Genomic DNA, 72,089 nt, shown 5'->3' with positions numbered 1-72,089 from the left:
GGCGCTTTCACCATTTTAAAGTAGTCAACTGGGTGGGACTTCCTATGTGTTATGGAAGAGATCACATGATTCTATCTGGGTCATCAGGAGGGATCAGACAATTATACTTGTGCACAAACACTAGAAGGCAGTAAAAAGTTTTAAAAAATGTTTGTTTATTATTACATCTTGTTGGCTCGGGTGTTCGATCCAGCGACTTGTTGGTTATTTGGTTCCTTCCGGTCTGCTGTAGTTGTAAGCATATCATATAACAGAGGCTATTCTCTTCTACCAGTAGGGGAGGCACTAATACAACCTTGTACTCTGTAAATTCACTGAACAAGCTTGAACAACAAGTTTGCTCCTAAATATCAGCAAAGTTATTGTAGTACTTGTGCAGTAATGTAATAACTCTACATAAATTGTAGTTAACTGCTTACACAGGCACCTTGCACAGTTATGATCATGTGTTATATACAACTGCCATAGATATGACAATCAATCATAGGCAGTTGAAGTACAGTAAAGGGGGTTATAGCTTTCCAGCTGAGTGGTCCTCAGATTCCTAATTAAATGTACCTGAGCTACTTACTGTACTATAACATAAGATTATATATTAGCAAACACCCAATCACATCCAACAGGCTGCAGATATGATTGATTCCATTGGCTGTCCCTGCCCGTCACCGCAGAAGCATGTGTGGGTCAGACTTAGGAGGCATTTGGAGTTACAGGGGTGAGATGTCATGAACCTGACTGACCCGGATTAACAAAGGCTCCTGTGGCAATCCCATGAGCCACCAAATATAGCTCCTCTTACGGAGGCCAGGGTGACTTCCTCTGACCCAATCGCAAAGGGTGTACACACACCAACTGAACGGAGTTGAAGTTTCTTCCACACTCCAAATAACTAAAATGCTAAAGTTAGCTTCTTTCTTTTTTTAAACACAAAAAGTGACACTTAGTGAAGTTCAGTCAATGTATTTATTCATGGCAAACATTAACATTTCACATCTTTAAATTTGTACACTACCTCCAGAGGTTTAACAGTCCTTAACCATGTGTCTTTTCCAACCTGTAGATCAAAGTTAACCAACCAGTAAAAGCTAGCCAGATTGTTTTAGTCCACAAGTTGTCTTTCACGCAACGATTCAGTACCTCTGCTAGCATTCCTTTCACTCAACCCCAAATAATAAAAAAACGCAACCCCTAATTTCTACCCGTCAAACTGATTTAGTTTTTCAACTCACTGACAAAAAATGTATATTAGTGACCATATACTCTGTTCAGCAGAACAGCAAGCGGAGCACGGATAAAAGATGTGAACACCTTGACGACAACATGAGGATCTAACAAATCCACAGGAGCAAGAGACAAATTAGTTGTTCTAGCAGCAGCAACATTGTCTTTTTTTACAGAACATGTTCAAATTTACAGTTTACACCAAAGTGCAAATAGGTATGTACTGTATATAGCTTATACTGTATATTCATAATATGTTCTAATTTACTAAGTGTTCTTGCCAGGTTGAGGCTTTAGAGTATTATGGCACATTTCAAAACATTTCACAGGTCATTCTATATCAACAATAGGTCATGCAAAGTTTACGATACACTAATATATATTTGGGTGACCAAAATGTGTAATTAATTTATACGTTAACGTTTGATAACATACATTTAAAAAGCATGACATTCATATTTGTATCAGGATATATGAAAGATAGAATATCTTCACAGCAATGCTCTCAAAGTGTGCTACCATAATCAACATTCTGAAACTGTACATCTCGGTACTCCTATGCCATAGGTCAGTGGTGCTGGGAAATTAAAAGCCTTGTTTGAGAACGAAAGACAACAGCCTGCCGAAACAACGGAAAATACAATGAAAACCAACCAATCAACCAGTGCTTTTCTATCAACTCCCCACAACCCCTTAGGAATGGGTGAATTCTCTCCTCAACCGAGCACCAAAGCAACCTTTCCCACTGTAATTCTTGCACCAACTGTTAGCATTTTTACATGTGTTTATTACACACAGAGAGTACAAAACATTAGGGACACCTGCTCTTTCCATGATATAGACTGACCAGGTGAAAGCTATGATCCCTTATTGATGCAAGTTGTTAAAGGGGAAGAGACGTTAAAAAAATGATTTTTAAGCCTTGAGACATGGATTGTGTGTGTGCCAAAACAAAACAAAAGTAAGTGCCTTTGAAGGGGGTATGGTAGTAGGTGCCAGGCGCACCAGTTTGAGTGTGTCAAGAACTGCAATACTGCTGAGATTTTCACGCTCCTGTGTGCATCAACCATGGTCCACCACCCAAAGGACATCCAGCAAACTTGACAACTGTGGGAAGCATTGGAGTCAACATGGGCCAGCATCCCTATGGAACGCTTTCGACACCGTAGAGTCCATGCCCGACGAATTGAAGCTGTTCTGAGGGCAAGGGGGGGGAACTAAACATTAAGGTGTTCCTAATGTTCTGTACACTCAGGGTATATATATATATATATATGTTAGAAAAACTCTCTAAATAGTAAGCTTCTCTCAATGAGGAAAAGACGGCCATCTCTGGCATGGATTCCTATCCCTCGTCCGTGTTGCCCTTTCCTCAAATTTCTTCGGCATCTGGGAGACTCCCAAGGATCTTACTCTGGAGTAAGGGCCTCATGCCTCGTTAAAGCTTGGTCCATTAACTTCTGTTAGGGATTCATCTGCAGTTACTCTTAAAACAGATACCCTAGAAGTACTTGGATTTGTTTTTTTATTAAATAATTTTGTACATTGAATCATTTGAGTTTTACATTTTGGCTTGATTATTGTTTTGTTTTCTTAAAGACAGCGTGATCTTAGGAGGACAAGCAATGTAAGAGAGAAATGTGTGAGAGCACAGTCTACTTCACTTGGCTGTCATCATCTGCACAAACTCTGCAAGGCAGAACAAAACAGAGAGAGAAAAAAAATGAGAAGAAATCCACAAGAATAAAGGGCATTCTGTTAACAATGATTATGGCACATTAATAAGATTATTGGAACAAAGTAACATGAGGAATCAAGGTCTTCAATACTATTTTGAATTCAATGAGCAGAGCTTGTTATGTATAACTCCTTTTATTGCCTTTACTTTCAGCATCAAAGCAAAGAGAAATAAGGCACAACTGACAGGGGCAACAGTGGAAAGACACAAACTTCAGTGAACTCACAGTAGATCTGAGAGGAGGAGCAGGAAGAGGGAGAGAGGAGGAAAAAGGAGGACGAGGAAGTGGAGGTTTTAAGAAAATCTTTAGCCTTCTGGTTTTCGCAGATCGGAAGGTACCAGAAAAGTCTTGGAAATACGGTGATATTTAGCTTCCACCTATCCGTTTCACTTTATATCTGCAAACGCACGAATGGGAGAGGGGAAGGACGTTGAGCTCACCTTCATAGTTGACCTGTCCGTCTCCGTCAATGTCGGCCTCGCGGATCATCTCGTCCACCTCCTCGTCTGTGAGCTTCTCCCCGAGGTTGGTCATGACGTGGCGCAGCTCTGCCGCACTGATGTAGCCATTCCCATCCTACAGGGAGAACAGGCACATTCAATAGGCAAAGAGAGAAGGCTCTACATACAGTACTTTGTCCAGATCTCATTCTGACAGGTTTAAACAAGGCTTTTCTATCAGAACGATCAGTGACATGTCCATCTTCTGAATAGAGCCCGGGTTTATCTGGTCTGCTGGCACATGAACATGGTCCCTGGCTGCCCCATTTGTGTGACAGCCAGAGATATGTATGGCTCTGGTCCGTCTGCTCACCCAGCCCCAGCCTGATCTCCGGCTCTAGCTCTGCCAACACTCAAGAGCCACAGAGGGAGAGATAATAAACAGAGTAGGGGATGCTGACAGACTGGTGTCCTAGCAAACTGGCATTGTAGCAGTAACCAAGGCCCTTCAGGACTGTTGCACAAATGTCCAACAAAAACAATGCCTGACACAATCACACCAGTCACATCCGATCCGTCAATGAGGGTGCAAACAACCAACCGCAATACACACTAAATTTAAGTCCACACACACCCAAAATCACATGGCTCTGTTTAAAAAGGGGTTGCATTATTCCAGGCTGCACGGAGCAATATAAGCCCAGGCAATGAGTGCTCCCCATTAGCTTGTGACTCAGATTTCTGCACTGCAATAAGCCCCCATCCTGCATGCGGGTAACGTTATACTCCGCTCCCAACAGACAAAGCCGTCCTCTAAGCTAAACAGTTAAGACATAACGATGACGACAAACACTGGATTACATAACATCAGGATGGCAGAGGCGCAGTAGTCCATCCCACTTTCAACGTCACATTCTCAGAACATGAAGGGTTAGTTTTTGTTCAATCATTTGGTGCAATTTTCACAAGTATGTGATACAGTTCCACAATTCTAAGCACAAAAATCTAAAACAGACAATCATAATGGCTCAAAACACTAAGCACATTTCCAATTGACGGAGTACAACAATCAAAGGGGGCGATGTGGGGCATGCGTACCTTATCAAAGACTCTGAAGGCTTCTCTGATCTCCTCCTCGCTGTCTGTGTCCTTCATCTTCCTCGCCATCATTGTCAGGAACTCTGGGAAGTCGATTGTCCCGTTACCTAAGGACGAACAAGACAATCTTCATTTTATGTTTGTGCACACACACACACACTTTATTTCATAAGGAGCTGTGTTGAAATTTGTGTCTGTACATTCTGGAATGCACCCAAAGAGAGATATCATCTTGGCATCTGAGTACACGGGCAGCACCATTGAGGTAATCTCCATTTCTAAGTAATCCATTTTCTTCTTCTTCAATTAAGTCTATGAGTTGGCAAACAAACAAAGGTTGCAAACTACTGCCTAGATGTGTTGTTTGAACAGATATAAAAGCCAAGGTTCCCGATTTACTGCCACCGACAGTTATGGAATGTTTGCTCATGAGTATAATTCATTGGCTGATCCCTCTTGATGGAATCATGTGATCATTCCATAACACATATGGAATTCCCACCCAGTTGACTACTTTAAAAATGGTGGAAGCCCTCAATGGCATCACTATAGTCCCCGGTTTCGAATCCAGGCTGAATCACATCCAGCCGTGATTGGGAGTGCCCATAGGGCGGCGCACAATTGGCCTTGCGTAGTCCAGGTTTTGGCCGGAGTAGGGAGTCATTGTAAATAAGAATTTGTTCTTAACGGACTTGTTGTATAGCACTGTATTACTTATACAACTAATATAAGGACAGGACATGAGTAGAAATTAACGTGTGCATTGCTTAATGTGTTTCAAAGGAAGAACATTCCAAGCATTTCAACGTAGGTAAGCTAGGGGGGGGATACAGATGCCCTAAAGGGACAAAACTAGAATATCAATACACAAAATATTACTCCCCCCTTTACCTTTGATGACCCATAAGGAAAAAGTAAATATTCACTGTTTTGCCTAGTGTTTTCTTTTTAACATAAGTTCTTAATGTAAATAAATGAACTTTTCAGAATAACCTTTTCTAAACTAGGGAAAGAGGGTAGACAGCCTCAGTCCCCAGACTTAACCCTGGGGTGTATTCTGCCCCAATGTCTGAGGTTAGTCTGAACTAAATAGTCAACCTGTCAGAGGGTCGTCTTTCTCTTGCAGGGTAATGACGACTTACAGGTGAGTCTACAGTCACATTATCTCTGAGTCTGAGTGGTGATGGTGTATGCCCAGACTGGGGTGCAACAGTACCCTGCGTATGCACTCTGGAGACTGGAGCACTTTCCACATTTGTAGGTTGCTGCAGTGGATGTTCAGGTGATGGCTCGTAGTCATGGTAGGTCTCCAGTAGCTGATCCTGGTTTGTCCTGGCTTGACATGAGTCATCTCTGAGGGTGGTTCCTGGCAACAGTTGATCCACGTGTCTCCTCCAGATGATGTTTTCCGGTGTGTGAACGGTGTAGGACACAGGCCCTGTTTGTGCTACCACTGTGGCTGGTATCCACTTTGGACCTTTGCTGTAGTTCCGAGCAAGAACTCGCTCTCCAGCTATGAAGCTTCTGTCTTTTGCTTTGCTCCGTCTCTCCACCTGTGCTCGCTGTTGTGTCTGTACAACCCGTTTCGTCTTTGGAGGTCGAGTCGCGTGCAAGCTGTCTTTTCATCATGGCTGACGCAGGTGCCACTGATTATAGCGTGGGGAGAGTTTCTGTAGGTTAACAGGAAGGTGTTTAGACGCCTATTGAGGGAGCCGTTCCCTTGCGATGATTTTAAAGCTTGCTTCATCGTTTGGACAAACCTTTCAGCAGGGTGATACGGCGCTGACTTGATGTGTTAAATTTAATTTGCTTCCATGAATGACCAGAACTCTTCAGACACCAGTTGGGGGCCATTATCACTAACGAGTTGCGTTGGCAAGCCGAAGCGACTGAAGATTGACCGTAGCTCTTTGATGGTTCTCTCTGCTGAGGTGCTCTTCATCCCTGTGACCTCAGGCCATTTGCTGTGTGCGTCAACTACGACTAAGAACATACGATCCTCCAGTGGGCCTGCATAGTCTATGTGGACTCGCTGCAAAGGCTCCTCTGGGAAGTCCCATGAATGTAGTGGCGCTAGCTGAGGCATGTTCATCTTTTGACGTGCAGAACATGACTTGACCTGGTCTTCGATAGCTGCGTACAGACCTGGCCACCAAAAGTAGCTGTGTGCAATCTCCTTCATTCACACCATGCCACAGTGCCCTGAATGGAGTTCTTCAAGCACCTGCCTTCTCAGTGGCAGCGGTATGACTCGAAAACCCCATAGCAAGCATCCAAACTGAACGGTGAGCTCGTTTCTCCTCACTAAGTAAGGTTGTAGGCTGTCCGACATCTCTACTTCTTTTCCACGAGTTACAATGTCCACGACCTCAGACATCACAGGATCAGTGTGGGTGAAGCTTTTCACTTGGACAGATGTAACTGGAGAGTTTGTCACTTCCTTGGGAGTAGAAGATTTCAGCCTGGGAGTGCTCAGTGTGCGCGACATGTAAGGGAAGTCTTGAGAGGCCGTCTGCATTGTAGTGCTGCTCAGAACTTCTGTACTTGATATCGTACTGGTGAGCAGATAACAATAACGCCCATCGCTGCATGCGGTTGGCTGCACGCAACAAAATGCCGGTGTGGGGACCAAAGATGGAGGTGAGGGGTCTATGGTCCGTCAGCAGTGTGAATCGTCGGCCAAACAGAAACTGATGAAATTTCTGTTCTAACCCTAACTCCAAACACAATGGCGAGTGCTTCACGCTCTTTGCATAATTGCTCTCGGCTTTACTTAAGGTCTGTTATGCGAAAGCAATTGGCCTTTCTTCACCTGATGGCATGATGTGAGAGACAACTGCACCGACGCCATAAGGCGATGCACCACATGCCAACTGTAATAGCAAGTTGGAGTTGAAGTGGGTTAGGGCCTCTGAGCTAAGGCTGTTTTCACTTTCTTGAAGGCCTCCGCGCATCTGTCTGTCCACTTCCACTGTTTGGTTTTGTTCGAAAGTTCATGCAGTGGCTTTAACATGTTAGCTAGGTTTGGCACACACTTTGCGTAGTATGTCAGTAGTCCTAAGAATGATCTCAGCTGACTCACGTTCTGTGGGGATGGAGCTTCCGCAACGGCCTTCACCTTCGATGGCGCCTTGTGGAGCCCCGAACTGTCGATAACGTGGCCCAGGTACTCAACAGAAGGCCGGAAAAACTTGCAGGTGTCCTTCTGGACCCTCAGACCGTACGCCTCCAATCTCTGTAGTGTAGCGTTCAGGTTTCTCAGGTGCTCCTGCTCGTCTTTGCCGGTCATGAGTAGATCATTGAGGTAACATTGGACCCCAGTGAGCCCGCTCAGTATCTGGTCCATAGCTCACTGAAACAAGGCCGGAGCTGAGGTGATTCCAAAAGGAAGCCTCCGGTACCTGTACAGTCCTTTGTGAGTCACTATGGTCAACAGTTCTTGTGACTCTTGGTCCACATCCATCTGTAGATGTAGACTTATGTCAGGCCTATCTTAAATAATTTTTGTCCTCCAGCTAAACCAGAAAATAAGTTGTCAATGAGGGGTAGTGGATATTTTTCAGCAGTCAAGACTGGGTTAATGGTGACTTTGAAATCACCACAGAGTCAGTCTGAGTGATCCATCTTTTTTCATGACTGGAACAATGGGTGTAGCCCATTCACTAACATTCCCTGGATCCAATACTCCACTCTCGACTAGTCTGTTTAACTCAATTTCAACATCTGGTTTTCTGGCGTATGGGACAGGTCTAGCTTTGAAGCCTTTAGTTTGCTGTCTGGTTTCACAGTCAGTTTAACTGTTATGTCCTTCATACTGCCAAGTTCTCCTTTGAACACATCCGCGTGTTTCCTCAATATCCCTTGTAGGTTTGTGTCCTCTTTTGCAACCATGTGAATTTCCTGCCAGTTGAATTTGATCTTTTCCAGCCATGTGCTTCCAAGCAATGCTGGATGGTTGCCTTTCACAATGTAGAGTGGTAGCTTTACCTTCTGTTTGTTGTGCTCCACTGTAACAATCACGCTTCCTCTCACTGGAACAATCTCACCAGTGTGTGTTTTCAGCGTCCTCTTTGTGGGCTGTAGTGTGAGGGGATGTAGTTTCTCCTTGTATACAGCCTCAGACAGCAAAGATATGGCTGCTCCAGTGTCCACTTGCACCCGTACTGCGTTTCCATCCAGTAGCGGTGTCACCCAGTAGCCGTATCCATTGTCTGAAATGGACATAACATGCAAAGATTCTCCCCCTTCATTTTATGCACTTTCTTTTTGAACTTCCTGAAGTCGCTTTTCCTTTGTTCAGTACTTTTGTTTGATTGTGTCTTTTTGTTTTTCTCTGCACGTTCAATGTGACCCATTTTTCCACAACTTCTGCAGTCTAAGTCTTTGCACCAACACTCCTCTGCTTGGTGATCTGGCTTCCCACCTCCTGCCTTGTTTTTTAACCACGTAGACACCTTATGCACTTTAGTCGAAGCACTTAGCTGTTGTGCGTCTTTATTTGCCATTTCCATTGACGTACTCACTTCTATTGCTCTCTGCAATGTTAAGTCACTCTCAGTCAAAAAGGCGTTTCTGGATTGCCTCGTTGCGCATGCCACACACTAACCTATCACGTATAGTGTCACTCATTGATCTCCCAAATTTACAGTGTTCAGATAAGTTGTTTCAATACAGCCACAAACTGTGAGATTGGTTTCATAAGAGAAATCAAGATGAGAGGGAATCAGAATCGCTCTGCGATTTTCAGTGGTTTGGGAGAATAATGTCCTTTTAAGGTAGCCACAATTTCATATGATTTATTACCTTGTTTTTCAGGCATTATTAGACTGTGCAGTAGATTGAATGTTTTTCCTCCCATAACATTCAAAAATGTTGGCACAACGACTTCTGCTTTAATTCCATTTGCCAACACAAAGAACTCCAACGTTCTGTGTAAGAACTCCATTGTTCCACAGATTCAAATGTTCCTATATTTCCAATCAATGCAGACATTTTCGGTTTATTTTTCTTTCTCACACTTTTCAGATGGTCCCAGACCCCTTTTCTTTCTTTTAACTCACGCCGACTTCACTTTCTCCCGCAGCAAAACTCTTCATATCCCTCGAGGCTCTCGTTGCCGTGACATCAAAAGCTTGCTAGCATCACTCGACTGGCTAGCTCCGTGTTTTGTTTGCATCTTTCTACGGCAATTTTTTTTTAACTCAGACTTTCTGCCAAAGATGAGCACAAACGTGAGAACGTTTCTTCCTCGTCGCCAGTTGTTGTATAGCACACTGTATTACTTATACAACTAACAGGACAACAGGACATGAGACGGAAGTAGAAATTAACGTGGGCATTGTTAAATCCATTTCACAGGAAGAACATTCCAAGCACTTCAACGTAGGTAAGCAAGGGGGGGGGGGGGGGGGGTTTACAGGTGCCCTAAAGGGACAAAACTAGAATATAAATACACAACTTGTCTAGTAAAAAAAAATGTTTAAAAAAACTTTACCTTTATTTATGAGAATCATCATCAGCTAACATCACTTTTTGTGAATTTGGAAGCATTTATGTAATCAAAAACAAGCACATACAGGCTTCAATTTCTACTGTCATGTTAACTGACTGATGAAAATGTATAAGATCCCCTAAGCCTGTGTTGACCTTATTATGTGCATTTATCCCAAAACCCCATTCCACCATAAGAATGTCTGAGCGAACCAAAAAAGGTAAGTCATTTCTAGTTTTAGGACTACAAGCTGGCGAGCTCTATGTCCATGCCAAAAACAGGTTTTATCCATCTAGAGTCCTCCAACTCTATGGGTGAGCCTCTGTTGTGGTTGGAAACGATGGATGGTTGAAATGTGATCCACCATGAAACCAGAGCCATGGTGCCATCCAGGTCGGACAGCAGGTAGCCTAGCGGTTAAGGGCCAGTAATTATGCAGTGTGTGTGTCACCATTCATCCACTATGTGAAAGGGGTTAGGTTTCCTTGTTAGGTTCTGACCATACTTGTGCATGCGTGTCAGCACGTCAGTGTGTGTGTGTGTCATTGTACACATCTCTCTAATCTTACCATCGGCGTCCACCTCATTGATCATGTCCTGTAGCTCTGCCTCAGTAGGGTTTTGTCCCAGAGAGCGCATGACAGTGCCCAGCTCCTTGGTGGTGATGGTGCCATCGCCGTCCTTGTCGAACAGTGAGAAGGCCTCCTTGAACTCTGAATAAGCAAACAGGGAACAGTGTTGGATTGGTGGAAATGCCTATATTGTCTACGTCAATAGTCTACATGGTCTTTCTATCCTTGTCTCCATTCCTTCATCTGCACTGATGTGAGAGAACTCGACAGCTAAGGGCAAATTCCCAGGATGCGGTCAACATACTGATTTCACCCAATTTTTAGATCTGTGCAGATGAAGAAAAAAGAGAGAAAAAAAACACCTCTTACTAAGAATGGTAGGTACAAGATTAGCAGCAGCAGTACAAACTAACAGGCAGAGTAGCCTAAATGTTGGCTACTACCATGAGGATCCATGACTAAGCACCCACACTATCTGGCCAACCGACATGAACTCAAATCACTTTGACTAACTGGGATTGGATTGAAGAGCTTTGAAAGGACAGAACCTCACTGTTCGGGGTTAGTGATTGTACTCACCAGCAATCTGCTCCTCAGTCAGTTGGTCAGCCTGTGAAGACGAGAGGAAGCAAGAGTGAGAGTTGTCCACGGCCCCAAACATATTATAGCCTGAGGTAAATTAGGCCACAATCACCAAATGGCTGCTCTTCTACTCCTGTGTGTAACCATACCTGCCCCACTGGATTCGCATGAGACCAGATGAGATGAGTGATACTTTCACCCCTATAACCTCAGTGCTCACATGTTTACATGCACACCATTATACCATTATTATTCGGGATACTCAAGTATTGTTTTTGAGTTGACGCATACAGTACCATAAAAGTCTGGACACAGACTCAAGAGCTTCTTTATTTTTACTATTTTCTACAGTAGAATAATTCTCTCAACCAGCTGCACCTGGAATGCTTTTCCAATAGTCTTGAAGGAGTTCCCACATATGCTGAGGACTTGTTGGCTGATTTTTCTTCACGCCGCAGTCCAACTCATCCCAAACCATCTCAATTGGGTTGATGTCGGGTGATTTTGAGGCCAGGTCATCTGATGCAGCACTCCATAACTCTCCTTGGTCAAATAGCCCTTGCACAGCCTGGAGGTTGGGTCATTGTCCTGTTGAAAAACAAAATGATGGGACTAAGCGCAAACCAGATGGGATGGCATATCGCTGCAGATGCTGTTGAGCCATGCTGGTTAATTGTGCCTTGAATTCTAAATATATCCCAACAGTGTCACCAGCAAAGCACACCCACACCTCCATGCTTCACGGTGGGCACCACACACGCGGAGATCATTCGTTTACCTACTCTGCATCTCAAAAGGACTCAAATTTGGATAGATTCCCACCGGTCTAAATGTTCATTGCTCGGGTTTAGCTCAAGCAAGTCTCTTCTTATTGGTGTCCTTTAGTAGTGGTTTCTTTGCAGCAATTCGACCATGAAGGCCTGATTCCCACAGTCTCCTCTGAACTGTTGAGATGTGTGTTACTTGAACTCTGAAGCATTTATTTGGTCTGCAATTTCTGAGGCTGGTAACTAATGAACTTATCCTCTGCAGCAGAGGTAACTCTGGGTATTCCTTTCCTGTGGTGGTCCTCATGAGAGCCAGGATCATCATAGCGCTAGGTTTTTGTGACTACTCTTGAAAAACATTTCAATGTTTGAAATTTGCCAGATTGACTGACCTTCATGTCTTAAAGTAATGATGTACCGTCGTTTCTCTTTGCACATTTGAGCTGTTCTTGCCATAATATGGACTTGTTTTTTTACCAAAAAGAGCTATATACTGTATACCAGTTGATAGCCCTATACCTTGGTCACAACACAACTGATTGGCTCAAACACATTAAGGAAAGAAATTCCACAAATTAACTTTTAACAAGGCACACCTGTTAATTGAAATGCATTCCAGGTGACTCATGAAGCTGGTTGAGAGAATGCCAAGCATGTGCAAAGCTGTCATCAAGGCAAAGGGTGGCTACTTTGAAGAATCTCAAATATGTTGATTTGTTACACTTTTTTGGTTAGTACATGATTCCATGTGTTATTTCATAGTTTTGATGTCTTTACAAAAACGTTTACATTGTAGAATAATAGTGAAAAGAATGAGAAACCCTGGAACGAGTAGGTTTGTCCAAACTTTTGGCTGGTACTGTATGAACATATCCGGTCCTGGTTGAGAAATATGCCGATATTAAGACAGGATACTGTGGCATGTAAAACATCTTATGCCGTTTACGGTTGTTTTCCGTGGTTTGCGCAGGCTCAGTTCCAAATATCATGGGTGTTGAGTGATGTTTTCATCTGTCAAACAAATCACTTCAAAAAAGTAGGCTCCCCACAGTTAGATCCACCATAATTCATTTTGTTGATATTCCGCACTTTCACCCCTAAGTTTCTGCTTATAATTTGTCATTTGGCAGGCCATTTGTTTGTCAACTGTAGTTAGGCTGTGACAGAAGAGAAGCTGCATGTATCTAGACTAAACACAGTAGAGCTCACCAGAATAATGTCTTAACTAGATTACTAATGCCTCCATTCTATGTAACACCAATAAAGTTGTCTGTTTTGTTTAGGGACCGGGGGGGGGGGGGGGGGGGGGGGGGGGGGGGGTGGCGCAATGACTCCAAAACAGTGTAACGATTGGTCCTGTGCAAAATGTAATCAGTTTGATCGATTCTAAGGAAATTAAAAGTTGAGAAAACAATGAATGTCTTCAGTTGCATATTTTATGTGGTTGAAATACTGTGTGCTTGCATACGTGTCAAAGATAACATGTCTCAAGAGATGCTGAAAGAAAGAAAAACAATTTCTCCACTCCTGTTCGAGTCAAAATTAACATTTATTGTATAGATTTTACTGCAAGAAATGCATAATTTTGTAGGAGTTAATTTAAGGACTGGCCCCTTTTTTTCAATTTTCACCTAAAATGACATAACCAAATCTAACTGCCTGTAGCTCAGGCCCTAAAGCAAGGATATGCATATTATTGGTACCATTTGAAAGGAAACCCTTTGAAGTTTGTGGAAATGGGAAAGGAATGTTGGAGAATAACACACAATAGATCTGGTAAAAGATAATACAATCATCTTTGTAATGCAAGAGAAAGGCCATCATGTATTATTCCAGCCCAGGTGCAATTTAGATTTTGGCCACTAGAAGCAGTAGTATATGTGCAACGTTTTAAGTATTAACTTCAGGATTGGTGGGTCCCCTGCGGGACAGTTGAGCAAACATAGGCTAATGCGACTAGCATGAGGTTGTAAGTAGCAAGAACATTTCCCAGGATATTACAGTGAAATAATGTTATTGTTTGAGGAGAGTGCACAGTTGTTCTTAATAAACAAATTGGGCACATTTGGGCAGTCTTGATGCAACATTTTGAACAGAAATACAATGGTTCATTTGATCAGTTTAATACATTGCATTCAGAAAGTATTCAGACCCCTTGACCTTTTCCACATTTTGTTACAGCCTTAGTCTCAAAATAATTAAATTGCTTCCCCCTTCTGCATCAATGTACACACAATACCCCATGACCAAGCAAAAACAGGTTTAGACATTTTTGCACGACAGGTTGCCTAGTGGATAGAGCATCGGACTAGTAACCGAAAGGTTGCAAGATCGAATCCCCGAGCTGACACGGTAAAAATATGTCGTTCCGCCCCTGAACAAGGCAGTTAACCCCAGTTCCTAGGCCGTCATTGAAAATAAGAATTTGTTAACTGATTTGCCTAGTTAAGGTAAAAAATAAAAATAAACCTGAAATGACATTTACATAAGTATTCAGACCCTTTACTCAGTACTTTGTTGAAGCACCTTTGGCAGTGATTACAGCGAGTAGTCTTGGGGATAACGCTACAAGCTTGGCACACCTGTATTTGGGGAGTTTTTCCTCCTCCTCTGCAGACCCACTTAAGCGCAGTCAGGTTGGGTGGGGAGCTTCAGAGATGTTCGATCGGGTTCAAGTCCGGGCTCGGGTCTGGCTGGGCCACTCAAGGACATTGAGATTTGTCCCAAAGCCACTCCTGAGTTGTCTTGGCTGTTTGCTTAGCGTCATTGTCTTGTTGGAAGGTGAACCTTCGCACCAGCCTGAGGGCTCTGGAGCAGGTTTTCATCAAGGATCTCGCAATACTATGCTCCGTTCATCTTTCCTTCGATCCTGACCAGTCTCCCAGTCCCTGCCGCTGAAAAACATCCCCACAGCATGATGCTGCCACCACCATGCTTTACCTTAGGGATGGTTCCAGGTATCCTCCAGATGTGACACTTGGCATTCAGGCCAAAGAGTCCAATCTTGGTTTCATCAGACCAGAGAATCTTGTTTCTCAATTCCAAGTGTGCTGTCATGTGCCTTTTACTGAGGAAAGGCTTCCGTCTGGTCACTCTACCATAAAGATCTGATTGGTGGAGTGCTGCAGAGATGGGAGAAACTTCCAGAAGGGCAACCATCTCCACAGAGCAACTCTGGAGCTCTGTCAGAGTGACCATCGGGTTCTCTGTCACCTCCCTGACAAAAGCCTTTCTCCCCCAATTACTCAGTTTGGCCGGGCTGGCAACTCTAGGAAGAATTGAGTTTGAATACACATACGAACCGCAGTATTTGTGAATTGAGTATATATCATGTTTATTGGTCATAGTATGCGTCCTGTATGTCGTACTAAATTCGCCAAAATACGAAGTATACATGAAGTGTACACTATTTCTGTGCTTTTAAGGACCATAATGCAATTAATCAGAAAATGGGCATGGCTTCACAACATTTTCAGATTTGAAGAAAAATGGCAGAAAATATTAGGGCTGTTCGATAAATCAATAATTAGAGGTAAATTCTTCCCTCAATAACGATATAAAAACATTTAGATTAATTTTCGATAATGTCGCTATAGAATAACTAGGAGCAACAGGAACGTGCGGAGAAGTGACAATATGCACGTGGAGAGGTATAGCCCACTAAAAAAAACACTTAGCACCTCGAGTTATGGAGTAGCCACTATTAACCACCAAAAATGAGTGATGTAGGCAAAAACAGTGGCAGTGATAGCCATGGAGAAGGAGCAGCTTCCAACAAATAAATTATTGATAAGGGTTAAACTGTTTCAGTAATTTGGAAGTGGTTTGGCTTTTTGAAGTCCGACAAATGTTCAGTGCAAATTGTGCCGTAGACAGGTGGCAACGAAGTCTGGTAGTACGACAAACCTTTTTCAACATCTGAAGCAAAATCACTCTTTGGAACATGCAGGAAGTTTGAGTTTGCGCCACGGTATTGATAAACGCCCCTCAAGCATCAGCCAATCTTGGGATGTTTGCTCAAAGCAGTCAACACTGACAGCATTTATGCCCTACAAGCAAACATCAAAAAGACATCACAAATGCTATTATGCATTGCATTGCTAAGGACATGCTACCAATTAACAGTCAAAAGGAAGGTTTCAAGAGGCTTATCAATTTAATTGACCCCAGGTACGTGCTCCCTGGCCGCAAACATGGAACAATTTTCCTTCAAGTATAATTTTGTTTGCTCAAATATATACATTTTTAAATGTAACCTTTAACTAGGCAAGTCAGTTAAGAACAACTTATTTACAATGACGGCCTATCAGGGAACAGTGGGTTGACTCCTTTGTTCAGGGGTAGAACAACAGATGTTTACCTTGTCAGCTCAGGGATTCGATATAGCAACCTTTTAGTTACTGCCCCATCGCTCTAACCACGGTTTGTTCAGGCATTCTTGAGTTTGAAGCAGATTTGCACCTTTTAAACAATTTGATTAGTATCGTGATAATTATCGTTATCGATGGGGGGAAAAAAAGTGATAATTTATTTGCCCTAGAAATTATGCAGTCGAAATCTAACGAGAGAAGGCACAAATTAATTGCTTTAACTAATTATGACAAATGTTCTGAAAATGTGGAGCAATGTAATAAAGGAATGATTTAAAATTAGTTATGTTGGTTGACAATTTGTTAGTTACGCTAGCCGTACGAACCGCAAAGCATTACAGCAGTATGTTAGCTAACCTAACGTTAGTTGGTTACTAATACCTCGAACTTGCCAAGCAGTATATTAACTAACTACGCAACGTTTGACTTGATTATTCACATCATTCTTAGCTAAGTGGTATTGTCATTGTGCATGTCAATGGACATTGTTAATTCTGGCCATCTACTCCGATTTTAGAGCACTCTTGAACAGAGTAACTGCTAAATTTACGAACGCTCAACACACGTTGAATATGGCCAGTGTCAGTAAATGTCAGCAAAAAAAAATAAAATATATTACTTTTTTGCCAGAAGCACAGTTAGTCACTAACGCTCTGTATAACCAGCTCTGCTAGGGTGAGTAAAATAGTCAGAGTAAAGTGTTCTCATTTGTGTCTGGAAGTAGATCGCTTGGGTGATTGACTGCTGTTGAACCTTTCGGCCAGTGTGCGCTCTGAATGCTCCAAGAGTGAAACACGAACAGACAAAATGACATCGCTCTGGATTTATGAACACCCAGAGCGCACTCCAGACTGAATTTACGAACACACCCGAAATCGTAAAATGTCTAGCTAACAAGCTAGCAAGATGTTGAATTGCAACCGCATCAACTTCCAGTAGACAGACAAAGCTCTAGAACGCTCAACTGAAATGCTACTGTTTACAGTATACTAAAATGAACTAATAGTATGTAGTATATACTCATTAAGTATGTAGTATGGGTATTTGAACACAGCTTTGGTGGTTCCAAACTCCTTTAATTTTTTGGTACCCTTCCCCAGATCTGTGCCTCGACACAATCCTGTCTCGGAGCTCTACGGACAATTCCTTTGACCTCATGGCTTGGTTTTTGCTCTTACATGCACTGTCAACTGTGGGATGTTTTATAAAGAGAGGTGTGTGCCTTTCCATATCAAGTCCAATCAATTGAATTTACCACAGGTGGACTCCAATCAAGTTGTAGAAACATCTCAAGGATGATCAATGGAAACAGGATGCACCTGAGCTGAATTTTGAGTCTCATAGCAAAAGGGTCTGAATACTTACACAACCGTTCAAAAGTTTGGGGTCACTTAAATGTCCTTGTTTTCCATGAAAACATATATGAAATATAGCCAAGACGTTGACATGGTTAAAAATAATGATTTTTTAATTGAAATAGTAATTGTGTCCTTCAAACTTTGCTTTCGTCAAAGATTCCTCCATGTGCAGCAACTACAGCCTTGCAGACCTTTGACATTCTAGTTGTCAATTTTTTGAGGTAATCTGAAGAGATTTCACCCCATGCTTCCTGAAGCACCTTCCACAAGTTGGATTGGCTTGATGGTCACTTCTTACGGTCAAGGGTTGAGATCCAGTGACTGTGCTGGCCACTCCATTATAGACAGAATACCAGCTGACTGCTTCCTCCCTAAATAATTATTGCATAGTTTGGAGCTGTGCTTTGGGTCATTGTCCTGTTGTAGGAGGAAATTAGCGCCAATTAAGTACCGTCCACAGGGTATTGCATGGCGTTGCAAAATGGAGTGATGGGGATCTTGAAGAAGGAAGGCTTTAACCCTGTACAAATCTCCCACTTTACCAACACTAAAGCACCCCCAGACCATCACATTGCCTCGACCATGCTTGACAGATGGCGTCAAGCACTCCTCCAGCATCTTTTCTGCATCTCACAAATGTTCTTCTTTGTGATCCAAACACCTCAAACGTTGATTTGTCTGTCCATAACACTTTACTATCTTCCTCTGTCCAGTGTCTGTTCTTTTGCCTGTCTTAATCTTTTATTTTTATTGGCCAGTCTGAAATATGGCTTTTCTTTCTAACTCTGCCTAGAAGGCCAGCATCCCGGAGTCAACTCTGCACTGTTGACATTGAGACGGGTGTTTTGCAGGTAGTATTTAATGAAGCTTCCAGTTGAGAACTTGTGAGGCATCGGTTTCTCAAATTAGACACTCAAATGTACTTGTCCTCTTGCTCAGCTGTGCACCGGGGCCTCCCACTCCTCTTTCTATTCTGGTTAGAGCCAGTTTGCGCTGTTCTGTGAAGGGAGTAGTACACAGCGTTGTACGAGATCTTCAGTTTCTTGGTAATTTCTCACATGGAATAGCCTTCATTTATCAGAACAAGAATAAACTGACGAGTTTCAGAAGAAAGGTCTTTGTTTCTGGCCATTTTGAGCCTGTAGTTGAACCCACAAATGCTGATGCTCCAGATACTCAACTAGTCTAAAGAAGGCCAGTTGTATTGCTTATTTTAATCATCAAATAGTTTTCAGCTGTGCTAACAATTGCAAAATGGTTTTCTAATGATCAATTAGCCTTTGAAAACGATAAACTTGGATTAGCTAACACAATGTGCCAGTGGAACACAGGAGTGATGGTTGCTGATAATGGGCCTCTGTACACCCATCAAACAAAAAATAATAATCTCATCATTTCCAGCTATAAATCATTTACAACATTAACAATGTCTACACTTTATTTCTGATCAATTTTATGTTATTTTAACAAACAAAAAAAAATGGTTCTCTTTCAAAACAAGGACATTTCTAAGTGACCCAAACTTTTGAACAGTAGTCTATGTAAATAAGCTAGTTCTGTTTTTTATTTTCAATACATTTGCAAAAATTTCTAAAAACCTGTTTTCGCCTTGTCATTAAGGAGTATTGTGTGTAGATTGAGGGGAAACAATTAATTCAATCCATTTTAGAATAAAATGTAACAAAATGTGGAAAAAGTCAAGGGTCTGAATACTTCCCGAATGCACTTTATTATATTAAGCTAGACGTGAGAAGTTATAGGCCTACAATCCGTGTCCATATTTCTGTTAGGATTCCATTTAACCCATATGAATATTCTGTTCAGTCATGGATACAGGGATACTCGTGAGTGGGATATCAAAATGTGCATCTAAAACAGCTTATCCCAAATAAGACCTTAAGCAGGATATGAGCTACTATCCGGAATACTGTGCGTATGTAAACATGGTCACTAATTTCAGGCCAGTTAGCAGTTTCCTGCCAATTAGACCTGTATCTAGTACATGACATTTCAAATCAAATCCAGGTCTATTAGTCTCATACACAGATTTGCAGGTGCGTGGAAATGCTTGTGTTCCTAGCTACAACGGTGCAGTAATACCTAGCAAAAATAAATACACACATAATCCATTAAAATAAAGAAATATCAGAACGAGCGAAGTCGGAGACCATCAGTTGAGGACGAGGTCTTATCAGGCCTGAGTCAGTCAACCAGCACATTTCAGGCTGAGGAAGTGTGATGAGGGTTGGGTATAAATACACCTCAGTACGCCTCCTATAATTAGAGCGGCACGAACAGGGTCGCCAATGTAGCACACTGACTATTACCACCTATGTTGCTTTTTGTGGGTCTTCGTCATCATACATATATAATTTATTGCTTGAGTGAAAGTGTGCATACCAGTGAAAGTGTGCGCGACCCCTACCCCCCCCCCCCCCCCCCCCCCCCCCAAAAAATACAGTTTAGTGTGCACCTAGCCGACAGAAAGGGGCACAAAGTGTTTCCTCCGACACATTGGTGCTTCTGGACTACGGGTTAAGCGAGCAGTGTGTCAAGAAGCAGTGGGGCTTGGCAGGGACGCGTTTCAGAGAACGCATGGCTCTCGACCGTTGCCTCTCCCGAGTCCGTAGGGGAGTTGCAGCAATAAGATAAGACCAACTGCCAATTGGATATCACGAAAAGGGGAAAAAAATACAACAAAAAAATCATATGATTCTGTGTTTTGTACATGTTCATTACAGTTAAAGAATTTAGCCTAGGACACATGCTTTGCTCTATCTCAGTGAGTCATCAGGATGAGAAGGGGGAGGAAAGGGCAGCAAGCAGACTGCAGCGCATTCTATCCACGCAGAGGGTGGAGGAATCAAGTAGTGGTTGAGCATTTACAAGGCCTTGTCAAACACCAAATGGCTCAGGAAAACAGTGTTGCATGAGCAGTATTGAGATCCCATGTAACGTTACTATACTGTGCGATTATGTACAGTCCTGGTTAAAGGCTGTTCATTCCATACTCACTGTGGTGGTAAAGTGGTGCTGCCTCATTTTTGGGGGCAGATGGCAAGATATTCAGATTTGCAATTGTGTCTTATCCTTTGGTGCAAAACAAACCCACCATGAATAATAGATTTAGCTCCAAGGCCTTACTTTCGTTCCACAAAACAGCAATTATGAGGGATAAAGCAGAGCATAGGAGGACAAGCCTTCGTTTGTCACAAGGTCTTTTAGAGAGTCTTTCCCATTTTTGCAGAAGCATGCACTGCGGATCCCGTGTCAGTATACTGCACCAACCATGTGGTTCAATGCAGAGGGGAGGAATGCTGGTGGTAGAGGGGCGAGAAAGGAGGGGTGGCAACGAAGATCATTCACGAACAGCAGACTGCGGATCAACGTGGTGGTGCAATACGCAACACCATGACGAAAGACTCAACAAATCGATGCACAACAAGTATTACTAGCTATATCATATTGCCAGTTAGCTATGTATTTGGAAACATGACAACACAGGTTCGCTTGTTGCGCACAAGCTATCAGCTTGCCTTGGGACAGTACAATCTCGGCATTGTTCATTGCAAAATACAAATGAACTGGCTCATGCCTACATAGCTAACGTTGAATGAAAACAATTATTTAGATGGCTAGCTAAGCAGCCAACTAATACTACCGATTAAGTTAATTCAATTAGCAGTGTGTTTGGGTTTTATTACATCAAACAGCGCTATGCTTCTGCCTTAACCACCACGCCCACTCACCATTAGTACCCCCAACCCCGATAAGCGAAACCAACGACCTTAACTAGCTAACAGTATGTTAAATTAACCATGACTAAAGTTAATCAGATAGTCATGCCTCATACGTTTTGCCTTGGCAAGGAATACGTGACCACAATCAAGCATGTTCTTATTGTCTGTCATAACTCCGTATGAGCTTGGCCAACTGCAAGTTATTGCATTCCAACGTCAAGCCAACAACCCGGTCAGGTGGTGATATCAACAGTTGAGCTGCCAGACCGACAAAACTTTTTTCAGTCACACCTTATTTAGCTAGCTAGTTTACGGATAGAGAGCTCGTTATAACTATAGGCGTTGCTCGAACCCAATACGAATGCATGTTAGCGAGATAGCTTGGCTTTGTCTGTGGGTTGAATGAGTGCAGCAAGCTAGCTAGCAAAACGGTGGCTATACTCACCATTTTATTACGTCAGGTCTTCGCACTTCGACAATTTCAATGACTAAATAGTCAACGTCCCCCTCGTGGCTGGCAAACCAACTGTGTCCAACGTATGTATCGTTGTTTAGTGCTGAAAAACAATTCGCTAGAGGTATTCAGTCCCTTCTCCGCGAAGTTGCCCGGAAACACTAGAGACCGCGTCACTGCCGATGTGGCCTCATTTGCACTATATCGCTCCGCGAAGTGACATCTTTCTTCACCCCCCCCCCCCTCCGACGAACCTGCCAATCTTAAAACTGCACACCACAAATGCGTCAGAATATAATAATCTATTCGCTTTATATTGACCACTGCACTCACTGAAATTGCCTAGCACCGTCCCCTGTTACTCATCAAACAACAGTCATTGTACTACTTGCACGAATCGCGCAGAGATACTGCAGGATTCTGTTTGATGAGAAGCAGACGCGCCCATTATTTCAGTCTATCGAAGCGGTGAACATACAATATTTGAAATGGATATACATCGTCAATTTGATAGCTCTTATTTTTGATCAATTATGACCACAGTGGTGTAATGAGATGAGCTTCAACTAAACCAATGTAACGCAGATCCTTATTGGCCCAGAGAAACGGTTAGAAAAGTACCCGGTTTTGTAATTGGCTGGTTGTAAACTGCATTGCGCCAAATTGGATGTATGCATTGCAAGACTAATGAGTTTATAATTTTATGTTGTATAAATCGTTCGCTTTGCGCTATTACAGGTTTTGAATATGCTGATTTCAGATATGACTAATTGGTCAAAATGTAAACCGTTGCAGTAGTCTAGTCTAGTAGTATGACATCGTGTGTAGGCCTATATGACAAGGACAAAAACCCTCCCACCCTGAAGATTTGATGTTTATTATTATTTATTTTTTACATCAATACTAATGGCATTTAAATGGAACCATGCGATGGGTCTATAATAACTGCTCCTGTGTGTACAAAAAGTAGAGATATATCAATAATTCTTAATTGCGTTTGTGTGCTTTATTGCAATATTCAGTCAGACCTAACACTTTTGTTTGTGGATCTGTATCATAGTCATCGACATAACAGACCCTGGGCGAGTTATTGAGAGGCAAAGAGGAGGAAATATCAGAGGGAATTTGCTGGAGTGTTGTGTTTTTTCTGCCTTTCATTTATTTGCACACAAAAAGTCAGGAAACATTTGGAAAAAGTTCAGTAAAAAATGCGGTCCACCAAAATAAAATCCACATGGCTTTATCCATGTGCTCCATCTCGTGGAGACAAATTGCATCATGAAACCACATTGTAAACTACTGTACCACAACCATCATTACGGGCCAAATGGAATTTATGGTGAGAGTAAAACTGGTTTCACGATACATTGAGTACATTAAGTATACAGTACCCTCAAAAAAAAATGCAGATTAAAAAAAAGTTTCAAAGTAACACAATTATAAAAAAGGAAACCTTCAATTATCATTGTTGTATATATGCAGGTAAATCCAGGGTCTTTCCAGTCAGGGGCTGTTGTGCCAGTCAAGGTGGTCCGACATGTATGACTTCCTCTTGGGGAAGGCTGTATCCATGTTGTCCCATTTCTCTGGTTTTGGTGGTGCTCAAGTCCATGTTCCTGTGGCATAGGGTTTCCACTGTGGCACAAGCACACAAGCATTTACCCACCGGGTTTGGCAAGTACATGGGAAACAGTGGGCATCGTAGAAGTCTGCAGTGGCACAGGCAGCTACGTAGATGGATCAGCTGACTCAGGATCCGGTTCAACCCCTGTTTGATGATGACAGAGAGGGTATTGAAGAGGGAGTAGGTACAGCATACCCCCAGGAGCATGAGGACGCAGGTAGGTTCCACTGGGGGCTCCTCTGTAAGATTCTTCCTGGCTGCTCACCAGGTCCCTGAAGCCCACCGTACTGAAGGCCACAAAGCAGAAGTACAGGGACTTGATGCAGCTCCAGCACACCATGGCTGATTAGAGAGTGGAAGCACCACACGCCAACACCAGGATAGCATCAAACAGTATGAGAGTGACGGAATGCACAAAGGGCCTCCACCCCTCTTTCCCACCCTCAATGTCTCTTTCCTCTCCTCCCCCCTCGGGTTGGTTGCTGTTGCCCCCAAGCCTGATCTGTGTTCTCCTCCGGTGGCACCATAGCATGAGGAAGCCCTACATGGTGACGACTCTCTCCAGGAAGAGTTTGAAGAAGAGGAAGGTGGCAGAGCAACCCAGCAGGCTGTAGATTACCAGGAGGACTATCCTATCTGTGGTGGATTGGGTCGTCATCCTAAAACCTGTCTGAGGGAAACGGAGAGAGAGAGAGAGTTTAATCTGAGAGAGAAATCTAATTTCAGACATGAACTCTTATTATGTCAGGTCATTTTGGATAAGATTTTGAAACTTAATCTCAGAAATCACACTATTCCAATCAGCCGTGTAGAGGCAATTGTTAGAGTCAGAGGTCAAAAAATGTCAGGGCTGTGTGTGATTGTATTTCATCATCAAACATAAAAGTTAATGTGTCACGGTGAGTGAATGAGGACCCAAAAGCGAATTAACTTAACAGAGCATCTTTAATAACCAAACATAGGTAGGTTCAGACAGACCGGCAGATTCCGACAGGACAGGACAAGGTTACAGCAAACATGACGATAGTCTGGTTCAGGCATGAAACACAACAAACAAGAATCCGACAAAGACAGGAGCAGAAACAGAGAGAGATATAGGGACCTAATCAGAGGGAAAAAGGGAACAGGTGGGAAACGGGGTGAATGGGTAGTTAGGAGGAGACAAGGAACAGCTGGGGGAAAGCGGGGGAGAAAAGGTAACCTAATACGACCAGCAGAGGGAGACAGGGTGAAAGGAAAGGACAGAAAGACACAACATGACAATACATGACAGTACCCCCCCACTCACCGAGCGCCTCCTGGCGCACTCGAGGAGGAAACCTGGCGGCAACGGAGGAAATCCTCGATCAGCGCACGGTCCAGCACGTCCCGAGAGGGAACCCAACTCCTCTCCTCAGGACCGTACCCCTCCCAATCTACGAGGTACTGGTGACCACGGCCCCGAGGACGCATGTCCAAAATCCTGCGGACCCTGTAGATGGGTGCGCCCTCGACAAGGATGGGGGGGGGGGGGGGAAGACGAGCGGGGGCGCGAAGAACGGGCTTGATACAGGAGACATGGAAGACCGGGTGGACGCGACGAAGGTATCGCGGAAGAAGAAGTCGAACTGCGACAGGATTAATGACCCGAGAAATACGGAACGGACCAATGAACCGCGGGGTCAACTTGCGAGAAGCCGTCTTAAGGGGAAGGTTCTGAGTGGAGAGCCAAACTCTCTGACCGCGACAATATCTAGGACTCTTAGTTCTACGCTTATTAGCAGCCCTCACAGTCTGCGTCCTATAACGGCAAAGTGCAGACCTGACCCTCTTCCAGGTGCGCTCGCAACGTTGGACAAAAGCCTGAGCGGAGGGGACGCTGGACTCGGCGAACTGAGATGAGAACAGCGGAGGCTGGTACCCGAGGCTACTCTGAAAAGGAGATAGCCCGGTCGCAGACGAAGGAAGCGAGTTGTGGGCGTATTCTGCCCAGGGGAGCTGTTCTGACCAAGACGCAGGGTTGCGAAAAGAAAGACTGCGTAAGATGCGACCAATAGTCTGATTGGCCCGTTCTGCTTGACCGTTAGACTGGGGGTGAAAGCCGGAAGAGAGACTGACGGAAGCCCCAATCAAACTGCAAAACTCCCTCCAAAATTGAGACGTGAATTGCGGACCTCTGTCCGAAACGACGTCTGACGGAAGGCCATGAATTCTGAAAACATTCTCGATGATGATTTGTGCCGTCTCTTTAGCAGAAGGAAGCTTAGCAAGGGGAATGAAATGAGCCGCCTTAGAGAACCTATCGACAACCGTAAGAATAACAGTCTTCCCCGCTGACGAAGGCAGTCCGGTGACAAAATCTAAGGCGATGTGAGACCACGGTCGAGAGGGAATGGGAAGCGGCCTGAGACGGCCGGCAGGAGGAGAGTTACCGGACTTAGTCTGCGCGCAGACCGAACAAGCAGCCACGAAACGACGCGTGTCATGCTCCCGGGTGGGCCACCAAAAACGCTGGCGAATGGAAGCAAGCGTACCCCGAACGCCAGGGTGGCCGGCTAACTTGGCAGAGTGAGCCCACTGAAGAACGGCCAGACGAGTAGGAACGGGAACGAAAAGAAGGTTCCTAGGACAAGCGCGCGGCGACGGAGTGTGAGTGAGCGCTTGCTTTACCTGCCTCTCAATTCCCCAGACAGTCAACCCGACAACACGCCCCTCAGGGAGAATCCCCTCGGGGTCAGTGGAGGCTACTGAAGAACTGAAGAGACGAGATAAAGCATCAGGCTTGGTGTTCTTAGAGCCCGGACGATAAGAAATCACGAACTCGAAACGAGCGAAAAACAGCGCCCAACGCGCCTGACGCGCATTAAGTCGTTTGGCAGAACGGATGTACTCAAGGTTCCTATGGTCAGTCCAAACGACAAAAGGAACGGTCGCGCCCTCCAACCACTGTCGCCATTCGCCTAGGGCTAACCGGATGGCGAGCAGTTCGCGGTTTCCCACATCATAGTTACGTTCCGACGGCGACAGGCGATGAGAAAAATACGCGCATGGGTGGACCTTGTCGTCAGAGAGGGAGCGCTGAGAAAGAATGGCTCCCACGCCCACCTCTGACGCGTCAACCTCGACAACGAACTGTCTAGAGACGTCAGGTGTAACAAGGATAGGAGCGGATGTAAAACGATTCTTGAGGAGATCAAAAGCTCCCTGGGCGGAAACGGACCACTTAAAGCACGTCTTGACAGAAGTAAGGGCTGTGAGAGGAGCTGCCACCTGACCGAAATTACGGATGAAACGACGATAGAAGTTTGCGAAGCCGAGAAAGCGCTGCAGCTCGATGCGTGACTTAGGGGCGGGCCAATCAATGACAGCTTGGACCTTAGCGGGATCCATCTTAATGCCTTCAGCGGAAATAACAGAACCGAGAAATGTGACGGAGGAGGCATGAAAAGTGCACTTCTCAGCCTTCACAAAAAGACAATTCTCTAAAAGGCGCTGGAGGACACGTCGAACGTGCTGAACATGAATCTGGAGTGACGGTGAAAAAATCAGGATATCGTCAAGGTAAACGAAAACAAAGATGTTCAGCATGTCTCTCAGGACATCATTGACTAATGCCTGAAAGACAGCTGGAGCGTTAGCGAGGCCGAAAGGAAGAACCCGGTATTCAAAGTGCCCTAACGGAGTGTTAAACGCCGTCTTCCACTCGTCCCCCTCCCTGATGCGCACGAGATGGTAAGCGTTACGAAGGTCCAACTTAGTGAAAAACCTGGCTCCCTGCAGGATCTCGAAGGCTGAAGACATAAGAGGAAGCGGATAACGATTCTTCACTGTTATGTCATTCAGCCCTCGATAATCTATGCAGGGGCGCAGAGACCCGTCCTTCTTCTTGACAAAAAAAAACCCCGCTCCGGCGGGAGAGGAGGAGGGGACTATGGTACCGGCGTCAAGAGCTACAGACAAATAATCCTCGAGAGCCTTACGTTCGGGAGCCGACAGAGAGTATAGTCTACCCCGGGGGGGAGTGGTTCCCGGAAGGAGATCAATACTACAATCATACGACCGGTGTGGAGGAAGAGAGGTGGCCCTGGACCGACTGAACACCGTGCGCAGATCGTGATATTCCTCCGGCACCCCTGTCAAATCACCAGGCTCCTCCTGTGAAGAAGAGACAGAGGAAACAGGAGGGATAGCAGACATTAAACATTTCACATGACAAGAGACGTTCCAGGAGAGGATAGAATTACTAGACCAATTAATGGAAGGATTATGACAAACTAGCCAGGGATGGCCCAAAACAACAGGTGTAAAAGGTGAACGAAAAATTAAAAAAGAAATGGTTTCGCTATGATTACCAGAAACAGTGAGGGTTAAAGGTAGTGTCTCACGCTGAATCCTGGGGAGAGGACTACCATCCAGGGCGAACAAGGCCGCGGACTCCCTTAACTGTCTGAGAGGAATGTCATGTTCCCGAGCCCAGGTCTCGTCCATAAAACAGCCCTCCGCCCCAGAGTCTATTAAGGCACTGCAGGAAGCTGACGAACCGGTCCAGCGTAGATGGACCGACAAGGTAGTGCAGGATCTTGAAGGAGAGACAGGAGTAGTAGCGCTCACCAGTAGCCCTCCGCTTACTGATGAGCTCTGGCTTTTACTGGACATGAAGTGACAAAATGACCAGCAGAACCGCAATAGAGACAGAGGCGGTTGGTGATTCTCCGTTCCCTCTCCTTAGTCGAGATGCGGATACCTCCCAGCTGCATAGGCTCAGCTCCCGAGCCGGCAGAGGAAGATGGTAGTGATGCGGAGAGGGGGGCAACGGAGAGCGCGAGCTCCTTTCCACGAGCTCGGTGACGAAGATCAACCCGTCGCTCAATGCGAATAGCGAGTTCAATCAAGGAATCCACGCTGGAAGGAACCTCCCGGGAGAGAATCTCATCCTTTACCTCTGCGCGGAGACCCTCCAGAAGACGAGCGAGCAAGGCCGGCTCGTTCCAGCCACTGGAGGCAGCAAGAGTGCGAAACTCAATAGAGTAGTCAGTTATGGATCGATTGCCTTGACATAGGGAAGACAGGGCCCTGGAAGCCTCCTCCCCAAAAACAGATCGATCAAAAACCCGTATCATCTCCTCCTTAAAGTCCTGATACTGGTTAGTACACTCAGCCCTTGCCTCCCAGATTGCCGTGCCCCACTCACGAGCCCGTCCAGTAAGGAGAGATATGACGTAGGCGACACGAGCAGTGCTCCTGGCGTAAGTGTTGGGCTGGAGAGAAAACACAATATCACACTGGGTGAGGAACGAGCGGCATTCAGTGGGCTCCCCAGAGTAACACGGCGGGTTATTGATTCTGGGCTCCGGAGATTCGAAAGCCCTGGAAGTGGCCGGTGGATCGAGGCGGAGATGGTGAACCTGTTCTGTGAGGTTGGAGACTTGGGTGGCCAGGGTCTCAACGGCATGTCGAGCAGCAGACAATTCCTGCTCGTGTCTGCCTAGCATCGCTCCCTGGATCTCGACGGCTGAGTGGAGAGGATCCGAAGTCGCTGGGTCCATTCTTGGTCGGATTCTTCTGTCACGGTGAGTGAATGAGGACCCAAAAGCGAATTAACTTAACAGAGCTTCTTTAATAACCAAACATAGGTAGGTTCAGACAGACCGGCAGATTCCGACAGGACAGGACAAGGTTACAGCAAACATGACGATAGTCTGGTTCAGGCATGAAACACAACAAACAAGAATCCGACAAAGACAGGAGCAGAAACAGAGAGAGATATAGGGACCTAATCAGAGGGAAAAAGGGAACAGGTGGGAAACGGGGTGAATGGGTAGTTAGGAGGAGACAAGGAACAGCTGGGGGAAAGCGGGGGAGAAAAGGTAACCTAATACGACCAGCAGAGGGAGACAGGGTGAAAGGAAAGGACAGAAAGACACAACATGACAATACATGACATAATGTGTAAAACTATGTTGAACATGGAACTAATGTCTTTGCCTACAAGCATCATCTGTCACACTACGAAATGAGCACATACTGGTAGTAAATATGCAGGCTGTTGAAAAAGGAAATGGATCCACAGTCGATTGTGTCAACCGCTCCCACCGTTTCTGTGTTTATAAAGTGGACACTAATAAGACAGTGGTAGAATGTGGCTGTAAAATGATGACTGCACCTCCAACTTAGGTTGGTAAATAGTCTATCCCCTTTCATATTTCTTTGTGGTTTCTACTGTATATGAAATGTTACCTATATTATTAGCTGTTGGGGTTTTTCCATTTTTAGACCTCTTATGTCATGCACATTCCCCACAGAAGAGACCCTGTAGTTATTACAGTAGACATGGTAACACTGTTTGACAAATATCAAATCAGTGTAGATGAACACTGCTGAGTTTTTCACGCTCAAAAAAGTCTGGCTGCACAGGCGATTGGCAAACATACTGTAAATTGAGAAGTCATGTGAATAAACTGAACAGAAAGAAGAATAAATTGTACTATGAAACAAATAAATGGAATAACGAATTGTCACACCCTGATCTGTTTCACCGGTCTTTGTGCTTGTCTCCACCCCCTCCAGGTGTCGCCCATCTGCCCCATTATCCCCTGTGTATATATACCCGTGTTCTCTGTTTGTCTGTTGCCAGTTCGTCTTGTCTCGGCAAGCCCACCAGCTGTTTTTCCCGAACTCCTGTTTTCGCTCTAGTCCCTGTTTTCCCGGTTTTGACCATTCTGCCCGCCACGCCTGGTGGAAAGCAAAAGCAATTCTGATACCCAAGAATAGCAAAGCACCCTTTATTGGCATAAACAGCCGACCAATCAGCCTGTTACCAACCCTATCCAATCAGATACAATGCTTTTTCACTGTAAGCAAATTGACAACACATTTACAGCATGTTTGTACAGAAGAGCATTCAACATGTACAGCACTTACAAATGACTGATTGGCTGAGATAAATTGACAATACAAATATTGTGGCTGTTTTGTTAGACTTCAGTGCAGCTTTTGACATCAATTATAATCTGCTGCTGGAAAAAAAAACTTGCATTATGGCTTTACTTCTACTTCTATATTGTGGATCGAGAGTTACCTATCTAACAGAACAGAGGGTGTTCTTTAATGGAAGCCTCTCCAACATAATCCAGGTAGAGTCAGGCATTCCCCAGGGTAGCTGTCTAGGCACTTTACTAATGACCTGCCACTGGCTGTGAGTAAAGCCTGAAAAACTTACTGCAATCCTTTAACCTTTTCACATGAGTTTCAAATATCTCTTACGGTTGCCCCAGTGTGAGTTTTTTTATGCGCATGGATGTCAGAATGCACAGACTTTGTTCCAAAATGTGATTGTGTACATAATAGGACAGTTAACCCACGCTGCCATCAAACCAAGGCACGCTGCCTACTAATTATCTTTAGGCTGTTTCTATCTGTCAATTTCAAATTATTTTCCCACCAGTTTTTTTTCTAACAGTTTGAATTGAGGTGTGTTCCGTAGCCCATTTCACTGTTGCAGACAATTCACGTATGAGGTATTACTGAGCCGGACAAACTTCTCTCCTCGAAGAGAGCCCAAGCACTTTCCAAGCTCAAGTATGCAGATCTATCTCCAGTCTGAACAGAACTTTCACTAACCTTTTCCCACCTGGCACATTTTACAGCTAGCGCCTGCATTGCCTTCATTGTTGTTTTCTTTATTAATAATAACTTCGGACGTAGGGGGGGTCCTGGGAAGTTCTGAGGTACCGGAATTCAGAGCCCACCTCCATCTGCTCTAGCCACGGTGCTGGTATAGCCATTGGCTCCAGATTCCCTGCAGGTCTTCGGTGGGACCGCAGGAGGTTGTCCAAACGAATCGCCATGCTGATGAGCTGGTTGAGTGGCAGGTTACATCACGGCAGGCTAACTCCATATGTACCTCCTCCCGCTGTGGAACACGGTAGACAGAGCCGACTCGTTCCATCCGGTGGAGGCCCTGATGGTCCAGAACTCCAGAGTGAACTCCGCAGCGGAGTTAGGCACTCCTAGCACCTTGACGGAGTAGGCACTCAAACCCCAGGATCTTCAAACACCGATCGGAAGAGGGTGAATTGCTCGTAGGACTCGACCTTGGGTCTGCCCGTTTCCCAGACCAGTCTATGGCCCGTCAGGTCAGTGCCGAGAAGACGGTGGCAATACTGTCTCTCCCGGAGACAGCCTCGGCGTAGTGAGCGAGGTACAGGTTGCATTGCGGAAGGAATCCCTTGCATCTCGCTGGCTCGCCGTCAAAACGCTCCGGGAGGGACAGGGGGATTCCGCAGACCGGCTCAGATGGGATGGAGACAAGTACTGGTGTGGAGATTGGATGGACTGCACATTCCCCTCCAAACACAGGATGGTTGCCAGCACGCTGCTGCCGAGTCTGGAGAGAGAGAGTCCTCTTGATGCTGTCTCTACGATGTTCGACAGCTCAGTCCTTCCTACTGTCTCCATATAGTGGGTCGGTTATTCTGTCACGTTGTCTAATGATTGGAGACAGGCGCAGGAATACGTAATAGGGGGTTTTATTTACTCCACCCAAACAAAAGAGCGAGGTGTAAACCTCTAAATAATACACAAGACGAGACCCGTAAAACAAGTGCACAATAACACGTAGCATGGAAGCTGATACAACAGCACAGGTACTCACAGGACCCACAGACATGGTAATAATAACCGACAAGGACAATGGGGAACAGTGGGCACATATATACACATACTAATCAGGGGGAATGGGAACCAGGTGTGTGATGAGACAAGACAGTGCGGGGTTGGTGGTAATGAATCCAGTTCAGTGACACCTAGAAGGCCGTGACGTAAACCTTCAGAGCTGGTGAATGGAACGAGGAGCAGTAATGGGGGGGATCCGTGACATCAGTAAAATGTACACACTAATGCAGATTATGGACAATTCCCCCAGCATATAAATCCTCCAGTTCCACAAGATCAACAAAAATGTTTGCTGGTACATCCATATCTGCCAGCTGACGTATACAATCAAGGCACTCTTTTTATTCAAACTAGTAGCCTCATTGAGCATTAGGCTGATTTTGGGAGAGCAGTGCACTATTCTTTCAAATAGTTTGCTTAATTTGAGATTTAATTGTAGCCTGAGCCTCAGTCCAAATTGCACCGTGCTCCCTGTCCGCCTCTCCCGCCGATTCTGACTCGCTAGTTGGCCTACTAGCTAGTGGATTAGCAGCATTGCTAACTAAGGCATCGCCATCAGGAGCAGTTTGCTTCTCACTCCTCTCATCTGGCAGTGACAGTTCTCTGGCTCATTTAGGGTTCAATTCCTTATATTTTTCAGGATTTTTGGACTTCAAACTTCAAAGGTGATTGCCTTTTCTTATTCATTTTTGATTTGATTTGGGCTTTCCCTCAGTTTCAAAGTCAGTCGACTAGCCAAGGCTACGTGATGTGATTACGTAGGGATCTCTTCATTAGCACTTCCAAGAGCTGTTTCAAGATCAGTTACTTACCTCGCCAGCCTGCCCATGGCCTATACGTAAAAATAAGAGAGCAGGTCTAAAATCAGTGATGAAGGATTAGGATGATTGCACAGAAGGACCACCACGCTTTTACATGATGGCTTTTCTGGGAGGCGGGAGAAATAACTCGGAGGCAACTTGATTTAACTCTGATCTCTTTAAAAAAAAAATACAGTGCAAATAATGAACAAACTGTATAAATAATGCTGCGTGAGTTACTGGAGTCAGACAAATAGGTGCCGGAACAAACGAGGTCAAATCTGAGAGGGCTCAAATTAAACACAGCAGCGTTCCTATTGTAGTAAGTGCCTTATTTCATTATTATAGTTTCTGTATATCGTGTTGTCATTTCTGCTGTAAGACACCGTATGGAGCACAATGTATTTACTGTTTATTCACATTTTTAAGTACCGGTGACAAATCATGCAATCTGATTCTTGCATAGATTGTAATGGACGCATACACTACATAACCAAAATATGTGGACACCTGGTTGAACATCTCATTCCAAAATCATGGGAAGTAATAAGGAGTTGGACCCCTCTTTGCTGCTATAAACAGCCTCCACTCTTCTGGGAAGGCTTTCCACTAGAGGTTGGAACATTGCTGCGGGGACTGATGTTGGGCGATTAGGCCTGGCTCGCAGCCAGCGTTCCAATTAATTCCAAACATATTGAGGTTGAGGTCAGGGCAGCCAGTCAAGTTCTTCCACACCGATCTCGACAAACCATTTCTGTATAGAGCTTGCTTTGTGCACGGGGCATTGAAAAGGGCCTTCCCCAAACTCTAGCCACAAAGTTGGAAGCACGGAGTCTTCTAGAATGTCATTGTATGCTGTAGCTTTAAGATTTCCCTTCACTGGAACTAAGAGGCCGAGCCCGAACAATGAAAAACAGCCCCAGACCATTATGCCACCTCCACCAAACTTTACTTTGCACCACTCCAGCCGACGCTTGGCATTGTGCATGGTAATCTTAGGCTTGTGTGCGGTTGCTTAGCCATGGAAACCCATTTCATGAAGCCCCCGACGAACAGTTATTGTGCTGACCTTGCTTCCAAAGGCAGTTTGGAACTCGGTAGTGAGTGTTGCAACCGAGGACAGATTTCATGTGCTACATGCTTCAGCACTTAGCAGTCCAGTTCTGTCAGATTGTGTGGCCTACCACTTTGCGACTGAGCCGTTGGTGCTCCTAGACGTTTCCACTTCACAATAACAGCACTTACAGTTGACCTGGGAAGCTCTAGCAGAGCAAAAAAATTTATTGACTTGTTGGAAAGGTGGTATCCTATGAGGGTGCCACAATGAAAGTCACTGAGCTCTTCAGTAAGGCCATTCTGCCAGTGTTTGTCTATGGAGATTGCATTGCTGCGTGCTCGATTTTATACGCCTGTCAGCAAAGCGTATGGCTGAAATAGCCAAATCTATTAATATGAAGGGGTGTCCACATGCTTTTTGTAATTATAGAAAGTGTTTCTCAATTATGTAGGTCACTGGTGAGCTCACCGGTGATGTGATGAATTGTAAATAGTAATTGCTATTCGCTAATTCATATTATGGCTTGTCAGCCGAGAGTTAGCTAAAAAATGAAATATGACCGCTTGTGTTAGGTCACTTTCCTCAGCACTACCACTAATGTAGCCTACATTTTCCAGTTTGGATGGGTATTGTGTTATGCTGCTACTTCTGTTAATGTCTGAAGATTGCATCCAAAAATAAACTGGTCACATTGAGGACATAACACTGTAAAGACTGTTTGTGCAAAATGTTCAATGAAAAAACTGTGGCCCAGCTCAAACGCTGATTTAAGGACACACTCATAACTTAAATGATACAATTCATGTATCTTGAATTATTAAATTCACATTCCACATTTGAACTGATTGTTTGAACTGAATGTTTTGCAACTGTTTGTACTAATGATTACACCCCAGATCAGCTAAATGGAGGTAAGAGTGTGCAGTATTGTGCGGTATTGAATGTGTCACTGTCGGTCACCTTCATTACTCCAATTTGTCTCTCGACCTGTGGCCCTACACTATACACTTTCATTTGTCTTCCCAACCTCATGGTGGATATTGGCTGTGGTGACAGTGGCGGAACTAGAGTATTATACATGGGGTGGCCAGGGTGTGGCCAAGGCTACTTATACATGGGGTGGCCAGGGTGTGGCCACGGCTACTTTTCTGTCATGGTCCATAGGCATCTAAGGAGCATGAATGAATCCTATGATTGCTGATTAGAAGTAGAAGTGATAATTCACTTAACCTGGAGTTCTTCAATGTGGCAGATAGTGTGGTCCAAAAGGGTCACTTCACTAGAATTCTTTAACATACTATGACTAGTTAGTGTCTCTACATCGGAACTGCAGCTCAATTTCTCTTTCACACACACACACACAGTACTGTACTCACATACTGGAGAGACTTGGGTCACTCTGTTTTCATGAATATATAATCTGGGTCTATAAGTGTTGAACATCCAAAATATTTTCAGAAAATAAAGCTCAAGCGCCAAGGAGATAAGATAGCATTTGTGTGTTACATAAATTGCATAGTTAATTTACAAAAAGGTACATTTACAAATGTCTTTCATTTTTGTTCATTGATTTCACCTGTGTTCGTTTTTCACCTGGTTTCATCAGCTCCCTATTTAGTTCAGTTCTTTCTTTTTTTATGGTTATGTTTTTGACTGCCTGCCTGTGATTTACCATTGCCTGCCTGTGACCACGATTCCTGCCTTCTGCGAAGGCTTAACATCTTATGGCTGCATCCCTTGTTCTCAATTTCCGCCTGAAGACATACCCTAATCTAACTGCCTGTAGCTCAGCTCCAGAGGAATGGATATGCATATTCTTGGTATCATTTGAATGGAAACATTCTGAAGTTTGTGGAAATGTTAATTGAATGTAGGAGAATATAACACAGTAGATCTGGTGGAAGAAAAGAGAAAGAAAGAGCATACGTTTTCTGTTTTTTATTGTTGTAGCATCATCTTTCACATGTACTAGAATAGCCACACAGTCAGATAGGATGCTGGAGATAATTTAGATGGATAACACAAGAGGGCAACTGTAGGTGTGCAAAGTTCAGACTGATAACTTCAGGAATGGGTGAGCTACATGACATTTAGCATGAAGTCACCCAGGTGTCCCACACAAGTTGCCCAAACGTACCCAAGTGGCCGAATTGGTGAAATGACCTATAACTACACTGCTCAAAAAAATAAATGGAACACTAAAATAACACATCCTAGATCTGAATGAATGAAATATTCTTATTAAATACTTTTTTCTTTACATAGAGTGGGGCAAACAAGTATTTAGTCAGCCACCAATTGTGCAAGTTCTCCCACTTAAAAAGATGAGAGGCCTGTAATTTCATCATAGGTACACTTCAACTATGACAGACAAAATGAGAAAAAAAAATCCAGAAAATCACATTGTAGGATTTTTAATGAATTGATGTGCAAATTACGATGGAAAATAAGTATTTGGTCACCTACAAACAAGCAAGATTTCTGGCTCTCACAGACCTGTAACTTCTTCTTTAGAGGCTCCTCTGTCCTCCACTCGTTACCTGTATTAATGGCACCTGTTTGAACTTGTTATCAGTTTAAAAGACACCTGTCCACAACCTCAAACAGTCACACTCCAAACTCCACTATGGCCAAGACCAAAGAGCTGTCAAAGGACACCAGAAACAAAATTGTAGACCTGCACCAGGCTGGGAAGACTGAATCTGCAATAGGTAAGCAGCTTGGTTTGAAGAAATCAACTGTGGGAGCAATTATTAGGAAATGGAAGACATACAAGACCACTGATAATCTCGCTCGATCTGGGGCTCCACGCAAGATCTCACCCTGTGGGGTCAAAATGATCACAAGAATGGTGAGCAAAAATCCCAGAACCACACAGGGGGACCAAGTGAATGACCTGCATAGAGCTGGGACCAAAGTAACAAAGCCTATCATCAGTAACACACTACCCCGCCAGGGACTCAAATCCTGCAGTGCCAGACGTGTCCCCCTGCTTAAGCCAGTACATGTCCAGGCCCGTCTGAAGTTTGTGAGAGAGCATTTGGATGATCCAGAAGAAGATTGGGAGAATGTCATATGGTCAGATGAAACCAAAATATTACTTTTTGGTAAAAACTCAACTCGTCGTGTTTGGAGGACAAAGAATGCTGAGTTGCATCCAAAGAATACCATACCTACTGTGAAGCATGGGGGTGGAAACATCATGCTTTAGGGCTGTTTTTCTGCAAAGGGACCAGGACGACTGATCCGTGTAAAGGAAAGAATGAATGGGGCCATGTATCGTGAGATTTTGAGACTTACAGAAAACGTTTGACCTCTGTCATTGCCAACAAAGGGTATATGACAGTATTGAGATTAACTTTTGTTATTGACCAAATACTTGTTTCCCACCATAATTTGCAAATAAATTCATTAAAATCCTACAATGTGAATTTCTGGATTTTTTTTTCTAATTTTGCCTGTCATAGTTGAAGTGTACCTATGATGTACCTAAAATTACATGCCTCTCTCATCGTTAAGTGGGAGAACTTGCACAATTGCTGGCTGACTAAATACTTTTTTGCCCCACTGTAGTTGAATGTGCTGACAACAAAATCACACAAAAATGATCAATGGAAATCAAATGTATCAACCCATGGAAGTCTGGATTTGGAGTCACACAAAATTAAAGTGGAAAACCACACTACAGGCTGATCCAACATTGATGTAATGTCCTTAAACAAGTCAAAATGAGGCTCAGTAGTGTGTGTGGCCTCCACGTGCCTGTATGACCTCCCTACAACACCTGGGCATGCTCCTGATGAGGTGGCGGATGGTCTCCTGAGGGATCTCCTCCCAGACCTGGACTGAAGCATCCGCCAACTCCTGGACAGTCTGTGGTGCAACGTGGCATTGGTGCATGGAGCGAGCATGATGTCCCAGATGTGCTCAATTGGATTCAGGTCTGGGGAACGGGCGGTCCATAGCATCAATGCCTTCCTCTTGCAGGAACTGCTGACACACTCCAGCCACATGAGGTCTAGCATTGTCTTGCATTAGGAGGAACCCAGGGCCAACCGCACCAGCATATGGTCTCACAAGGGGTCTGAGGATCTCATCTCGGTACCTAATGGCAGTCAGGCTACCTCTGGCGAGCACATGGAGGGCTGTGCGGCCCCCCCAAAGAAATGCCACCCCACACCATAACTGACCCACTGCCAAACCGGTCATGCTGGAGGATGTTGCAGGCAGCAGAACGTTCTCCACGGCGTCTCCATACTCTGTCACGTGCTCTGTGATGAACCTGCTTTCATCTGTGAAGAGCACAGGGCGCCAGTGGCGAATTTGCCAATCTTGGTGTTCTCTGGCAAATGCCAAACGTCCTGCACGGTGTTGGGCTGTAAGCACAACCTCCACCTGTGGACGTCGGGCCCTCATACCACCGTCATGGAGTCTGTTTCTGACCGTTTGAGCAGACACATGCACATTTGTGGCCTGCTGGAGGTCATTTTGCAGGGCTCTGGCAGTGCTCCTCCTTGCACAAAGGCGCAGGTAGCGGTCCTGCTGCTGGGTTGTTGCCCTACTACGGCCTCCTCCACGTCTCCTGATGTACTTGCCTGTCTCCTGGTAGTGCCTCCATGCTCTGGACACTACGCTGACAGACACAGCAAACCTTCTTGCCACATCTCGCATTGATGTGCCATCCTGGATGAGCTGCACTACCTGAGCCACTTGTGTGGGTTGTGGACTCCGTCTCATGCTACCACTAGAGTGAAAGCACCGCCAGCATTCAAGTGACCAAAACATCAGCCAGGAAGCATAGGAACTGAGAAGTGGTCTGTGGTCACCACCTGCAGAACCACTCCTTTATTGGGGGTGTCTTGCAAATTGCCTATAATTTCCACCTGTTGTCTATTCCATTTGCACAACAGCATGTGAAATTTGTCAATCAGTGTTGCTTCCTAAGTGGACACTTTGATTTCACAGAAGTGTGATTGACTTGGAGTTACATTCTGTTGTTTAAGCGTTCCCTTTATTTTTTTGAGCAGTGTATATACAACAATGCAAATAACTATATACAACATATCAAAAAGCAATTCTAAAACACACAAGTAAAAAAATATTCAAAAATACATTTTTTTTAAAAAACAGTACACCCTTTGGAAGTCCTCCACACAATATTTTGCTGCCTGTGCCATAGCACTTTTATCATCACATAAAATAAACAGATATGTATTGTATAGAGCAGAGGGAACAGTCACTAAGGTGAAGTGCTGTTCCTTCAACTCCGGCCATTGCTGTGGGCTTGCCCTCCCCTGAACAGCACCCAATGGCTATTTCATATGGAAATGGGGAGGAGTAGCAGGCGCAGTGGCCATGTGTGTTTGCTGTTCTACTCCATTACATTTGAATTTAAAAAAAATGGAAAATATATATCTGACATGGAAAATATTTATATATACACACACACACCCAAACCAACCAACACACACACACCATTGCAAATGATATATATTACTTTTTTTTTGCAAAAAAAAAAATATATATTTATATTTCATAAGTCAAAACATGAGTAGATTCAAGTGTTTTTCATTAAGTCCTTCCCGTCTGTGTCAGATGTGCCCTCAGACATGGTACATTTTTCTGTATTCCCAAAAAACAGACCTCAATCAATAATTAACATTTACATGGAACATACATTAGTGACTTTCCTCAAATAGCAAACAAGAATCAACCAGCTTCCTCCTAGTGTCAGACACCGAGGTCAAGCACAAGTTACACAACAGGGCTAGGTAGACAAAAACAACTACCAACCCCCAAACAGGTGTCTGGCCTCCTCCTAGAGATGCCGAAGCAGACATACCACCTCTCTTAGGAATGTCTGGTAGTCTAACTGTCTGAATGCCTCTGACTGGAAAAAGGGAAGTGAAGTACAGAATGGGAGCAGACCCTTGGCTGGGAGCAGACCCTTGGCTGGGAGCAGACCCTTGGCTGGGAGCAGACCCTTGGCTGGGAGGAGACCCTTGGCTGGGAGGAGACCCTTGGCTGGGAGGAGACCCTTGGCTGGAGCGGTAGACGCCCTGTTGAAACATGCATCAGTAGTTTGTATAACTTATTAAGCAGTGGCTGCCCACAGAATTCTCCAACATCTGGCATTCACACATTGCACACACACACACTTTGTATCAGCATCCATCCATGTCTCAGACATAAACATACAAAGATGCACACCCAGTCTCAGACAGTGGGAAAACACTTTCCACAGTTATAGTACAAACACGTACATGCACACACTACATTCTGTTGAAGATGAACGCGTGACTCACACACCATGTCATGGTAGTGACCTGGACAGAGGGAGGACAGATGGTGGTGATTAGATCAAGATTGGATAATGATTTGTTTAACCTGGCAGCAAATACTGTACAGATAGTAAAAGCAGCATCCATACAATAGTGTGATGACTGCTGAACAAAACTGGTCGTCTGTTAGAAAATGGACTTCTCTTTCAACCAACATATTTGGTACATTACAGCCTTGTAGAGAAATGTTCAAAGGAAAAAACAAATTCATTTTGGAGTTTCCCCAACGCCTACATAATTCCAGCAGCTGCCAAGACGTTGTTAAACCATCTGCTAGGTGTAATATCTGCTAACCGATTAGATGCTCAAGCGGGCAAAAAAAAATTACAAGACAGCTATAAATACATTACATCAGGTCAATACAACAAGTTATAATAGTCATTTGAAACAATTGCACACTTCAGTAAACAAATTTAACAGTTTTAAGCTGCACTATCGGCACCAGGGAATCTAGGTGTAATTTGTTTTGTAAGGTATTAAAGAACTGTAGTGGGTTAAAACTAAAGATGGATTTACCAGACTTTGTGGAGACAAGCAGGACCTCAAGAATGAACCAACCCCGTGAATGGGTTTGGTATCTCATATTTTCAATTTCACCAGGGAAGTGAGGTATGTTGGAAGCTTGTGGAGCAGGGCTTTGTAAACATGAAGGGAGTAATGAAGTGATCTACGGGACTTTAGTCCGGCCGAACTTCTGATGCAGTGATGAGTATTAAAACTGTCACCTGTAATAAAGTGAAGGGCGTTATGGTAGACAGCATCGAATGGTATAAGAGAAGTGGCTGCTGCATTCTGGTAAATGGTGTCACCATAGTCAAGAACTGGCAGGAAAGTTGACTGCACAATTTGCTTCTTGCTGTTCATGGAGAGGCAAGATCTATTTCTAAAAAAAAGATGCCAACTTTAATTCTTAGTGTTTTAAATCATCCGTAAGTTTTTTAAACATTAGATCTTTATCAATCCAAATGCAAAGATATTTTTGGCAGGAACCCGCTCGATGAAAGAGCCACCCAATGAGTGAATGTTGTCCATCAGACATTTTTCTGTGAATTAGAGAACATATGTTTAGTTTTTCCCGCATTGAGTACAAGTTATAACTCAAGGCTTTCAGTAATATAACAAAATCGGGTTGTATTTTTAACATACAGTGCCAGTCAAACAGTTGGACACTGTCATGTGTGCTCCCTCTCCGGCCTCTAGGTCACCAAGCTGCTCGTTATGGCGCACCCCTTTCACCATTGTTACGGGCGTCATTAGACTCACCTGGACTCCATCACTTCCCTGATTACCTTCCATATATATGTCACTCCCTTTGGGTCCTTCCCCAGGCATCATTGTTTCTGTTTCTTGTCTGTGTGTTCTTGTTTTGGATTATGGTTCTTTTATTTATGGCTTTTTTTTAATGGCTGTTTCAGAGCAGTGGCTTCTTCCTTGCTGAGTGGCCTTTCCGGTTATGGACTCGTTTTACTGTGGATATGGATAGTTTTGTACCTGTTTCCTCCGGCATCTTCACAGGGTCCTTTGCTGTTGTTCTGGGATTGATTTGTACTTTTCGCACCAAAGTACATTTATTTCTAGGAGACAGTACGTGTCTCCTTCCTGAGCAATTGGACGGCTGCGTGGTCCCATGGTGTTTATACTTGCGTACTATTGTTTGTACAGATGAACGTGGTACCTTCAGGCAGTTGGAAATTGCTCCCAAGGATGAACCAGATTTGTGGAGGTCTAAAAAGAAAATTCTGAGGTCTTGGCTAATTTCTTTTGATTTTCCCTTGATGTCAAGCAAAGAGGCACTGAGTTTGACGGTAGGCCTTGAAATACATCCACAGGTACACCTCCAATTGTCTCAAATGATGTCAATTAGCCTATCAGAAGCTTCTAAAGCCATGACACCATTTTCGGGAATTTTCCAAGCTGTTTAAAGGCACAGTCAACTTAGTGTATGTAAACTTCTGACCCACTGGAATTGTGATACAGTGAATTATAAGTGAAATAATCTGTCTGTAAACAATTGTTGTAGAAATTACTTGTCATGCACAAAGTAGATGTCCTAACCGACTTGCCAAAACTATAGTTTGTTAACAAGAGATGTGTGGAGTGGATGAAACACAGGTTGGAGTCATTAAAACTGGTTATGTCAACATCTGACTTCAACTGTATGTCAAGTAGAGGCACTATGGGCTCAAGTATATCTGCCTCACCAGGCACCCATATTGGTATGATGTGTGTATTGACCAGGCTACAGATAGTAACAGATATGTATTTATCTTTGATTTTGGAAGGATCACAATAATTGAAATATAACTAAATGAATGAGATATACCAAGAGCTGTGGTTTGAAACAAATGGTTAATGATACTTCTAGATCATCAACTGAGATGGGTCACAGTTCTGACACATGCATTAATCTGATCTTCTGTAATATACCATTGCAATGCTTAAAGGCCAGAGAAATGCCAGTGGGCTGTGACCATAACCATGAACACTAAGGTTTCAAAGAAACCCCCAAGGATTGTGGTCAAGATACATTTCTAAACATTTAATCATGAAAAATGTCAACATTATTTGGCTGCTGTACCCTGGGAGCTGATTTATCTAGAGGATGATTTAAATCACGCTACATAAAATGTAATTGATTTGCTCACTGGAGTAATGGATCATCACTGGAGTAATGGATCCCAGTAAGAAAGAGTACAGTTGGGGCTCGTCCATCTCCATGGATTGATAATGAACATTTATGGATATAGTCTACTACGCATTTTCTCAAAGAAATATGGCAAGTTAGCAGACAATTCTATACTAGAAATTGATTAACAGAATCATAAAACACTACGTGACTATGCAGTTCAATTAATTAATTAATTAATTGCAAGAAAATAACTTTGTTTTACAAAAATGCTTTTATTGATTGTTAAAAATGATTCAGAAAAGGGATGGAATACGGGGCTTACTTTATTTTTTATTTTTTTTACCTTTTTTTAACCAGGTAGGCCAGTTGAGAACAAGTTCTCATTTACAACTGTGACCTGGCCAAGATAAAGCAAAGCAGTGTGACAAAAACAACAACTGAGTTAAACATAAACAAGCGTACAGTCAATAACTAAAAATAGAAAAATCTATGTACAGTGTGCAAATGTAGAAGAGTAGGGAGGTATGCAATAAATAGGCCATAGAGGTGAAAATAATTAACATTTAACATTAATACTGGAGTGATAGATGTGCAGATGATTAATGTGCAAGTATAAGATACTGGGGTGCAAAAGAGCAAGAGGTTAAGTAATAATATGGGGATGAGGTAGTCGAGTGTGCAGGTACAGTGATCGGTAAGCTGCTCAGACAGCTAATGGTACATCTATCTAATCATGCCCATCTAGTGTGGCGGTTGACGGGAGAACAATAACAAAACCAGCTGATAGTTTTCAATCATTATACATATTTCTTTATGTATGGAAGCATGCTAAGCTGTGCCAAATCCTGAAAGACAGCAAAGAACCCATTACTCCTACCAATAGTCAACCAATCAGTCTACTCCCTTCACTCACTAAGATATTGCAGGGTATTGTGAGTAGACAAATATGGGAGTATATAGAAAATAATGATCTGGTCATAGTCAATCAGCATGCTTATTGCAAAAAAAACATTCCACTGCGTCAGGTGAACTACTGTTCTGTGTTCTGGGGAAATGCATCAGCAAGTGAAATTAGGAGGCTGCAGATTGCACAGATCAAAGCAGCAAGGATTGTTTTAAGGTGGAGATATGGTTCTTCATGCATAATGCTCATGGATGAACGTTATCAACAAGATAATAGCAAAAAGCATGCTTATTTTATTTCACAATGTACACCATTTAAACAGTATTCAGTTGGTAAGAGACAGACATTCAGTCTGTACGAGGAATAGACTGTCCACCATGTGTTATCCCGGAAGAAAAGGGAAATAGGCAAAATAACATTTCGATTCAAAGAAATATAATTTATCTGAGCAAACCAGAAACTTTTCAATATATAAACACTACTTTAGAACAATTTAAATAAATTGGAAGGTTGTGCAGGTTGTTGGATGAAGGAATCACTCTTTTCAGAAAACGTAAAAAAATGGTGATGGTTTATCACTGTTTAATCTTATTGCAAATGTACTGTCCATTTGCAATATGTTTCAATGGGCATTTACCATCACAAATTTGACATGCTCAAAAATACTGCAGAAACGTGAAATTGACTGGCCCGATGAACTCGGAATGGCCAGGCAGTGATAGTGGTTCCTCTCCATCACTCGTTGGTGACATGAGAGAGAAGTGGGACTCTGTCATTTTTAACGTTTAAAAAAAAAAAGTCCAAAATGACCAATGGGCCCACTATTAGATGGGCATAGGTGGGGGGTGCTCCCTACTCAGCCATAGACCCCTTGCACCCCCTAAAGGCATTAAAAAAAACATTTTAAAGATTTGGTCCTGGTAACCCATTCCAATCACCAGGTGCACGGCTGTCATTTACAGATAGTCAAAATGCGTTACACACAGGTGTTAGCAAAAGCACATGTTATAACAGTCTATCTCTTGAACTCTCATGGACTGTCAGTCTATGCATTTGAGAGGGATTGCATTTCCACAGCCCAATCCTTCAGTTGGATACAAAACAGGTGACGGTGTTGCTGTTTTAAAAACATACATATTTATCTGTAACGTAGGCGCAGGGAGTCAAGAAACAAGTGCAGTTGGTGAGTTTAATAATAATGAACATGGAACGACACAAAACATGAAGCGTCTTACATGGAAACAAACATTACTACCTGACGACTACTAACAGAAGGGTACTATATAAAGGATGAGTTATGAAGTCCAAGTGTGACTGAGGATGAGACGCAGGTGTGCGATATGACGGTTGCCAGGTGTGCGTAAAGGTAGGTTTCCAGGTCCTGTTGTTAGTAAACCGGCACAACGTCTACCACCGGAGCGGGGGAGCAGGAGTAGATGTGGCAGTACCCTTCCCCCCTCCCCTCAAATGATGTTGGGATCTAGAATGTCATCCACCAAAACCAACACTGCTCCTCTGGACCATACACTTTCCAGTCCACTAGGTACTGGAGCTGAACCCCACAAATTCCGGAGTCCAGGAGGGATCTGATTGTATGAACGGGGCTTCACTCGATGTCCAAGGGAGGTGGATGGGGTGTCGTGGGGGGTGGAATCAGACAGGGGACCAGGAACCACCGGCCTGTGGAGGAAAACATGAAACGATGGTGAGATCTGGTAGTTAGTGGGGAGTTGTAATCTGTAAATTACCTCGTTGACCTTCCAGAGGACCTAGAACGGCCCCACAAACTGGGGATTCTTACAGGGCAGGCGGAGCGGGAGGTTTCGGGGGTTGGTGAAATGGGCCAATCAAACCCTCAAGACTGCCATGGGCATATCCCTTAATTGGAACCAGGAACGGTGGGAGAACAACCTGAAGGTAATTCTCTTTGCACTCAACAGCAGCAGCCAGGCCTCCACCTTGTACGGACGGGAGCCGCAACTGTTGACTGAGGTAAACAATGCAATTGTGTATACAATTGCATGTACTGTAGTCTTTCAAATGTGTGATTGACTTAGTTATGTTGTTTGTCTATTGTTATTTTTGTATAACGTACTTTCAGATACATACACCCCACCTGATGTGGGGGAAATTGTCGAACCAGATCAGAACACTTCGAGTACTACCTTCAAAGGCACGGAAGGAGAAGGATGTGGCGGTTTTTGACCAGGTAAAAATGATTGTCTAATGTTCATTTATTTTCTGAAATATATGAAATGTAATTGCATTTATTCCTATAATCAATTAAGGTGAGACTAAACATCGACAAGGCACAGGAGAAACAGAAGGAGAGCTAACGGAGCAGAATCAAGAAGGGGACCAAGTGCTTCGACATCCAGGCAAATTATTTGGCTTGGAAGGACGAAAGTAAGGCGAGGCCTGGGAAACCTCACTGCACCTTTTCTCCAAGCTGGGGTCACAATCTGTTAAAACCTCTTATGGATAGGGGAGACGCTAGCGTCTCAACTGGCCAATGAACAGGGGAAATGCAGAGCGCCAGATTCAAATAAAATGCGATACAATTCAAACTTTCATTAAATCACACATGTAAGATACTCAAAGCTACACTCGTTGTGAATCCAGCCAACATGTCAGATTAAAAAAAATATTTTCGGTGAAAGCATAAGAAGCTATTATTATCTGATAGCCTGCACCCATCTGCACCAGCAGTAAACAAAAGAGCTAGCGTAGCAGGCGCTACACAAAACGCTGAAATAAAATATAAAATATGCATTACATTTGACGAGCTTCTTTTGTTGGCACTCCAATATGTCCCATAAACGTCACAATTGATCATTTTGTTCGATTAATTCCATCCATATCGAAAATGTCAATTTATAAAGTGCGTTTGATCCAGGAAAAAAAACAGCTTACAAAAACAAAACGTCACTACAAAATATTTCAAAAGTTGCCTATAAACTACTTTTGTAATACAATGTTAGGTATTTTTAAACGTTAATAATCGATCAAATTGTAGACAGGGGCAATCTGTATTTAATACATGAACGAAAAGAAACCAGCTCTGCTCTTCACGTCTTGTGCAACTCACAAAAGTGTCCCCAGTTCCGAGTTGGCCTACTTCTTCCAAGCACAATGGAATAACTTCAACCATATTCCAAAGACTGGCGACATCGTGTGGAAGCGGTAGGAACTGAAAATTGGTTCCTATTAAATATCCAATGCAAAGACAATATAGTGAACAGAGATGGGGGGGAAAAAATAATCTGAACAGTTAGTCCTCTGGGTTTTGCCTGCTACATAAGTTCTGTTAAACTCAGACATGATTCAAACAGTTTTAGAAACTTCAGTGTTTTCTATCCAAATCTATGAATAATATGCATATCTTATATTCTTGGCATGAGGAGCAGGAAGTTGAAATTGGGCACGCTATTTATCCAAAAGTGAAAATTCTGACCCTAGCTTTTAGAGTTTAAAGTGAATATTAAAAATCTCAGATAACTGTTTGCATTTGCACACAAAATAACCTGAAGCTAGTTTTAGTCTCCCTAACACTGATATTGTTCTCGTCTTCCTAGGGTTACCTCGGTGGAAGCCAACAATCTTCTCCAGTTGGAACCGTTGGACGGTCAACCACTGAAAGCCCTGGCGCCCTACACTTCAGTGAAGCCCAAAAGACAAAGTATGTTAAGCTTTGGTTGACATTTGAGAAAGCAAGAAATGGTAGATTTGAAGAGGTACATTTTTATAAGCTCAGCATTTTACCTCTCCAATTTGACTTTAGGACCATCGACTGGCCGAACCCCCCAGGTGGTATCCCGTCCACCAGAACCAGTGAGTTCGTATCAGTCTGATTCTCTGTGCTCTGAGTCGGAGGGGGACCAGCTTGAGGTAGGATATACCTTCCAAAACAGTTGAAAGTACATATCTCCAATTTAAAACATTGCACTGAGCCATACACTTCTCACAGTAAAATGTAACCTTTGTGTTTACGTCTGTCTCCTACCCTGTTCCCTTTAACTCTGATCCTGTTCTCCAGGAGCTGCCCAACACCCAGACGTGGATCCACCTGATGTCCTCCATTACCAACCACCCTCCAACTTTTCATTACATCCTCTACAGCTACTGTTACTGTCATGTCATGTCATTATTTTCTCAAAAAGTTATTGCTCTATCATACCAGGCACATGTGAGATACACAGATGAATTAAACACACTAGCACTGCAAACATTCAGAACAAAGAGCAGCAGGTCCTGGACTTTGTCTCCCTCTTCAAGTCCACATTCCGAGACTGGATGCCTGTTGAGAACAAGTGACAGGCAGAACCTCCCACCCACACAGCAACCACCTCCTCTATATTCCACAAACAAGAATTCAGTATTTTAGTCTGTGATTGTCATGTGGGTGTACAAAAACAGCTGTGAAAATACTGTACCAAAAAAAAGATCCACGTTTTTGTATTAAAATCATAAATATTGCCAGGTTGGTTTTCAGTTGTTTGACAAGGTGTTCATTATTGTAAGCTGTAAGGTATCCTTTGATGGTATTTATTTGTTCCATATTATTCATTGTTGTTTTCTAGGACCTACCACAGATACATATATTCAACCACCGCTATGCGAGATTTAAAACAAATGTATCATAGAGGACTACTGAAATGATATCATTTCAGTGTAGATAAGGGAAGGGCAGGTTGAAACAACATGACCGACAGACAAGCCAGTGTATGAATCAAAGGGATTTGCGTATGAATGGAGTGGAAATTGGCTGACTTTGTGATCTGTAATTAATATGGCTGCAGGGGCACTATTGAGTAGCTTGGAAGAAAGGTGCCCAGAGTAAACGGCCTGCACCTCAGTCGCTAATATATGCATATTATTATTAGTAGTATTTGATGGAAAACACTGACGTTTCTGAAACTGGTTGAATGATGTATGTAAGTATAACAGAACTAATTTCTTTGCCATTTTCGAAACATTGCAAAGTTTAAGACATGAATTTCATGTTGTAATGTTAACAAGGTATCCAAAAGTGGTTTGAAGTAATGTTTTCATTTTATTGGCTAAACTTGTTTAAAGAATTAGTCACCTTGCTTCCTTTGACCACCTCTGCAGGAAGTGCAAGTCATAGGGAGGTAATGCACCAGAAGTCAGTAAACCGGGGATCCATACGCACGCACACACCGTGTGAAAGTTGTTCATGAACAGGTCATTGATGGTTCATGGGAGATCCGTTGAAGGGAGTAGAGATGACGGTATGGATACAATATCATTGGTTGTTCTGGACGGGACTTTCCTGCTGGATCGCTTGTTGCCAAGCTGAAAAGAATGAATGAAGCAAGATAATAAATTCATTTGATGCTCTGTGTTTTGTAACAGGATATCACAGTTTGTATGATATCTTTTAAAAATAAATTTTAAAAGGAAATAGGAAGAATTACAGGAAAAGGTGAGGACCAGGGGACCGGAGCCTAAGAGTGCTAGTCTTTGATTAATGAGATGTTGCTCATAACCGGCACCGTTTGATTTAATTACAGTTGTCTTGGCTGAGTAGTGCTGTGTATGATGATGTGATATTGCTGAGGCTACCTTAAAAAGCACACTCTAAAATCCTCTTCTTGTCAAGTGTGGGAACATTCCTACTTTGAGTTGCATTTGCTTAGGACAAACGGTAGTGTGGGATGGTGGTGCACGTTCAACCTGTGATCAGTGGCCCCACATAAGTTAGGCTGACTAGGTCAATAATATGGTGATTCAGTGGAAAAGTCCATCTGAGCCAGTGGAGGCTGGTGGGAGGAACTATAGGAGGATGGCTCATTGTAATGGCTAGGAATGAATAAATGGAATGGAGTCAAACATGAGGTTTCCATACATTTAATGTGTTTGAGACCGTTCCATTTATTCCATTCCAGCCATTACAATGAGCCCGTCCTCCTATAGCTCCGCCCAACAGCCTCCACTGACCTGAACATGCAAATAGTTAGTCATTTAAAAATGGAACCACGTTCATAATTATTCCACCCTACCACCGTTTGTCCCAAGCAATGCAACTCAAAGTAGGAACGTGTCCACAGTTCATGGGAAGAGGATTTTAGGGGAATTACTACAGAACCCACCCAGACCTTTAAACAAAACCACTTTCAGATAACATTGCTTCATCTAAAAGAGATCAGGTTCTTACATAAAAATCCAGTAATGTATGTTGCTCCCCGTATTCGAGAATCTTTCAGACTACTGAGCTGAATCAAACGAGCCATATCAAGGAGGTACTGATCTGGCCTAATCACATCTTGCGACTTTGATATTAATAGTCGTGGAAGAGGCCTCCACTCAATAGAGTTCTTGCGCCTGGTTTTCCTTTACAATAATGTGGTCATTGCATCAAATCAAATCTTATCAGTCACACTCGCTGAATCAAACAGGTGTAGACCTTACAGTGAAATGCTTACTTACAGTAACCTAACCAACAATGCAGATTAAAAAAATACAGATAAGAATAAGGGATAAAAGTAACAAGTAATTAAAGAGCAGCAGTAAAATAATAGCGAGGCAATTGCCATGTCTTTGGCTATGCCGGATTAAGTGACATGACATGCTATTCTATAAAAAAAGTTACCTGATTGAGCTAATCATGTAATTAACTAGAGTCGGGCCACTAAATAATATTTATAGAGCTGTTATCTTCCGAATAAACTCTTAAAGACCTAGTAATATTTTACATCAATAGCAGTCAATATTAGTCATCTTTTCAGTCTCATCTGAAAGTTGTAATTTCTTGGTTATCTGCATGAACCCTGGCTAACAATTTGAATCAGCACTACAAAATTGGGTTCAATCATTTATTTACTAAATACTTAACTAATCACACACATAATTAAATCATAACTTGATTACAAATTACGTCATAAAGGAAAACGTCCCTAGCGGGCGGAACAGATATGACAGCTTGTTACACAAAAGAAAAGGGGCTGGGTTTGAGTGGAAGACTGAGGAACAAAGGGAAGAAGCTGTGCTATCGTAAATACAGTATCTTATGCATTCTAAATTAACACCCATTTGGAAAAGGAAAATGCAATAAATATTTACTTTGAGCTGCGCGTCGGTAGATGGAAGGCCGTGTTGCCCAACCGAGTCCTTTGAAGAATGTCTCTGGTGGTCAATTGGATACGTTGTAGTAACATCTGTAACGGCTTCTTCCTGGGAAGGAGAGGCAGACCAAAACGCAGTGTGGTTAGGGTTAAACATCTTTAATAAAGACGAATGCTGAGAAAACACTACAAATATACAAAACAATAAATGTGAAAACCAAATACAGTCCTGTGTGGTGAAACAAACAGACATGGAAATAATCAACCACAAAAACCCAACACAAAACAGCCTACCTAAATATGGTTCCCAATCAGAGACAATGACTAACACCTGCCTCTGATTGAGAACCATATCAGGCCAAACACAGAAACAGACAAACTAGACACGCAACATAGCTCACCCACCCAGCTCACGTCCTGACCAACACTAAAACAAGGAAAACACACAAGAACTATGGTCAGAACGTGACAACATTGTTGTGTGGTAGACGGGATACTCTGTCTGTTCTTTCCTAGCAAGCGTTTGCAGTTGCTGTGGCTAACTCAATGACTAGGAGGTATCACTTCTGTAGTGAATAACTGAATGAACTGACTAGTTTAATAAGGTAAAATAAAATGACCAGCCTTTAAAAGCACTTCATGGCTACAGACAGATATGAGTGCTATGGGTTGGTAGTCATTTAGGCAGGTTACCTTAGTGTTCTTGGGCACAGGCACTAGGGTGGTCTGCTTAAAACATGTTGGTATTACAGACTCAGACAGGGAGAGGTTGAACATTTTAGTGAAGACACTTGCAAGTTGGTCAGCACAATCTCACAGTACACGTACAGACCACGTATAGGTGGTCCAGATTTATTTTTCCTCTGGTTGCACATTTAACATTCTTATAGAAATTTGGTTAAATGGATTTAAGTTTCCCTGCGTTAAAGTCCACGGCTACTAGTAGCATCGCCTCTGGGTGAGCGTTTTCTTGTTTGCTTATGGCGGAATACAGCTCATTCAATGGCGTCTTAGTGCCAGCCTCTGACTGTGGTGGTACGTAAACAGCTACGAAGAATACAGATGAAAACACTCTCGGTAGGTAGTGTGGTCTACAGCTTATCATGAGATACTCTACCTCAGGCGAGCAATAGCTCGAGACTTCATTAGATATGGTGCACCAGCTATTATTTACAAAAATACATAGTCCGCCGCCCCTTGTCTCACCAGATGCTGCTGTTCTATCCTGCCGGTACATCGTATAACCAGCCAGCTGTATGTTGATATTGTCGTTGTTCAGCCACAACTCCGTGAAGCATAAGATGTGAAATGTTTTATGTCCTGTTGGTATTTTAATCTTCCACGAAACTCGTCGATTTTATTCTCCAAGGATTGCACATTTGCTAGCAGAATGGAGGGAAGTGGGGGTTTATTTGATTGCCTACGAATTCTCAGAAGGCAGCCCTCCCTTCGGCCCCTGTTTCTCCCCTTCTTCTTCACGCAGATCACCGGGATCGGGTCCTGTTCCCGAGGAAGGAGTATATCCTTTGTGTCGGGCTCATCAGTCGTGAAAGGAAAAAAAGGATTCTGCCAGTCCATGGTGAGTAATCGCAGTCCTGATGTCTAGAAGTTACTTTCGGTCATAAGAGACGGTAGCGGCAACAATATGTATAAAATCAGTTACAAAAAATTGTTACAAAAACGCAAATAAACTAACAAAAAACACAATCGGCTGAGGGCACGTAAAACGTCTGCCTTCTTCTTCGGCGCCATCTTACTAAGGTAAGATCAGCTTAACCCATGAGTAGTACTGTTATCCTTTCTAAGAAATATGATAAAGTAATACACACACACACACTTTGAAAAGTATTTTGAAGGCCCCCTCGTTATAAGCTGCAATTCTTTACATTCAAATGTGTCGACTTTATTCATGTAATTTTCGTAGTCAGCCTTCACTGACTCATCTGTGGTCCTACTCAGCAACAACTCAGGAACAAACAAAGAGCTTTGTAATTTTTTGATTTTGATAAGTCAGTTGTTGATGGGATATATCTGATTGTTTTTACCCATGGAGTTGCAAGACTGATGGCAGACTGATTGACTGTCACGCCCTGGTCTAAGTATTTTGTGTTTTTCTTCATGTATTGGGTCAGGCCAGGGTGTGGCATCGGGTTTTTGTATTGTGGTGTGTTTTGTCTTGGGGTTTTGGTGTGTATGTATTGGGATTGTAGCTAGTGGGGTTATCTAGCAAAGTCTATGGCTGTCTGGAGTGGTTCTCAATCAGAGGCAGGTGTTTATCGTTGTCTCTGATTGGGAACCATATTTAGGCAGCCATATTCTTTGAGTTTGTTGTGGGTGATTGTCCTGAGTGTCTTGATGTCCTTGTTTGATATTAGTTGACACAAATATAGGCTGTTTTCGTTTATTGTTTTGTAGTAGTTGTGTTTACGTTTGTTTAAATAAACATGGATCGCAATTGACATGCTGCAGTTTGGTCCGACTCTCCTTCACTATATGAAAACCGTTACAGAATCACCCACCACCAACGGACCAAGCAGCATGTTAACAGGCAGGAGCCACAGGATAGGCAGCAGGAAAAGCAGCAGCTGCAGTGGGAGAGGCTGCACCACCTGGAGAAATGGACATGGGAGGAAGAACTGGACGGTAAAGGACCCTGGGCTCAGCCTGGAGAATATCGCCGCCCCAAGGAAGAACTGGAGGCGGCGAAAGCTGAGAAGTGCAGATCTGAGGAGGCAGCACGGCATAGCGGATGGAAGCCTGAGAATCAGCCCCAAAAATTTCTTGGGGGGGGCTCAGGGAGAGTTGGCTCAGGTCTGACTCTTGACTCTGCCACACTCTCCCTGAGCCCCCCCCCCCCCCCCCCCAAGACATTTTTGGGGCTGATTCTCAGGCTTCCATCCGCTACGCCGTGCTGCCTCCTCGTTTATCGTGAGGAGCCAAGGAGGAGACCAGAGCCGGTGTTGGAGGTGAGCGAAACAGAGACTGTGAAGGAGTTAATTGGGAAGTTGGAGGAGAGAGAAATGAGGGAGTTGCTGTGTTGGTGCTTTTTGCATGGAATTCGCCCGACGGAACGTGTCGGGGATTTGATGGCACCTGGGTTAGCGCTCCATACTCGTCCTGAGGTACGTGTTAGTCGGCTGGTGACGTCGGTGCCAGCCTCACGCGCCAGGCCTCCTGTGCACATCCCTAGCCTTGCACGTCCTGTGCCAACACTGCTCTCAAGATCTCCAGTACGCCTTCATGGTCTAGCCCATCCTGTGCCACCTCCACACTCCAGTCCTCCGGAAGCAGCTCCCCGCACCAGGCCTTCAGTGCGCCTCGCCTGTTTAGCGCAGCCAGAGCCTTTCTCCTCTACAGCGCTGCCGGAGCCTCCCGCCTGTTTAGCGCAGCCAGAGCTTTTCTCCTCTCCTGCCGGAGTCTCCCGCCTGTTTAGCGCAGCCAGAGCCTCTCTCCTCTCCTGCGCTGCCGGAGTCTCCCGCCTGTTCAGCGCAGCCAGAGCTGCCAGCCTGCATAGAGCAGCCAGAGCTGCCAGTCTGCATGGAGCTGCCAGTCTGCATGGAGCTGCCAGTCTGCATGGAGCTGCCAGTCTGCATGGAGCTGCCAGTGCTGTCAGTCTGCATGGAGCAGCCAGTCTGCATGGAGCAGCCAGAGCTGTCAGTCTGCATGGAGCAGCCAGAGCTGTCAGTCTGCATGGAGCAGCCAGAGCTGTCAGTCTGCATGGAGCAGCCAGAGCTGCCAGTCTGCACGGAGCTGCCAGTCTGCACGGAGCTGCTAGTCTGCACGGAGCTGCCAGTCTGCAAGGAGCTGCCAGTCTGCAAGGAGCTGCCAGTCTGCAAGGAGCTGCCAGTCTGCAAGGAGCTGCCAGTCTGCAAGGAGCTGCCAGTCTGCAAGGAGCTGCCAGTCTGCAAGGAGCTGCCAGTCTGCAAGGAGCTGCCAGTCTGCAAGGAGCTGCCAGTCTGCAAGGAGCTGCCAGTCTGCAAGGAGCTGCCAGTCAGCATGGAGCAGCCAGAGCCGCCAGTCAGCATGGAGCAGCCAGAGCCGCCAGACAGTATGGAGCAGCCAGATCTTTCAGTCTGCCAGGATCCGCCAGACTCTTCCAGATCTGCCAGTCAGCCAGACTCTTCCAGATCTGCCAGTCAGCCTGACTCTTCCAGATCCGCCAGTCAGCCTGACTCTTCCAGATCCGCCAGTCAGCCACACTCTTCCAGATCCGCCAGTCAGCCAGACTCTTCCAGATCCGCCAGTCAGCCAGACTCTTCCAGATCCGCCAGTCAGCCAGACTCTTCCAGATCCGCCAGTCAGCCAGACTCTTCCAGATCCGCCAGTCAGCCAGACTCTTCCAGATCCGCCAGTCAGCCAGACTCTTCCAGATCCGCCAGTCAGCCAGACTCTTCCAGATCAGCCAGACTCTTCCAGATCAGCCAGACTCTTCCAGATCAGCCAGACTCTTCCAGATCAGCCAGACTCTTCCAGATCCGCCAGACTCTTCCAGATCTGCCAGTCGGCCAGGATCTGCCAGTCGGCCAGGATCTGCCAGGATCCGCCACAATGCAACACAAAGTAGTGAGTGATACCGTAAGACTCATGAGTAATACTGCTATTCTGTACAAAGCTGTCATCAAGGCAAAGGGTAGCTACTTTGAAGAATCTATATTTTGATTTCTTTAACACTTTGTTGGTTACGACATGATTCCATATGCGTTATTTCATAGTGTTGATGTCTTCACTATTATTCTACAATGTAGAAAATAGTACAAATAAAGAAAAACCCTTGGATGGGTAGGTGTGTCAAATTTGAAATGGTACTGGATGTAGTGGTTTAATAATGTTATATGATGAATGATCTTTTGTTTGATATGTATATGCCTTAATTTGTTTGGACCCCAGGAACACTAGGTGCCTCCTTGGCAAGAGCTAATGGGGATCCCTAATAAATACAAATACTGGGGTGGCAGAGTTACATGGAGTCATTGATTGATTTATTTAATACTGTGCGTTTACCAGTCTCTGTTCTGGACCTGGGGACATTAGATTTTCCATTTAACAAATCTGCTGTTTTCAGCTACAATAGTCATTTGCAACATTAACAATGTCCACACTGTGTTTCTGATCAATTTGATGTTATTTTAATGAGCAAAAATGTGCCGTTCTTTAAAAAAACAAGGACATTTCTAAGTGACCCCAAACTTTTGAACTGTAGTGTACATCTAAGTGCGATATGTGCTGCTTTGCTTTGAGATTTCCTGACTTAATACACTGCACTCTTTGAGAGAGGTAGTTAGCAAACCAGGCCAAAGACCCATACGAAACCAATACTCCTTAGCCGGCCAACAACAATGGAGTGGTCGACGGTATCAAAAACAGGGCAAAATAGAAAAGGCCTATAAAAGTTAGGCTCAGCTTGATCTCCCCTTTGAAATAAAGGATGAACTGTGGCTGCCCAAAGTGATTCAAGTGCTTCCCACTGTATTTTCATGATTCCTTTCATCCTGTGCTTCAAACTGGAGGCCTTACCTCTGGTGTCACACAGGACTTCTGTCTTCAGGCCCCCCAGTGGTAGAATCCTAGGTCCTGAGGATAGTAAACAACAGTCTAATCAAATGGGCTAAGACAGACAGAATCCAGGCAAGGACCCATCAAAAGACACCCATTTTATCTTATATGAACTACATATAGAATTCATATCACTCTCTGGCTTGTAGGTTGGTCTTTCATAGACCTTTCAGAGATAAACAGATGCAACTCACACTGTGACATAAATCATGGATCGAAGAAAAATGGGAGTCAAGTTCGGAGTATATCCTGTTCCCACTGACCTGGAATCATGTTCATGCTGGTGGTGTGTTGTTCAAGCCTTGGGTGCAGGACCCCCGCACAGCAAGACCACAGGGAGGAGTTGGGGTAGCGGTGCCCACAGCAGGTGAACCCTGGCTGGGTAGGGTAGAGCAGGTCTAGTCCTGGGGCGGAGCAGCAGGTGGAGCCGGCCTCCATCAGGACATTCCCACAGCTCTGGGCATCCTCTGAGAGCCTGTCCTGAACCTGCAGGTCGTACAGAGTCCCGGCAACGGACTTCATCTGGCCACTGCTGGGGTCTTAGGCCTTTCCTCCGCAGCATAACATGCATAACCCTCCACCTGCTGAGTCTGTGCAGAGAAAAATATTTGATCTCCCAATACCAAAATAGCCCATATCATCTTTCAGAATTTGGTGCCCATTTCGCTGTCTATGCCAGTGTAGTCAGCATATGACTCTGAGGAGCATTCCTCAGAGATGAGGCCTACCCCCAAACTAATTCAGTGAAATTTCATATGGTAGTCTGTGTCTGTTGTCATTCAGGTAAGCCCGTACTTGATTGAACTGATGATTATTTATAATTGATTTGATTTTACCCATTCTATTAAAAGAAGCATTCAAACTGGACTTCTTTAGGCTAGTTTAGTATCTGGAGCATCAGCATTTGTGAGTTCGGGACTAATCCTTAAGAGGTTTTAAAGGATGATAGCACTTATGGAAATGTAATTTGGAGAGTGCTAGCTATAAGAATGATGGGTTTTGGCCTAATCAACCTGAATCAACAGACTGAGCAATGTAGAGAGATGACCAAAACCAGCAGACTCTGTTGTACTCAAGAGGGGAGGCCATCCATTTAGCTAATCAATTAAGACAAACCCATCAGCAAAATCTATTTTGGTAACATTTTACTTGACACCCAGTGTCATAACAGATTATCACATGGTCATAACCATGTCATAATATGTCGTAACAGCTGACATAACGTGTCACAACCTGTTATAATATGGTCATAACACTGTCATTACACATATTTAGACTACCAAACGTTTTTAAAAAACACTTCTGTACTCATTCATTTTTCCTATTTTCTACATTGTAGAATAATAGTGAAGATGTCAGAATTATGAAATAACACAAATGGAATCATGTAGTAACCAAAAAAGTGTTAAACAAATCAAAATATATTTTATATTTGAGGTTCTTCAAATAGCCACCCTTTGCCTTCATGGCAGCTTGCACACTCTTGGCATTTTCTCAACCAGCTTCATGAGGTAGTCACCTGGAATGCATTTCAATTAAGAGGTGTGCCTTCTTAAAAGTTAATTTGTGGAATTTATTTTTTATTTTCCTTAATGCGTTTGAGCCAATCAGTTGTGTTGTGACAAGGTATGGGTGGTATACAGACGATATTTGGTAAAATATCAAGCACTATTTGGTAAAATACCAAGTCCATATTTTGGCACGAACAGCTCAAATAAGCAAAGAGAAACAACAGTCCATCATTACTTTTAGACATGAAGGACAGTCAATCCGGAGCATTTCAAGAACTTTGAATGTTTCTTCAAGTGCAGTCGCACAAAACAAGCACCACGATGAAACTGGCTCCCATGAGGACCGCCACAAGAAAAGAAGACCCAGTGTTACCTCTGCTGCAGAGGATAAGTTCCTTAAAGTTACAAGCCTCAGAAATTGCAGCCCAAATAAATGCTTCAGAGTTCAAGTATCAGACACATCTCAACATCAACTGTTCAGAGGAGACTGTGTGAATCAGGCCTTCATGGTTGAACTGCTGCAAAGAAACCACTACTAAAGGACACCAATAGGAAGAAGAGACTTGCTTGGGCCAAGAAACACGAGCAATGGACATTAGACTGGTGGAAATGTGTTCTCCAAATTTGAGACTTTTGGTTCCAACCGCTGTGTCTTTGTGAGACACGGTGTGGGTAAACAGATGATCTCCGCATGTGTGGTTCCCACCGTGAAGCATGGAGGAGGAGGTGTGATGGTGCTTTGCTGGTGAACTGTCAGTCATTTCTTTAGAATTCAAGTCTTACTTAACCAGCATGGCTACCACAGCATTCTGCAGCGATATGCTATCCCATCTGGTTTGGGATCAGTGGGACTATCATTTGTTTTTCAACAGGACAATGACCCAACACATCTACAGGCTGTGTCAGGGCTATTTTACCAAGAAGGAGAGTGATGGAGTGTTGCATCAGATGACAACAAAGGATTTAAGAAACAAAATTTCAAATGAACGGAAACTTCTTGGCAGGGAAAAAAAACTAATTTGAATATTATTATCATTATCAGCCATAAAATAACGCAGTCCACTTACTGTATGTCACAACAGGTGTAAATGTATCAGTCATGACAATGTTTTGGCCATATTATGACAAGTTATGTCAGCTGTTATTACATGTTATGACATGGCTGTCATGCGTTGCTGACGTCAAGAGTGGCGAGGGGATCAGTAAACCATTCAACTTCGGGACACACTCATTGCTTGAATGATGCAATTCATGTCCCAACTTATAATATAAAACAACCATGAAATTCAAATGAAGATATTCCCCCCCATCGTTTTACAATATATAAACCTCAGTACCAGTTCAACATTTCATTTGGGATGTATTTATTTTGTCACCTGTCATACCTCGAAATCAGACACGAACAAAATACACGTGGCTCATAATTAGAAACACCTTTTCCTTCGTTTGTATGTAATTGGGAAAACTCCAAAACAGTCTAAGTGGGTCTAATTATCCCCTACACCCTCGATAATGTTCACTCCCTCAGCTTTGAGACACTTGTACATATGGAGGAAATGCGTGTGAATGAACAAAGTGAGGGGCAGGGGAAGGGCAAGGGCAAGGGCAAGGGCAAGGGAGTGATTAGGGATTCAGTTACAGGGTCAAAACTAAAGTAGTTTCTAGTGCGTCACTCAAAGCTGTGTTGTTCTCACGGACTTCCTGCTTGTTTCATGGCCAAAGTATTGAGTCATGGCATTGCTGTAAACTCAGACTGCCATGCAACTTCCTGGGGACAGCACTAGGGGTTTCAACCCACAGTTTTAATGTCAGGGTTAAAGACTGACAATGGAGAGTTGTTTGTTAATGACGTTCAATTACATGTTTCTACATGGCCTCTAGACTTTAGATCAGGGTGTGAAGCCCGCTGTCAAAAAACACAAGTAGATTCCAGTGCATTTTTCTTTCCCGTCTGTGTCAGGTATGCCCTCAGACATTGTGCATGTTTCTGTATTCCCATTAAAACAGACACGAGTCAATAATGAACGACATTTACTTTGAAAATACTTGAGTAACATTCCTATAATCCCTAATAATAATCAACCCGGATTCCTCCTCAACTTCCTCCTAAACACTGAGGTCAAGTCACACAAGACTAAACAGCAGGAGACCTTTAGACCGTCAGCTGCAGTGGAATACACCCCTTTAAAAGATGTCTGGAAGGCTAACATAAAGTTATCCGTTATCCGGCTCAATGGTGAATTCCATTGAGCCGTGGCCGGCCACAGAATCCTCTCACATCTGCGGTAGTGGGACTGGGAATGTCGGGATATATTTTTTATCCCACTTGCATCACTTTGCTCCTGAGTGGCGCAGCGGTCTAAGGCACTGCATCACAGTGCTAGAGGACGTCACTACAGACCCTGGTTAGATTCCAGGCTGTATCACAACCGGCCGTGATTGGGAGTCCCATTGGGCGGCGCACAATTGGCCCAGCATCGTCCGGGTTAGGGTTTGGCCGGGGCAGACCGTCATTGTAAATAATAATTTGTTCTTAACTGACTTGCCTAATTAAATAAAGGTTAAATAAAATAAAAAATCCACGTCTCTCAGACACACAAATACAGAACAAAGATGCTGACCCAGTCGAAGACAGTGGGAAAACACTTTCTAGAGTTATAGTACAAACACGCATGCACGAGCACAAACACCCACATGCTCGAACGCACAAACACGCACACATTTCAAGACATTGCATCAACACTTAGACAGGGGGGCTGGATATATATACAGGAAATGTAAAACTTGCAGTGTATTCTCCCTTTCGTAAAATGTACAACCCTAACAAAAATGTCCATTCATTATAATCCACATAATACAGTAATTCACATTTGCTGTTTCTGCAGAATTATTTTCCAGCTGTAGCGAACTGGCTCAAACTAAGATGCTACATCTGTACAAACCTTAGCAGTTTCCACCGTACAGAGCAACTCACTTCAGTCCGTTGCAGCAGATTTCATTCTGAGGGTTGTATGACTCCTCTCCACAGCAGTGTTTGCCTGGATCGTTGAGATGAACGCGTGACTCACACCATGTCACGGGATGGCAGATACAAGTGGCCACCTGAGGACCACTGGTGCCCAGCCTCCACCCCAAGGTGCAAGGTCTGGTTACAGCACAGCACCCCTCGGTCCTCTACACCATATGGAGTTGTTCCACAGTCAGCAGGGTATCAATCAGACAAAACAGTCAGCAGGGTATCAACACACACACAAATAACAGACACACATACAGACTTGAATACAGACAATTTCATTTAAACATACTGTAGCGTGCGCATACCCTAAATTCACACAATCATACTCCACTTGCTATAAAAGTCCACTTGCTATAAAATAAATTCTGACTTTCCTACTTACCAGGGGACCTGTGCAGACATCCTCTACGGACAGAGTGCCATGATAGAAAAGAGACCCAAAGAGAGCTCTCGTTACTCGTCAGGTACACTCTCACACTGAAGAGGAGCAGCGCTACTCTAATTGGTTGCGGAATGGGGCTTGAGTAAATAGCTGTGCGGACTAAACTGACAGTGTACAGCATATAGCCAAAGTAAAGCTCTCACCACAACAAATAGTCCTTGTTACTGGCAAATCATGGGGCAGATTTTCTCCCTGTGTCACGCCCTGACCGTAGAGAGCTTTTTATGTCTCTATTTTGGTTTGGTCAGGGTGTGATTTGGGTGGGTATTCTGTGCTCTCTTTCTATGTGTTTGTATTTCTTTGTTTCTGATTGAGAACCATACTTAAGTAGCTTTTCCCCCACAGGGTTTTTGTGGGTAGTTGTTTTCCGTATCAGTGTTTGCACCTTGCCGGACTGTTTCGGTTTAATTTATTCTCTTGTAATTGTGTTTTAGTGATCAGTCAAATAAAAATCATGGACACGTACCGCGCTGCGCTTTGGTCCACACCATCTTCCACAGACGATCGTTACACCCTGATAGACTTTTAGATCAAACAGCACTCTAGGACATTGGCTTGGAGTATAGGACACCCACTTCAATCTGGGGCCCTGTCTAAACATTCTGAGCGAACTGAAATGGGTCTGTGGACAACATATAGTTTCAGCCTTGTCTTATAATGCCGCTTTGAGTTATTTTGACCATTTAAAAAATACACAGAAACATCCCTGTAGTGTACAGCATTGTCTTCATGCCTTGACCAACAACTACTCAACAGGCAGATGGATGATTTAGCTGTTTTACTTTCATTTGACTGAGATGAGGAAAAGTCATTTTAATGTAGCCGAGGATGTTCAATGAACTAGGCTTCAGCTGTAAGCCTTAGCTCTGTCGGCTAATGGACTCCAAGCATCCTATTGGACAGCTGCCCTGCGCAGCAGATTTTGATGTCTGGATTGTAAACCCAAGAGAAACAGCTTGCACCATTGTAGACACCTGGTTAGAGAGATGGGAAGGAGGAAGGACAGAGATGGTGATGGTGGTGATGATCATATCAAGAATGGTAAATGATTTGTCTAACCTGGCAGCGTATACTGTTCATACGGTAAAATCAGCATCCTTACAATACAGTGTGATGACTGCTGAACAAAACTGGTCATCTGCAAGAAAATAGACTCCTCTTTCACCTACATATTTGGTGCATTACAGCCTTGAAGATAAATGTTCAAGGAACACCCAAAAAACCATTTGTCTTTCCACAATACATGGGAATTACCCAAAGCAAACCTCTACATCAGCATCTCTGCTACAGTGTGAGCCAAAAGTAATTTCTAGCTGCCAGGATGTTGTGAAACTATGTACTGTTTTCCAGGACGGCTAAATGACAGGGACTGTACAGTTGAAGTCGGAAGTTTTTATAAACGAGTTTTAATGACTCCAACATTAGTGTTTTAACCACTCCACAAATTTCTTGAAAACAAACTATTATATTTGGCAAGACGATTAGGACTTTGTGCACGACACAAGTAATTCTTCCAACAATTGTTTACAGACAGATTATTTCACTCAATCACAATTCCAGTGGGTGAGAACAAGAAGTGTTTAGATACACTAAATTGACTGTGCTTTTAGACAGCTTGGAAAGTTCCAGAAAATGATGTCATGGCTTTAGAATCTTCTGATAGGCGAATCGACATAATTTGGAGGCGCACCTGTGGATGTATTTCAAGGTTTACACTCAGTGCCTCTTTGCTTGACATCATGGGAAAATCAAAGGAAATCAGCCAATACCTCAGAAAAAGAATTGTAGACCTCCACAAGTCTGGTTCATCATTGGGAGATATTTTCAAATGCCTGAAGGTACCACGTTCATCTGTACAAACAATAGTACACAAGTATAAACACCATGGGACCATGCAGCTGTCATACCGCTCAGGAAGGAGACTCGCTCTGTCTCCTAGAGATGAACATACTTTGGTGCAAAACAATCCCAGAACAACAGCAAAGGACCTTGTGAAGATGCTGGAGGAAACAGGTACAAAATCATCTATATCCACAGTAAAATTAGTCCTTTATCGACATAATCGGAAGGCCACTCAGCAAGGAAGAAGCCACTGCTCCGAAACCGCCATAAAAAAAGCCAGACTACAGTTTGCAACTGCACATGGGGAAAAATATTGTACTTTTTGGAGAAATGTCCTCTGGTCTGATGAAACAAAAATAGAACTGTATGGCCATAATGACCATCGTTTGTTTGGAGGAAAAAGGGGGAGACTTGCAAGCCGAAGAACACCATCCCAACTGTGAAGCACGGGGGTGGCAGCATCATGTTGTGGGGGTGCTTTGCTGCAGGGGGGACTGGTGCACTTCACAAAATAAATTGCATCATGGAGGGAAACGATGTGGATATTTTGAAGCAACATCTCAAGGCATCAGTCAGGAAGTTAAAGCTTGGTGGCAAATGGGTCTTCCAAATGGACAATGACCCCAAGCATTCTTCCAACGTTATGGCAAAATGGCTTAAGGACAACAAAGTCAAACTATTGGAGTGACCATCACAAAGCCCTGACCTCAACCCTATAGAACACTTGTGGGCAGAACTGAAAAAGTGTGTGCGAGGCCTACAAACCTGACTCAGTTACACCTGCTCTGTCAGGAGGAATGGGTCAACATTCACTCAACTTATTGTGTGAAGCTTGTGGAAGGCTACCTGAAACTTTTGGCACAAGATAAACTATTTATAGGCAATGCTACCAAATACTAATTGACTGTATGTAAACTTCAGACCCACAGGGATCTGATGAAATAAATAAAAGCTGAAATAAATCACTCTACTATTATTCTGACATTTAACATTCTTAAAATAAAGTGGTGATCCTAACTGACCTAAAATAGGGAATTTTTACTTGGATTAAATGTCAGGAATTGTGAATAACTGAGTTTAAATGTATTTGGCTAAGGAGTATGTAAACTTCCGACTTCAATTGTATTAGGCCTGTGTTTGAGACAGAATGGTATAACTGATAAAACTGAAATTAGATGTACTCAGCTGCAAAACAATTGGGTATGTGAGTACATTGATAGTTCTACGTCGGCTTTGACGGCAGGTTTGAATCCTGCCATCAAAACGGCAATTGCGGGGTTGGTGGATGAAATGGAGCAGGATGCTTTGAGAGTGGAACATAACTCCACTCACATCGCTATCGTGCGAGGGGTTAATACGGCCACAGTGAAAGTCTACTAACAGTGGTTTCAATGGCCAAGGAAAGACAAAGAAACAAAGAGGTAAAAATGACAACAAATACATTCGGCAGAGAAAAGCTACCGAACCTTGTCACCAAAGCGACGCATTTGGCTATTGTGTGAGAGACTGCACGGAGTGCTTGAGCCCTCTGTACTGTATAATTTCGGGGATAAGTGCGGCTGTGCAGAAATTTTCTTAGCTGAATAGTGAGCAACAGCAAGCACTGGGAGTTGGGAGTAACACATATATGGAATTGGCCTTTTTGCGGTTGTCAAATTGACAAAATCTGCCAGAGGAAAAAGTATTTTGGGTTGAAGAATCTATGTGAAATGCCAGGGGAATGGATTCTAAAAAGTAATACATAAAAATTACTAGGCCAAACACTTGCGAACGCAGAAAACCTTTGGGGTTTTTAATCTAGTGAGACATTTGTCATCTTATTCTGAAATAGATTTACATTGTGTAATTTTATTCTGAAATAGATTTATAGAATGGACAAAAGGGAGAAGGAGTCACGAGTAATTCGATTGGAGTTAATAGTGTGAGTAATTGTTAGAGTTCAAGGGAGCAATTCTGTCAAGCGACAGCATTGGGGTTATCAAACCTAAAATGCACATGAAGGGTTCATGAACATGAAGGGCACTGTGATGATGCGGTGGTTATGGACATTTATGGGGAAAAGAGAGACCAGTGAATCGTTCGACTCGGTGGCGAGAGATATGTCGCTGTGTCTTAGTATATGCTATAAAGGATAAATAAACAATGGGTGGATTAAAACAAACGCTTATTGATTGGAGGGAGGACAGTGGACCATTATCATGTTTGGTTTGTAATTCAAACTTTTGGGTTGCTGAGAGGTAGCATAGTGAATGCTAATGAAATGTACACTTTATTTTCCAGGAGAGGAGGGGGTTTCATTATCTTTTTTTGGAATGTTTTCCCGAGACTGTAGTTTCAGGAAGAGCAGTTAGTGAAATTCGGGAGTTTGATGAGTGTATAAGTATCTGGATTAGGCCATAAATGGAGCTCCCAGATAGGTAAGGCCTGTTCATGTGTGTGTTTTTGACCTACGGTTTACTACACACACACACACCAGCAAGTACACACAACTTACCGGTTATGAATATAGGTTAGTGCCGTTAATACCGTGTGATTTATTGTGTGGGATCTTTCCAATTTCGTTTTAAATGGTTTCTGAAGGACAGGGAAAGAAAAGGGAAATGGAATTATTGGATAGATGTAATAAATGTATCACTAGTCACTTTAAACAATGCCACTTTATATAATATTTTCATATCCTACATTACTCATCTCATATGTATATACTGTACTATATCATCTACTGTATCTTGCCTATGCCGCACGGCCATCTCTCATCCATATATTTATATGTACATATTCTTATTTATTCCTTTACACTTGTAAAGGTAGTTGTTGAGAAATTGTTAGATTACTTGTTAGATATTACGGCACAGTCGGAACTAGAAGCACAATCGCTACACTCACATTAACATCTGCTAGCTAAATGAGAGATTGAGGTATGCGTCATGGGCAGTGTCAGTAGTAGCATTGGTGGGATGTCGTTTTCTGAGGGCATGGATGTTGAAACGTATATACAGTGCTGAATTGCATTATATCGGGTGGCTATGGAGGAAGAAGGAGAAGGGGAGCAAAGTGAGAATGACATGGCTTCGGGGACACCCCTGGGGAGTCTGTGGTCGGAGGGGGAAGACTGGATGAAAGCATCAGGATTTTTAGGGCTTTCATTTTTGTGGAATCCAGCAGAAACGTATCCTGAAGGCATAGTCAGGAGAAGAGAGAGTGGGAATTGTCATGTTATCAAACTTTGGTTTTACTTTCATATAGAATTATGCATAGTGTCACACATTATTAATACTGTTATGTTTTGTTCTTATTTTTGCTTTTCAAGTCTTGTGCTATAACTCTTAGGAACCAGAAGCTGAAATCTGACTAGAGATGGAAATAAGAGTGTTCATAGTGTGATTACAGAACAGAGGCCATAAGTCTTGGATTTGTAAACATAATAATGAACTGTGAATGTTAATCCTGTTCTATATTTTTTTCTTAATGTGTTATCATCGTTTGTTCATTTATAAGTCATTTCCAAGTGTATATCACGATGAACAGTATGGAGTTAATGTTCAACGGGTGGGGGGGGGGGGCTGTTAATGTATAACGTTTACATTATGTAAGAATATGTTATTGTTAGACATTAGGGATCCTGTGGGAGGAGAAGAGACAGTCTGGTACGAGTCAACATGACAGCCGCGAGTTGGGGAGGAGTGAGGAATTTGGGCAGAAGTTAGGTTAGATGAAGAACATATATCACTAATCTTCTGGACAGCAACAGAGATGTATTGGCTGTTCAGGTGCATACGGAGGGAGAAAGGGTTAAATACCAGTGCTTGTGTAAATATGGTCTTTGTCTATGCAGCTGCATCCAGCAACTTTGAGTCACAAGCTTGATGTAATCATTGCAAGCTAGGAATACGGGACCAAATACTACACATAAGTGAATTTGTCCCAATATTTTTGGTCCCCTAAAATGGGGGGGGGGGGACTATATACAAAAAGTGTTGTAATTTCTAAACGGTTCCCCCAATATGATTGAAAATACCCCAAAATTAAACCTGAGGGTCTGCACTTTGTCATTGTATCATTTCAAAGCTAAAGTGCTGTAGTACAGAGCCTAAACAACTTTTCACTGTCCAAATACTTTGAGCTCACTACTATATATATCATCATAACATTTAACTATATATATATAAAAAATGTTTTGTAAAAAACATAATCCATCATGTTAATTATTCCACTACTATCATTCTACAGACAAAGGTCTACATTTAAAGAGCCCACTTGAGAGTAACACACTGACTGCTTGTTGGCAGACCATTCAATGCCTCGGGCCTAGGCCAAAAGCCAAAACCCACAAGGAAAATAAAGCAATATCTGACATCTGCAGATGTTCAGTTAATATGAGTCTATTAAAGAACATTCAGAAAAGCTGTTCATGTAGTGGGTGTTTTGAATTAATGACATGCGTCATTTAAAATGGATGCCACACCCATTGTGGCTTTTAGCCATTGGACATCAAATAAATTATTTTTAACCTGATTGTTAATGAACTGTTCAAATTGAACATTGAATAAAGAAAAGGGAGACATGAGGTTCAGAATGTGGTTGAAGTGTAACGCTTGTCGTCTGGGGAAGGAGAGGACCAAGGTGCAGCGTGGTAAGTGTTCATATTATTTAATGAAAAATGCAACACTGGACAAACCACACACCAAACAAAAACACTAAACAGGAAATAACCACCCACCAAACACAATGGAAAACAGGCTACCTAAATATGGTTCTCAATCAGGGACAACGATTGACAGCTGCCTCTGATTGAGAACCATACCAGGCCAAACACAGAAATAGAAAAATCATAGACAAACTAACATAGACAACCCACCCAACTCACGCCCTGACCATACTAAAACAAAAGAACCAAGTTCAGAACGTGACATGAAGGCCAAAGGCAACCTTACCAGTTTGGAGAACTCCCCAAAGGCAACCTTACCAGTTTGGAGAATTCCCCTGTCCCGAAAAAAAGAGAACAAAATACACAAAGATGACAAACGATCATAATGTGAAGTTTCATTACAGCCATACAAAACCAGCAGGTTGACATTTTACTAACATTAGAACTTGTTGATGCACAGCAGCTTGCATTGAGAGGCTCTGGGGATAGTGTTTCAGAGCAGCAGCAGTGGCTTTGCTGGTCAAACTGGGTCTCCACAGCATCGGTGGTGACTGGACATTTTGGCCAGGACCTTCCTTCCTTTCAAAACATTTCCACAGCAAAGCTGGTGGTCTTCATCGTAAAGCTCTGTGGGACAGGTAATAATAATTCATCACATTTACTGTGTAAAGCACAGAAGTGCTTTCAAGTGCTCAAGTGTTACAAGCTTAGCATTGTGAAGGGGAGTGAGTGAGCATAGAAACCATGAGGTGCAGCTGGGAAATGTTGTTGTCACAGGGACACTGCATGAGAGAATTGGAAAACATCTCCCAAACAGCTTTCGAAACAGACAGACCTCTATGGGAAAGACAGTTGGAGAGCCTAACATTTTTTTTATGCCTATTTATGAATTTTATAAAAGCACAATGACAGCAAAGAAACTAAATTGGCATGAGGTTGGGTCCTGGTTAGGATCCGTGAGTCACAACACAGCTGGTCGAGTAGGTCGTAGGGCCTACACCCACAGCAATCTGACACCAGCTGGCTCACATTGAGTTAACTGACCTGCAACGGTTGAGTCACAGATAAACACACACAGCATATCAATTCAAACTTGGGAGGTGCTAAGAAAATAATGATTTCAACCCAATTACCAGGTTTAAGTGAATAGATCTTGTGGGATACCGCTAGGAGACATGACCGTCTATATCACCTTTAACCTCACCCAGGCTTCCTGTTGTAAAGACCCTGTTTCCACAGGACATCCCCGCCCCTTTATGGCGTACTCCTTCACAGCAGGTGTAATCTAGAACGTCATAATTCTGACTTCCGCAGATGTGATCTCTGGGAGACCTGAAAGGCAGAGGCTCATCTTCATGTCTAGAGGGCATTATCTTCATCTATATGAGGCACATAAACTAGACATAGACAAAGTGGAATCGCAATGCTCACACAGTTACATCATGATGACATCTTAATTGGGCTTAATATCCCACTATAGCGCTATAAATCACACAGCTAGTAATATGACAAAGGCTATACTGTTTAGAGAAGTGGTTCCCAACCAGGGGTCCCCCCCAAAGGTGCAGACTCCGGCTGCAGAACCTGATGGGGGGGGGGGGGGTTGGGGGAGTGACTGGTGTCGGTTGTGGCTCCGGTGCGGGTAGTAACCCCTCCCCAGACCTCCCCAGACCAACCATAGCACTGGGCTGAACGCCATGCCTGGACCGAGCACCGGCGCAGAAGGCTCTGGCCATGGAGCTGGGCTGAACGCCGTGCCTGGACCGGGCACCGGCATAGATGAAGGCTCCTGCCCTGGAGCGGGACTGGACACCGTGCCTGGACTGGGCATCGGCGCAGATGGCACCAGACTAGTGACACGCACTTCAGGGCTAGTGCAGGGAGCTGGCACAGGACGTCCCAGGGTGGGGAGACGCACTGGAAGCCAGCAGCATGGAGCCGGCACAGGTGGCACCGGACTGGTGACACGCACTTCAGGAAGAGTGCGGGGAGCTGGCACAGGACGTACCAGACTGGGGAGGCCCACTTCAGGGCTAGTGCGGGGAGCTGGCACAGGATTCACCAAACTGCTGACAGGATCTTCAGGTCAGATGCCATGCAGAACACACCTACATAACATTTCTCTCTCTCTCCCCCCCAACTTATCCATCGCCTCCCTGATGGTCTCTGGCTCTTTAGGGTGAGTATGGGGAGCTGGCATAGATGGCCCTGGACTTATGAACTGCTCTTCCACTCTTCGCTGCTCCGCCGACCACCCCTTGTGCCCCCCACCCTAAAATAAAATATATCTTGGGGTTCCTGTGGCCGTGGTGCCCGGCGTCGTTGCTGTCCTTCCACGGTGTCTCCTTGCAAGGAAGGGTCTCACAACCTCCCATGATCTCCTCCCAGGTCCAAAACTATGTTATCTCCGTCACACGCTGCTTGGTCCAGTGTTGGTGGGATATTCTGTCACGGATGTCGTAAGGACGGGGCAAAGAGTACGTAGAGTTCCACATCTTTATTACAAAGTGAAACTTCAGCAAAACAAGAAACGAACCCTGACTACGTTGGTGCACATGCACAAACACAAAACAATATTCCACAAACACAGGTGGGAAAAATAGCTACTTAAATATGATCCCCAATTAGAGGCAACGATTACCAGCTGCCTCTAATTGGGAACCATACAAAACACCAACATAGAAAATGTAAACTAGAACACCCCCTAGTCACGCTACTACACCATAGAGAAACAAGCGCTCTCTATGGTCAGGGCGTGACAGTGGGTCGCAAGTTATGAATAAACATGTATAATCTCAAACTATTTATTCTTAATTTTGGTCGTTCAAGGACAGTAAATTTCTCATTTGGGTCTCGAGGTGAAAAAGCTTAAGAACATATGGTTTCTAGTAATGATGACAACTCATTTCACTGACTTATCATCGAGATTGCAGATATGCCTATACAAGAACTCTGTCTGGGATTCTAAATCAACACGATCCATTACGTTCCCCATTGACATTTGTTTTTCAGGAAGCATTTCGGGGAAGTACGGTACATGATGCATAAACTCTCGAGTCCAAACCAGAGCAATAATTCACAATGAGAAATGCTGCAATCAAAGAGGAGTCGACATTACAGCATACTGTACACACATCAATCTGAGAGGCAGAATAGTAGCCCACACAGCCCTACACCTCTCAACAGCTGACCCCATTTAATTCATACAAACAGATGCACGAGATGACAGTGCTTTCCACTTACCATGTGCACTGTAGCAGGGTAGAGTCAGAAGAACTGCACAAATTAAACAAACAAATGTTAAGGACAGGAAGTCCAGAGATAATACACAGAAATTCTATCAAATGTGCAGAGTTTGGTAGTGATGCTCACATACCAAACATCAGTAGCGGAGTGGTCATGGTGACTCTTTTTAAAGCACAGATGAAAGACTAAGACCGCACTGAGATAAGGAGTCAACTTCAGCCACCCCTACAAGCACCAGCCCTGACAACAATATCCAGTTGCCTTGCCATTCCACAATATTCCATAGTACGACTCCATCTCAGTCATTAATATGTTGTATGAGCCATTGTTTTGCTGAGACCTGCTTTTCCAGTTGCAGTTGGTGAAAATGGAAAAGTTATCATTGCTACATTTTTGAAACATCAATTATTTTTTAATGCTAATATCAGCTACACTACATTACCAAGCGTATGTGGACACCTGCTCGCTGAACCTGTCATTACAAAATCATGGGAATTTGCTGCCATAACAGCCTCCACTCCTCTGGGAAGGCTTTCCAATAGATGTTGGAACATTGCTGAGGGGACTTCTTTCCATTCAGCTACAAGTGAGATTGGGCATTGATGTTGAACGATTAGGCCTGTCTCGCAGTCGGCGTTTCAATTCATCCCAAAGGTGTTGGATGGGGCTCAGGGCTCAGGGCTCTGTGCAGGCCAATCACATTCTTCCACACCGATCTCGACAAACTATCTCTGTATGGACCTCGCTTTGTGCAAGGGGACATTTTTATGCCGAAACAGGAAAGGGCCTTCCCCAAACTGTTACCAAAAAGTTGAAAGCACAGAATCATCTCTAGAATGTTATTGTTTGCTGTAACGTTAAGATTTTCCATCACTGGAACTAAGGGGCCTAGCCGGAACCATGAAAA

The 72,089-nt window shown here is 43.7% G+C and overlaps 1 protein-coding gene and 1 long non-coding RNA gene across 5 annotated transcripts; both read right to left on the bottom strand.

Moving 5' to 3' along the window:
- Positions 1 to 944: 944 nt before the first annotated feature.
- On the bottom strand, positions 945 to 22,220 carry LOC110503503 (calmodulin-1). Its single transcript, XM_021581843.2, has 6 exons — positions 21,824 to 22,220; positions 11,141 to 11,171; positions 10,559 to 10,702; positions 4,499 to 4,605; positions 3,401 to 3,536; positions 945 to 2,910 (listed from the first exon to the last, which is right to left on the bottom strand). Exons 1-6 carry the CDS (start codon positions 21,824 to 21,826, stop codon positions 2,882 to 2,884), a joined length of 450 nt encoding a protein of 149 aa, XP_021437518.1. The 5' UTR covers positions 21,827 to 22,220; the 3' UTR covers positions 945 to 2,881.
- Positions 22,221 to 45,008: 22,788 nt separating this feature from the next.
- On the bottom strand, positions 45,009 to 62,963 carry LOC110503504. 4 transcript variants are annotated; one of them, XR_002470481.2, is made up of 9 exons: positions 61,387 to 62,963; positions 60,963 to 61,162; positions 56,741 to 57,067; positions 56,439 to 56,495; positions 50,923 to 51,033; positions 48,926 to 49,155; positions 47,602 to 47,738; positions 47,421 to 47,494; positions 45,009 to 45,519 (listed from the first exon to the last, which is right to left on the bottom strand). It is a non-coding gene; the product is annotated as an uncharacterized LOC110503504 (long non-coding RNA). The 4 variants fall into 4 exon arrangements; XR_002470482.2 differs by lacking the exon at positions 47,421 to 47,494; XR_002470483.2 differs by lacking the exons at positions 47,421 to 47,494; positions 47,602 to 47,738 and having other exon boundaries at positions 60,931 to 61,162.
- Positions 62,964 to 72,089: the final 9,126 nt, after the last annotated feature.

The sequence above is a fragment of the Oncorhynchus mykiss genome, chromosome 24 (genome assembly GCF_013265735.2).
Source record: "Oncorhynchus mykiss isolate Arlee chromosome 24, USDA_OmykA_1.1, whole genome shotgun sequence".
In the NCBI taxonomy this organism is placed as follows: Eukaryota; Metazoa; Chordata; class Actinopteri; order Salmoniformes; family Salmonidae; genus Oncorhynchus; species Oncorhynchus mykiss.
The sequence above is the reverse complement of the archived record's forward strand: the minus strand, read 5'-3'. Positions and strand labels throughout refer to the sequence as shown.

Bases quoted from the DNA above. Each gene is read 5' to 3' on its own strand.
- LOC110503503 (XM_021581843.2), bottom strand. The intron at 10,703-11,140 runs GTGAGTACAATC...TTGCTTATTCAG, and splicing joins GACTGAGGAGCAGATTGCTG to AGTTCAAGGAGGCCTTCTCA. The intron at 2,911-3,400 runs GTGAGCTCAACG...TCTGCCTTGCAG, and splicing joins CGGACAGGTCAACTATGAAG to AGTTTGTGCAGATGATGACA.